The sequence below is a fragment of the Pseudochaenichthys georgianus genome, chromosome 9, assembly GCF_902827115.2.
Source record: "Pseudochaenichthys georgianus chromosome 9, fPseGeo1.2, whole genome shotgun sequence".
NCBI lineage: Eukaryota > Metazoa > Chordata > Actinopteri > Perciformes > Channichthyidae > Pseudochaenichthys > Pseudochaenichthys georgianus.
In genome coordinates, this window is record NC_047511.1 from 31537583 (window position 1) to 31603126 (window position 65544).

The following is a 65544-nucleotide window of genomic DNA, read 5'->3' on the forward strand; positions in this document are numbered from 1 at the left end:
CATGGAGTTCTTACACTCACATGAACTCTATAGTGTTGAATTTGAATGGAAATGTACGAAAAACGGCATACGCTGTGGCACATAGTTCTTTAAGTTTCATTGCTCTCTGAAGAAATGATTTTGCTCCCAAAAACTGTAACATGTCTCCCTTACAAACAGAAAACTAAGACTTATGTACTGAATAAGAGCATCATGAATCGGGGAACAGGAAGGGACTAGAGCGGCAACGCTTATTAGACTAGTCGATTAGCTGATCGACAGAAAAATCATTTCCCATTTAATTGCAAATCGATTAATCATCTAGATGTTTTTGATGTAAAAATGTCAGAAAATGTAGTTTTGCAGCCTCTCAAGCATAGATATTTCCTTTCTCTTTTCTAAATTGAAAATTAAACTGGATGTCTCTGGGTTTTGGACCGAAAAAGCAAGTCATTTCTTCTGGATTTTGAGAAACTACAACATTTCTGACATTGGACTCCAAACGATGAATCCTTTAATCTTGAAATAATCTGCACATTAATTGATTTAAAAAAAAAAAAATGTTAGTTGCAGCCCTGCAGATAACATCAGCTTCATGTACAGCGTAAGCAATAAAGTAGTTTTACACCTAGCAATGCCGCTTTAGTGTATATCAATAATATCATAGGCAAAATGGTGTCTAAAATGAATAAATGATAACTAACAGTCCAACATTAGAATAATAAACCTTGGCAAGGCTGGCTGGTTGTTGGCTGAAGCGTGCTGGTGCTTCCACACACACTTCTGTGGATCTACAGGTATGTGTCCTGATCTGTGCTGCTAAGGCTTTGTGTGGATCGCTGAAGTGGAGTTTCTTTGGCAGGGGGAACATCTGTAGGAGGCGCTTCCTGATGCTGAAGGGGGTCAGTTTCAGTCTCTGGCACAGTCTCCGGAACAGTCTCCGGCACAGTCTCCGGCACAGTCTCCGGCACAGTCTCCGGCACAGTCTCCGGCACAGTCTCCGGCACAGTCTGTGGCACAGTCTCCGGCAGTGTCTGTGGCAGTGTCTCTGGCGTCTCGATGATGACTGGAGGTGGAGCGGGTGGATCTGAGGCTGGTGGAGGAGGAGGGTCACTGGGAAGAGAGTAAGGATTCGGGATATTCAGGATGGGCAGGGACTTCTTTATGCTTCTCCTCTTCTTCATGCTTTTCTTTTCCTCCTTTCCCTTCTTCAGCTGCGGGGCGGGCTCAGGTACATCCAGTACGATGGTGGGGTTCTGCTGCAGGTCCTGGCGCCTCGGAGGCTCGGCCAACATGATGATCCGGGCACCGTGCAACCTGGGGGGGGATTTAAAATTCAGCTCTCCGCGGTTCTTCTTCCAGCGCTTCAGCTGGGTGTAATTCTCCCTTTCCACGTCCCGCGCTGTCACTGGCACCTCTAGAATCTGCAACAGGAAGATACACGGCATTAGGTCACAGCTGGAGTCAACATATAGTTCATTTTCAAAGGAATAGTGTGGGAGACAAGCATTCGCTGGAAAATAGTGTCTTCCTTCCATATTTGGCCATTGTGTTAAAAATGTGAACTCATCATTAAATGTCAAAGGGCCTCAGGGCTTCATGGGGATACACAGTCAAGACAACCCTTCATATAAGAGGCGGTATTGTTAGCCTGGACAGAGACCCACACAAAGCCAGGCACAGGAAGCAGACACCGACCAGCCAGCGCTCTGGTCAATTTGTCTCTGTATCACTCTAATTCCCACTGAGACTCTCTGCCTTTTTCTCAGCTGCATTTCTAAGCACCCACTGTTCATGAGCGACACAACACAACACAACATCTTTAAAGGACTATGCCAGAGGACTTCTGGTCAGAAACAAAGACCTTTTATTTCTGCATGCAGAGCATTAATATAGAAGCAAAGAACCATTTGCTATGCACAGATGAAGTGGAGTGAAGTGGAGCAAAGGTGGCCAGAGCGGGAAATTAAGTCAAACTCCTTTTTATTTATTTATTTTTTTAAATGCTTTTTTATTTCTATTTCAGAAATATTTTTGGACTGTTTATTTCTAGTGTCTTAATTTCTCTTATGTAAATTGCCTTGTTTTTTATGCTGCTGCAACGCAAACATTTCCCAAATTGGGATCAATAAAGTACTTCTATCTATCTTCTGTGTCCTAATAACTCTGTACTGGGTTATTCAGGTAGTACCCATACCCAGGACTACTTTTCACTAATGGCACATTTCCACTGCAGGGCCTCGCACGGCTTAGTACGGTATAGTTAGGCCTTGATAGGCCAGGCTCACTTTATGCTGCGTTTCCATTACAGTTTAGGAACTGGGGCAATAACTATAGTAACGCAGTCAGTGTAGGCGGAGCCGTGACATCATCTTCAATGCGAAACACAAAAACAACATCAGCCGTTAGCTGTTAGCCCTCAGAGCTCACAGCTCCTCATATCTGTCCAGAAACTAGACAAAAGTTAAACAAGTACAAACCACAGACTGCCTGTGTGATGGCGAATACAGTCACTGGTTTATTTATGTCTGTATAGGCCGTTGTTGTGAGTGACGGTCGGAGCATATATAACGTTAGCTTAGCCCAGCTCCATTTAGAAAACACGCATTTTAAAAGGTTTTTCGCCTGCCGTCTGTCTGCAGACTTGTCAAAGCATTCATTCATGGTTTTTACTAACCGGTATCAGTATGTTGTTACTTCGGCATCATTTTGAAACGTGTATTACAATTAAATCACGGTAAAATATGTTCATTTCGTTGTAGTTGCCAGCGATTCTCTCACTAGTTTAGCATACTCAGCCCGGTTGTTGGCCCGGAAAGAACCTCGATTTTGGAGCCAGAAACTGTGAAAAGGTACCCGCTAGCCGGAACTACACCTAGTGGAAACGCAACTAAAAACTGTCCGGGCACGGCACGCTTAAACTGCGCTGTAGTGGAAATGCGCCATAAGATAACATAGTAACCCTTTTTTGATTGCTGTAGGGAATTTCAGGTGTTCACTACACCATGTTGCTGCTCTGCTGCTGTTACCTCTCGGACCAGGAAGCCTTCCTGCATGTATCGAGGCTCTATGGCCCTGAGGAGCTCCATGGTCTCATACTGTCCCTGGTAGGCTTTCAGCTTCTCCCGGGTTCCCAGCATGCACTTCAGCAGCACCAAACCCACACGAAAGATTATCTTCACTCCTGTGAGAAGAAGAGCCAGGTGGTTGAGCAGCAGTGTGAACAAGTTGTAACAACATCTGGCACTGCAGTGCTATAAGCCAGGGTTACCGTCACAGAGGAACATGTCCCAGACACGCAGCACCGAGGCCCAGGGCAGCGTCCTGGAGAAGGCACACATGAACCACTCAGTCATGTAGAGGATGGGGTCGATCTTGTGTTTCTCCAGATGGCGGTAAGCTAGCGGGGAGACACGTCGCAGCAGAGCAAACAGGATCTCTCCATCCAACTGTATCGCTTCCTGAAAGAGATACAGGTAGGAAGGCATTAGGGGGAGACAAAGGCCATTGTCCTCTGTATTGACATGACTGAAACCTGATATGCATGTTCATCCATTAAAAATAAACTAGTCTAAATGCATCATGTTGCCTTTTTTCCAGGGAAACATTTCATTAGCAAGACATGTTTTCATTAACAATTGATTACCTCATCTGAAAACAATGAACAGTAACCACCAGGCAATATGAATAACTCAAGATTAAAACAAGTTTATAAAACGGACAAGTCAAATCAAGCAATCTGATTAGTTCTTAGCCGTGATATACTGAGCGTATACCACGGGTAGAATTGTAAGTTACTTTTCACAACAAGTCAGTATCCCTCCGCATCTGAGAAAAACAGTATACGGTTGGGTTGAAAAGCAAACGGCAGGCAGTTTGCTTGCAGTGATATCTAGATACTTTCCAAGGTTTGACATAATGAATTGTGCTACTTTTAAAGCAAGCAACGATGTTTTCAAATCTGTAATTAAAGAGGTCCGCAAAAACACTATCGGCCAATCAGATTGCTTGATTTGACTTGTCAGTTTTATAAATATATTTACATTTCTTCCGTTACGGAACAAACTTACAAAGCATAAGATGGAAACATTTAAGATTAACTTCGACCTCCGGGGAGGTCTTGAGGAGTGCCTATCTCCAGGAAAAAAAGCGCCTAAACGACGACATGCAGAGCTACGTGAAGAGCAGGTATAGACCACCTGGAAAAGTATCACCATTCAAAAGCTTTCTGATGCGGGTTTTGAAACACAGCAGAGCAATTATGACCGTTAGTGGCCACAGGTTTCGAAAGCTCTCTAGATACTGGAAGCCAAATCTCGGGGACCGGAGAAAGTGGAGCAATATTCTCACCACGCATTCCAGTTTGACTGTAATTGCAGCCAAAGCCTGGTTAGTTAATATGGATTGTGGCTGTGTTACAGCAACATCAGATCAAGTAATGTTCTCTCTCTATGTTTATTTCCAACACTTGCTGATGTGATCATGCATGCTTGTATATGTCTCCGTCTCACCAGGCCTGGACTGTAGTAGCCAGGAAGGTACTTCTCACAAATTTGGACCAGTCCCCAGAAGGCATCCTGTGGAAACACAAACACATGATGTCAGAAAAACACTGTGGACCGGATCATTTTACAGGATATTTCCACGTGTTCACAGGAGAGGCAGGTTCATCCTTGAAATTCTGACCTTGATGATAAAAGCTTTCTATGGGTAAGAAAGGAGTGATGTTAACGGCCCGTCCACACAGCGGCGTGAGTTGAAGCTTGCCGGCGGGCGTGTCTGAAACTCGACCAACAACCAATCACATGAATCTCCCGCCCCTGACACACAAGCAACGGTTTGATTGGCTAGAGCTTGTACTGGCATATGATTCGATTGGCTGACGCTTCAGCCAAGGCTTCAAAAGTTGAACATTGCTCAACTTTGCAGCGAGCCACGCCAGCAAAGCTCCACGTCGCTTCCCACAATGCAGTTCGGCGAAAAGTGACTTCACCCCATTCAAAGTGAATGGTGAAGCTTTCAACGCACGCCGCTGTGTGGACGGGCCGTAAGACTTTGAGTTAAGTCACTTTAATTAACTAAATCACCACTACAAACACTTCCACTAAGGTGGGTCATGTTAGGACACAAAGAAACGTAGACACATCTAAATACTCTTAATGTTCATCATATGCCAATTTTAATGTGTGACTGCTGATTGTCTTTAACAATGCCGTTTGTTTGAATAATTAACGGGATGTAAGGCAATATTCCCCTTGATATATTAAATAGTTTATTTAATAACTTGCCTCTTAGAGCTCTGTTGGTTTTCTGTTGTTACTTCAAAAAGTCACATATCCAAGTAATGATTGACACAAATTATAGGACGTTTGCAAACCAAATGAACTTAGCCGGGAATGTGGAACAGAATGAGTTTTTATCATTCCGATTGAGTTCAAGTTTTACCGCTGTGAATTTGGAAACAAACACCTATACCCTAAAAGCGTCACCATGGTTGCAGTCTGTAATGCTTCAACTATTATTCAGCCTCTGGAGCCGCTCCAGGATTAATCTCTCGATGACATCATCTGTGGAGTCTGTCTCTAGGCTGTTTGGATTAAAAATACACTTGTCCAAGGTCAGGTATTAAAACAGAGCTTTGAAATGTATGAGAAAGAGCTTGTGTGATTTCTATTTTATGAGTGGATCTCACTTTTAAAGAGCCAAAATATTAACAAGCCTTTTAGAACTGGTACAGAAAACAGTTCTACAAAGCCTACCAACATATGGCGTTGTTGCACTCACACCGCAGTTTATATGGGCTTTGTGGCTGAGGCACGTACCTCGGCAGGCATGTGCATAAGCAGAACAGCAGCGATGGGAGCCTGAGCCTGGCAGTATCCCTCCTCTGGTCGGTACAGAGTGTAGGCCTTAAGAACACGGAACAGGTCCTGCTGCCTGCGGAGCGTCAAAAACATTACACACAACAGTTAAAAAGTCATATCTATTGTCAAAAAAAGAACGTTGTCATGATTCCCAGTGTGTAATGTCTGAGAGCGTACCCGTGTCCCCCCCGAGACACAAACATCTCATGGAAAGGAAACTGTCGATGGAGGTCTTTCTCAATCACATCTACCCATTTAGGGTCTCCAGGCTGGCTATCCAACTCCTGAAAACCAAACACATGAAGGCGGCAGTGAGATCTCTTAACTAAACACTAACAACATTCAGGGCAGAGTGCTTTTACACATAAACAATCCAGGAAGTGTATACTCTCTACAATTCACTCAACACCTAAACTGATTTCTTTGAATACTTGACAGCTGGAATGAACAATACAAAAAGGGGAAGATAAAGTCTGTCTCGGATAATTTATTTCTGTTATTTATGGGCTCACTGAATTAAGAGGCTGTGAGCAAATGAAAGGCTAAGTATGATCATGGACCGAACTGTATGCCGTCGTTATATGGATGCATTTGTAAAGTGTTTTAAGTGCTGTATTTAAAATTGTATTTATTTCTTAAATTTGATTCCCTCTCCTTTTTTGGGTATGCTTGCCTGGAAAAGTTGACTTGTATATTACTGATAATGTAAGATATTTATGAGTCTTATGAATGTAAAAATTATAATATAAATAAAAACATAAATGACCATAACATTTCCACAACAAATACTTTTTGTGTAATTAGCTGTTTAAAATCACTCTATTTTATATTTTGGGTTTATTGAAATAATCTGAAATGGCCTTTTGCCAGTTTCACTAACATTTCTCATGAAATGTAAAAACATGAAATGCAAAATACAACATAAAAAAAAGCTGCAAGGAGGAAGTGAAAGAGAGATCTCTCTGACCTGAAACTTTCCGTGGTTCTGCTCCTTCTTCACCTTCCCCCCCGACAGGTAGAGCCATGCACGACCTCTGAGGGCAGGAGGAATTCCTTTCTGGCACCGCAGTCTTACCTGAGGAAGAGAGGAAGATCACTCAGTTAAGCAGGGCAAAGCTAGTCACACAATGGCTTTCCTCAAGTCAAAACAGGCTGGTACGGTAATACCAGTCAGTGGTAACAGCTCTGTACCTCTCACTTGGTATTGGTTCCTTCTCTTCAACACATGTGCAATACAGCCATCTGTTCAAACCTCTTGAGTAATAGCTCACTCTCAGCTGTGAAAAACGCCTCTTAAAAATGTTGACCCAGGCTAACTCGAAATGTATGTGACATGTATGTGGCCAGTATTTGATCAAATACCTGCTACATCTCTCACCAGTTATACAACATACGCTTTTAGTCCGCAATATGGATTTTAAAACGGCAGGGCCTACCGGTAAAAGCAGTGCAAGACTTTATTTTATCTCTATAATAGTTAGGAGTGCAATGCTTCGATGCAGGGGTCATTATCTAAAACATGGCATGTAGATGTGTGCATGCTATATGCAACCGGAGTTGCTGGAACAAACCTCCTACAGGTTCCAGATCAGCTGCATGAGCAACAAAGAGAGAGTTGTATATAATAAAACAAGCACGGTGTGTCTAAGTGACTTCATAGTTGTAGCGGAGGAATTTTTGTCTTTGAAACTTTCACTACTGTCAGTTCAAAATACATTACAAGAAACATATCCTTCAGCATCTGACTCCTATCTGGCTTTTGCCGACAGTTTTGGTCAAAGATACCCTGACACCGACTCAGTGTTAATTTCGTCAGCTATTTTTTAAATATAAATTTAGTCTTAGTCCGGTGTTAAATTTCCTTTTTAGTTTTAGTCATATTTAGTCACCTTCATCCTGTTTTTATTTAGTCAAGTTTTAGTCGACTAAAAGTCTGAGCATTTTAGTCTTATTTTAGTCAAAGAAAACAAATTATTTTAGTCTACTTTTTGTCAATGAAAACTGTTGAGTCTTTTTTAGTCATCAGATTATATAGAACATAACTAGTCTAGCCAAAACCAATAATTTGTCATTTTAGTATATATAAATAAATAAGATTATATCTTGTCCTTATTTGATGAAAAACACAGGTTGAATGATTTAAGAATGCAGCTTTGCAGAGAGTATCTGCTCAGGTTTGTGGTGTTTTTACCTGTGTTATGGCCACATTGCTTCCCTTCTGATGAAACAATACATTCGCTTTTTTTCTCCGCCTCATTGTAGCGAAAATGGGCCCAAATATCACATTGTTTCTTTCTCCCAAGCAATGGTGGCTTTAGACTTTTTCGTTGTCAGTCATTTTGACGGACAGGATCGTAACATTTCCGTCATAATCCATTATTATCCGTCGAGTGCACAATTTATCACTCACTCGCGCTGACGGGGGGGTATTTGGTTAACGCGACCACTGCTCCTAAGCCCTGTTGTTGCCATTTTATTTTCTGTTAAATAAGGTTAGTTAGACCATGAGTTAGACCCGAGTCTTCCTGACAGTTTATATTGTGCCGCTGCCCGGTGTAATTCAAATGTACCGCCGCGCGCAGCACAGACACAGCTTCTGCTCTGCCGCAGCACCGGAAATGGAACTGCTGGGAGAAAAACTGACTATCAGAGATGTAACGTTATCTTTGATAATATTTCGTCTCCTCGTTTTTTGTCAACGAAAGTAAAGAGAGATTTTGTCATAGTTTTTATTTAGTAAACTACATTTTCGTCTCGTCACTTTTCGTCAACGATATTGCATGATGATTTCGTTACAGTTACTGTTTACTGCCGTCGGTGCCGTCTCGTCATCGTCTCGTTTTTGTCATGGAAAAAAAGGTTGTTGACGAACATATTTCGTCATAGTTTTAGTCAACGAAATTAACACTTACTTTAGAGTGGACCTATCATGCTATATTTGAAACATATATTGTAGGGCCATACCTATATAAAACATGTCTGTGAAGTTTCTTTTTCAAAATACCAAACAGATCATGCATTTTAGCCATCCCTCATTTCGCTCTATTGGCTCTTTTCCAGCCCTATTTTTGCAGGGGGCTGATTCTGTGGCAAATGAGCTGCAGCTGACCACGCCCCCCTGCAAAAGAGGGGGGCGAGACACGAGCGTCATGTTACCATGCTGTTACCATGCCAATGCAACCCCCCATTCCCCTGATAGGTGGAGAGTTGCCCATATAGGCGGAGCTCCTTGTTTCTGATATCAGAGATATTTCAAATCTGTATCAGTCTGTATCAGATCCGTTGCAGCGCCGTTTTTAGAGATTTGGGTATGGAGGAAAAGAGAGAGGGTTGTGTTTTCTGACACTTGGTGAGTTCCCTGACACACCGGGGACACATATTCATGTATAAAAGACGTACAAAAGTGCATTTTGCATGATAGTTCCGCTTTAAGTCTACGAAAATACTTCCTCGGTTCTTTGCTTGGCAATGAATCTGAATAGACATTGGCCTAGAGGAGCCAAACTGTGTGTAGTAACTGTGTACACAGTGGTAAACATGTACATATCACCTTGGAATACCTCATGCTATAATCTTGCTTACAGAGTCACAAGCGACATTAAAACATACTGTACTAGGGGTGTAACGGTATCCGTATTCGTCCCGTACCGTCACGGTTCGGCACATGCAGTCACACGACGAATACGCCTTTTTTTACGAGTGGGAAAAAAGTCTGTCATTCAGGGCAGTATCCACTACACTATTTATAATCCAGGGGGCGGTATTGCGCCTAAAAGCTGTTTGCCAGCCGCCCTTAAACAACAAATGAAGAACAAGAAGAAACACAACAACAAAACGAACAAAATACAAGAAGAAGAAAAGTTAATATGGCGATTTCAGATAACACAGAGGAGCTAGAACCTACCTGTTTCTTTTAAATCAGCTGTGTGGGAACATTTCGGGTTCCCTGTGGACTACAATAACGATGAAGTGTGCGAGTGGTGGATCGGACGAGGACGGTGTGTCGGCGTTGTTAGACAGCGGTGCGGTATGCTAATGGTAACACACGCCAAACATGCTAAATCACATCAGAAGGCATCACCCAGATTTGCCAATCACCGGAGCCCAGCAAAAGACAACAGCAGTTCAACAGCTGATCCCTGCTGTTTTTAAGAAGCCCATAGACATGAAAGCCGTGAGACCAAAATAAATAACGGAAGCTTTTGGCATATGTTTTTCAACGACTATGCGCCCTTGAAACAATTTCTTATTATTTATGGATTATTTTCAATACATTCTTTTTAGTTTTACAGCTTGATGAAACCTTTTTGTTTGACATCAGCCATTGTAGATAATATGGCCATCTGAGTGTGTGTGGTACTGTTTGTAGTTTGTTTTTAACTGTTTAATACAGTGAATTATTCAAAATGTCAGAGTTCCTTATTTTTAAACTGAAACTTGCACTACTGTTCAAAAATAAATAACAACAAACCTGGAATTATGCATTTGGGACTTTTTTTTGCTTTTTCTTGTTGTACCGAACCCGTACCGAACCGTGACCCCCAAACCGAGGTACGAACCGAACCGTGACTTCTGTGAACCGTTACACCCCTATACTGATAGTGATATTGGTTTGTTGCATTAGAGGTTCTGGATTATTTTGAGCGTTTGTTTTTCTGTTCTGAAACTGGCATGCTCCTCCAAGGAGAGTCTGCCGTTATATTATTGTGAACCAAAGGAGCAGAGTAAAGAATCCCAGGTATCTGACAGGGTCTTGCTGCTCCGACAAACTGTATATTCTTCTCATGGTTGCATTTGATTCGGACAATCTGTCGTGCATTTAAGTACAGCTATACTTTAAACTCACAACACCTTTATTACACGGTTCTGTGCCTCAAGGGAAGTCACAACAGCCCCGCCCTGAGTCTCAGAGTGTCACTTTGTCACATGGTGCACGAGGCAATATAGGGATTGGTTGTGTCCTGCCCTATTGCTGACTCATGGAAAAGAGGTGAAGTTGCAGCTCTGTGCTGAATTGCTGAGAGCGTCGTTACACAGAACTAGCCAGACAAGTGAAGCTGCAAATAATAAAGTCTTGGTGCAATCAAATACTTGAGCAATGTTGTTTGCCATGTCTGATCATGTATACAAACTACTCATGACTGAATAAGTGCTGCCTGGAGACCATGGTGGAAAACAAAACATTTAGAAACAAATAACACAGATCAGGCCAATATACCTGGCCAGCATCGTTCAAAACATACAAACAAGCCACTTTAGTGTTATTGAGTTAGTAATGGCGGCTGACCTTATTGAATCTCTTGATCATCCACTTGTCCCAGTGGCTGAGCATGTCAAGCCACTTCACCTCCCTTTGCCGGAGGACCTGTGGAGGCAAATCTTGCGCTCTGTGGACACAATGGAGAAAGATAAACTTAATGAAATCAACATTGAAACAAATTTGAATGAACATCCTAAACGGGGTGTATATTTTTAAATAAGTACGTCTGAAAAAAAGCTATTAATTGGATACAAATATAAAGTATGTTTTTGTGGCAGTATGTTAGGAGGGTGTGACAACAATAAGAAAACATCCTCAGAAGGGCTGCTCGTCTTTCTGTGTGTGCCAACAGATCTGCGTGGGTGGCCATTCGCTCCTATGCAGACAGTAAACTGTGCAATGAGACCAAAATAACAACTACCACCAACCTGGTTTTGGGGAGACTATAAAATACATAAACTCAGATGTAGCAGATTTAATAGCAAAGTCTGTTTAACCTCAATGAGCTGCAGGGAGGATTTGACTGTATTATGATGTAAATCGACTTCTTTTAAAAAGGGAAAGAAAAAATAGGGAGTGGATATCATACTCTCAAGCAGAAAAAGAAATTGTAGTCCAACCTACATTATGAATGAGGTCTGATGCTTGACTAAGGTATGTCATTTTCTCATCAACACAAGCCTGTAATCATAGGGTTCAAACGTCTTCTAAGACCTCTTTTTAAAACGTGGGACAGCCCTCTTTAGTTTAAAAAAAAGTGCAGGCTATATGTTGGAAATCATTTAAACAATGTGTTATATTCCAGCTTCAGCTTCTTAAAAGCTTTCAGCACTGATGATATTCTTTCAATCACTGCCAAACAGTGTAAGTAAAACCATTGGTTTGTGACCACCTATAAAGATTGGAGCCAAAAGAGGCCCTCTAGTAGCAGGGCACCAGAGCTTTGGCTCCAAGTCTGCCAAAACTCCAGAAACAGGAAGCTCCCAGCCAGCCAGTGCTTGGCACAACTTTCACTCACTCCTTCCACTATTTCAGTGTTATAGTGAGGGCTCAAGGCCCCCAGTAAAAAGGGAAGGAAGAAAGGCCTTCTTAGAAAACAACACAAAAGCTATGAGTACATTTATTCAGATGTTAACAACAAACAAGACCGTATGAATTGCCTGTTCCCCCACACACAAAAAACCCAATATACCTATGGGTAAATAGTTTACATGACTTAATGAAGAACAATCATGCTGCATGTCCAGTGGTGGAAAGTAACTAAGTATATTTCCAATTACCATACATGGAAACCATTTTAAGGAACTTCCTTTACCAGCTTTTGATAACACTTTAATACATCAATAATCATAATGAAAACAAATGATATATATATTATTCTGAAATGGGCCAACATAACGAGTACTTTGGTACTACTACTATATTTTGATGCCAATACTTGTGTACTTTTACTTGAGTATGAACATTTGATTGCAGGACTTTTACTTGTACCAGAGTATTACTACACTCTGATACTTCTACTTTTACTTAAGTACAAGATCTGAGTACTCTGAGATCTCCCACCTCTGAGCATGTTATCAACCAATATTCTGGCTTTTATATTTGGAATATTGGGTGAGGAAAACCTAACAAACACATTGTGCCACGCATCTGGTGGAGAGCTTTGTAAATAGAGACCAAGACAACAACACAACTTGTGGTATGAAACCATAACTACATTAACACGTTATACTCAATGTTGTCTCAAAAGGATCAGAAACAACTACTGACCATATTTTAGTAAGCTGAATTACACTGTTAAGACAACACAGACAGTGAGTGGCAATGAATCACTGTAGAGACAACTTACGAGCCGTCTGTCTGCTGTGCCCCACCAATGAATCCATATTTGTCGGTCTGTCTGTCGCTGGTGAATCCATTGATCTCTGAATCCGATCCCAGAGAGCTTTCATCGTCCATACGACTGCTGCTAATAGTCCGGATACTCATTGTGTCGAAGGATTGCCGGCCGTTTTCTATGTGGGCCATGTTAGCAGGACAGCTAGCTGGTTAGCTAGGGTCAGCTCGCTTGTTGACAGCCCCAAGTCAGAACTGCTCCTCTGCATATGAACTGAACCGCAGCGACGCCATGATTTTTTTTTTTTGAAGGGAGTTAATTAAACTTCCCAACTCTCTGTAAATGTTATCTAACTTTAACTGCCAGGAAACATAACACAGGTAATAGCTAACTATGTAAACGTGAATGCGTGTTCAGATTTAAAATAAGCTAGCTGATGTTGCTAACCTAAAGTTACCCGTAACTGCTAGTGCTAAGTGCCAACCATGGATGTATAAAGAGAACTGGATACAGCGTTGGAGGCGGGACCCGTTCGTTCCTATGAGAGTTGCTCAGTGGCGCATGAAGCCAAAATGCCCTGCCTCTCGAGAGCCAAGTACCCGTATGTTGGCCCATAGAGCACGCGCACTTGAATTTCCCTTAAGCCCCGCCTCCGATCTCCCGCTCTCGGTTCAGTCAAATGAATGTCGAGGAATTTAACAACTTTTATACCCTGATTTAAATATGTTATATGAAAGTGCTCGTGCTAGGTAGACGTCACGTATGGACACGGAAGTTGTAGTACTACCGTTTGGACACTAACAAATTGTGCTTCAATGTCCGGCACACTTCCTGGGGCTCGATGCCAACACAATCCAAAACTATTCCTACGCTACCTTAAAACAAACTAACGCTGTGTCGTCAGCTTGTGTTTCATAGTTAGTCATTCGCCAACTTTGTGAGCTGGTAAACAGACGAGTTTATCATGTTTCTGACACAAAGGTGTATGGTTTAGCTCTCCTGTCCTTCCGAGTGTGTTGGGCAGATTTGTGCCTCAACCTTGTCCTGGGTTAGTTACTTTTACCTTCTTGAAGCCACGGCTACCTCTAGTGGTTGCCTTGGGAAGAAAATCTTATTTTTTATTTAATTTAAGAAAGGACAATCACGATGCACATTAATCAACATGAGCACTTGGGTTCTTTATGTAAATGTGCCAGATTTAGAGGCTCATTTTCATATGCAGTCCTGGCAGATTGATGCCATTAAAAGGAAACAGCACATATGCAAAAGAACATAAGCACAATTGACTCACGATTGCAGCACATATGCCCATATAAAACCCATTTACACGCCACATACATTGTCTAGTAACCAGTTGTACAGATTGTGTATAAGATTAACCGTTATGGATACCTGAAGTGAAATTCCACACACATATTAACCTGATTTGGCATTCGACCCATGCTTCCTTGCCCCTTTTTTTTTTACCATCAACCTTAATTGACAACTGAGGTTTACTTTAGATTGAAAAGGGAATAAAATAACAGAGTTTGTATCAATGTATCCTTCTTTCCCCTCCTGCTCTCTCCAGGGATCTGATGAGCTAATTTCCAATCACCTACATAAAGACCAACTGATAATTCTTGTACTGAGCAAGAGGCCTTGATTAATTCCATATGTGCCAGTTGTTAACATTACACATAATCATGAAGCGATAATACCTTTCGTTTTTTAAATTCATTTATTTAGTATTATGGGGCTCCAACATGTTACAATTTGAAGTTACTAAATAGCATATATCAGGAAAAAAATCAAGAGTTGAACCAATAGTATGAAGCAAGGCCTGCCAGCCAGTGTACAGCATAATTCAGTTAGCATTCCAAGATGACATAAAATAACAAAAACATCATACTTTTCGCACAAAACTGTAAGAAAAGCACTTATATAATTGTGAACATTTTGAATAAACTAAAATGACATCGCACGATCAAGGGACAAAACATCCAGAAGAAAAATGGTTTCCTTCTAGCAGCATGGCTCATTTCTTTCTTCCACCTCTCTCCTTCAGTGCCAAGTGAATCACTGAACCGTTGTTCATGTTGTAATACGCCAGGGAATTGGAATCCTTAATGAACATTCCCTGAAAAAGGAACAAAACAATACCAAATATTAGTACAAAGTATATTATCAGCTGGTTAAAAAGGTAAAAATGAAGGTTTACGGTTAAGCTTACCTCATACTGTAACTTCTGTTTCCCTGCTGCCATGCCTGTAGCTTCGTGGATTTTGACTTTAATAACAGACACCTGCAGAGACATTTGAGATGCATAAAAATGCAGTACAGTGCAATGCTTTACACTCAATTTAAAAAAAGAGAATAACAATAAGACAAGATTTGCATACCTGATCTGTGAGCGGGACAGTGAAATTCAGCACTTGGCCATTTAGCTTCCATTCGGTCTTGTCCTGCATGTTGGGGACCTGTACTTTAACTGCAGCAGGACCCTAGAGAGGAATACAAAATAAATCAAGTTATAAAATGAAATACTGTGCCTTTCTTAGTCATCACAATTGAAAATATACATGGGAAAACTATACTTTGCATTCCGAAACATTACCCATAAAAAAAACCCAGAAGAACTCAGAACTTTGATCTGATTGTTGGTTTGTATATTTGAAGACCTGCCAATACATTTAAATCTAATAACAGTTTGAATCCTGTATTTCAAACTGTGTCTTCCTGCAGATCGATGATTAAAAATAGATCAACAACATGTCAGTGCTCTCACAAACCTTATTTCTACGAAGGAACTCCTCCTCTGGCATAAGGTTGTCCTCTGTCTTCATCTTCTTGTTGGCTGGTTCATCATCATGAGGCGGGAGTGGGTGGGATGACTGTGCAGAACCAGAGCTCGGGGGTTGTGGTACTGGAGGGGCCGGGACGAATGCTGGAAGAAAAAGTGTATTTGTATTCAATTGATAAAATCCAGTGTCCTATGTGAGAAAGGTTAATCTAATTACCAAAACAAGGCATATTTATTTAGGTTGTTAGTTATTTATTTACGTGTCTTCATCTTACCGGTTGGAACTACCATGTGGGGTGGTCTCGGGACCATCATGTGAGATGATGGAGGCATGGGGACCACATTGAGGCGGGGAGCAGGAATCATGGGAGGCATTGAGGAGATGACTTGTCCAGATGCAAGGCGGACCACAGGAGCCATAGGTCTCTGCATTACAGGAACAGCAGACAGGAGAGTGGTGCGCACTGGCATCTGTTTAGAAACAACAAATTAGTGGGTTATTTTTAGTTGAATCATTTATTTTCATTAACAATTAACAGTTTTTTTTAAGTTACTCACCGAGTGGGGTGGGCGAGCCATTGACATTGGGGGTCTCGGCATATTCATTTGGGGCATTGGAGGCTGATGATGATGATGATGATGAATATCACTGGGTTTGCTTGGGCCAATTTTTTCCTTAGAGTCGTCCTCTCCCACCAGCCCTTTGGCCTTGTGAATGGCTTCAATCTGCTCCTGCAGGGTGATGTTGGCCTGAGCTGCCTGCTGGGTACGAGCCATGCTTCCAGAGTGGCCATCCCAAGTAACCTTGTAACATGAAAAGATCAAAAACATTTTGATTACATTTTATTCAACTCAGGAATTATTTTTACCTTACACTGTAGTATAAACCCACAACTTAACTCACCTTCTCTTCAGGCTTCTGGATCTCTTCTTCACCAATCTTCTTACCGATGGCCGTCTCTTCCACACCAAAGATATCTGTACGCCTCTCAGCCAGTTGTTTCAAGCTGCTCTCGATATCCAAACCAGGGGCATAGACTTCGTCTTCAGTCTGCCTTTCTCTGATGCTGCGGTCTCTTTGCTCCAGCCAACGCGGATCAAGCAGACCAATACGCATGTGCTCTTGCATTTTACTGGCTTGGATCTTCTCACCAGTAATTGGTGAGATGAGGTACTCATCTGGAGTAATAATGGAGGGCAGAGGCTTGGAAGCTGTAAGGAAAATATAGCATGAGATAAACACACTGAACAGAGAAAAGAGCTTGCACTTAGTGTTCCCTCATCTAAGGAAGCATCGGTTACCTTTGGGATCGTAGTCTTTCCTGATGATAACCTGGTCTGGAGTTGGGGGCAGAGGCGGTGGCATGGGGTTATCTGGTGGCAGTGGAGCTTTATCATCGTCATCATCAGATCCCTGGAGAGAGCAGGAATGGGAGAATGAAACATTGTTACCAGCACTTATTGTTATTATGTTCTCTTTTCAAGCAGAGGTGGGGGCGGTGGTGGCGAAGTCGACAGGGACTTGGCTTGGTAACTAGAAGGTCACCAGTTCAAGTCCCGGCAAGAGCAAGTGCTACCGAGGGGTCCCTGAGCAAGGCACTGTTCCCTACACTGCTCCCCGGGCGCCGTTCAAAATGGCAGCACACTGCTCCTAACACTAGGATGGGTCAAATGCAGAGAAACAATTTCCCCATGGGGATTAATAAAGTATATCATATCAGAGGAAAGAAAACATAGGTTGTCAATAAAGAGTGATTGGTAAAACAAAAAGGTGGCAAAGAACCAGCCTTGGCTGCAAGTAACTTTTCCTTTTATCCAAGATGATGTCTTTAAATATCTTGCTTTGTCAGTCCAAAACCCACATGTATTCATTTTTCAAGATATTAAAACTGAGAAGAAAAAATAAATCAAGAAATGACTACATTTGAGGGGCTGAAAGGATTTGGAGGAAAATAACAAATAAGTTACTTAAATAAGTTGAATGACAAATCCATGAGAGCAGCTGCAATTAGAAAAAGATAAATAGTATACAAGGCGCAGTGATAAATAACTTCATTAGTTCTTACCTCATCCATATCCTGCAGCTGTGTGTCTTGATCAGGTTGTGAGGGCTGACCCGGGGCCCGACTCTCCCTTTCATCATCTTCATCCTCACTCTCAACCTCCATCTCCACCTCCTCGCTCTCTCCATACTTCTCGTAGCGCTCTTGGATCAGGATGCGAGCGCCAAGCTCCTCTGGTGTGGTGGGCGGGGGGAAGTGGCCTGAAAAAAAAAGAGATGCCAATTAATGATAAATTATTCTAGCTACATTATGAGGCTCACAGGTTTAAAGATTATAATAATTGTCGTTATATTACCTTGTTCGTTGGGCTGGAAATCCACCGTCTCAACCACTACAAAGTCATGCCAGTCAATTTGGGCATATGCCACCCGCTCTTTCTCTCTTTCCTCCTCCTCCTTCTTTCTCTCGCGCTCCTGGAACTTTGCCCATTCAACACGGTACCTCACCTGATGGTTGTAAAAAAAGACAGCGGATTAACATGGGTGACATTCGATTAAATTCTTCATCTGAAAAACATCCACAGTTTAAGGGCATTACCTGATCCATAACCTCTCTTGGATTCTCAGACTCTCTCTTCAGCTTGGTCAGGAGGCCTTTGGGAGGGATCAGAATCTACACGATGCGGGAAAAGATTGAGATACAGATTAGCATCACCACCAAAACAAAAATTAAGAACAACTTAGAGGAGAAAGTTGTTGGTTTACCTTAGTGTACTGTTCAACCAGTTTGGTGAAGTAGTTGAAAAGGCTGTGCTGTGGTCGCAGAAAGTCAAACTGGTAGTTCCTCTGTTCTTTCTGCATGAGCTGAGTAAGAAACTGGCGGCCGTTGCGAGCGACAAACTGGGCAGTGAGCTTGACAACATCCAGATCAAACGCTGAGATTGAGGGGGGATCTGCGATGAACTCATACTCAGGGGGTGGTTCTTTGGGGACAACTGTCTCTTGAATCACCGCCTTTTGACAAATGGAAAGTATTAATTGTCAAGATGAAAATACTACCAATCATTAGAAAATAAAAAGAAGAGCAGACTGAAATGTCTTACTTTTTGTGGAAGCTGAGCCTGCAGCATGGCCTGCTGCATAACTTTAGGCACGGCTGCAGACGGTTCCTGCCCTTTACCCTCCTTGAATTCATTGACCTTGTGGCGATAGTAGGCATGGTAGGGGTCGTTAGGGTTGAGGAAATTAAACTTTGGATTGTTGATCTCATTCTGACGGATTCTTGCTTCGAACTCTGGCCCATTTCTGTGAAATGACAAAGAATTTGTGAATCATAGGACCTTGTATCCAGGTAAGATTTGCAGCTGTACAAAAAAGTCCATTATACACGAGTTACCAACCTGGCCACAAAGCTGGCTGTCTTGTCAACTATGTTTCGGACCTCAGGAGGTGGATAAATGATCCCAACAATGGGTTTCGTAGCAGGAGTTTCTTCTACTGGTGCATCATTCTGTTGGCAAAGGGTACATGTTAGGCTGAAAAGTGCAACAAATGCAAAACAAATGTAAAAATACAAATCACATCTACATTAATTAAACCTGACTAACTACCAATGGAAATGTCCCCTTTGTGGGACGAATAAAGGAATTCTGACACAAGATTCAACCGATTTAAAATGTCTGTTTTCCAAATAGCAATAATAACCTGCATACAACTTGATAAAACTCCATGCATATGGTAAATGGACTGTACTTATATAGCGCTTTATCCAGTCTTTAAGACCCCTCAAAGCGCTTTACATACTACATGTCATTCACCCATTCACACCCATTCATACAGAGCAGTGTATCTTACTCTAGGACCTAACATTCACACACCGTTGGCCATGCCATCGGGAGCAACTCAGGGTTGACTGCATGTTGACTGCATGTTGACTGCATGGGCTGGGATCGAATCCACAACCTTCTGGTTGAAAGACGACCGCACTCCCTCGCAGCCACAGTCGCCCTGGGTTTAGTTTTATTTAGAGGTGTTTTGAGCTACATGATAATAATGCTACCACTACAAACTCAAAATAGAGATAGGACAATGGACCTTGTAGCACTAGCACACAGTCTCTTTCTAAACCTTTCTAGGAAATAATATCTGAGTATGCGATGATAATTCATAGATTTTGCTGTCGACTTATTGTAAAAAGTTATGATAACGGCTTACAGTGAAACCGGTCAATTATCTTAGGTAACGTTAAACACATCGGTGTTCCTTGAGAGTAAAGTAGCAGATTTTTAAACGACAAATGTCAATATAATTACTAAACAAACTTAAGTATGCTGCTCCTCCGTTGTATTGAAAGTATAAAAAAGTTTTGCAGACATTTCGAAGGATCTTTTTTGTGAATGGAGCCTGGAAGCTAACAACAAGCTAAACCGAGTGAATCCTTGTGGGGATTATCCAAAATAGACTCTACTTGCCCTGAAATTCAAATGTATGATAGTGGTTAGTCAGTGAAGGAAATTGTATTCAGTTTCCCTTACAGAAAAAAGTACGTCAGCTAAATGCTAACATTAGCCAACTAGCAGCGGTGTATTCACCTTGTTGTTGGGCTCCGGCTGAACGATCTGTACAGGCCCAGGCGGCATGGCGATGTCCTTTTGGGGAAATGTAAGTAGCCTGCAGAAACCCAACCAACGAAAATAGTTTATTTATTAGGAAATACCTTTATTATACCAGATATTATACTGCAAACACACGCTATAAAAGCTACAGCTATACATTTGCTATATTTCAGCACTTACCGCGTCGCGCTTTCGTTGACTCAATGGAGACGTATTACTTCCGGACACCGGCCGCAAAGCATTATGGGACTAGTAGTACTTCTTTTGCAGGTTGCTATGGATATGTGATGCCAACAAGCCGCTTTCAGACACACACACAAAATATAAGCTAGCCTTTCAGACATGAGTCAGTTTCTGGGTCGTCAGGACTCTATTGAAAGCCTGAGGAAAGACGTCGTCGACCTCCAAGGTGCTCTGTTGGACGTTTTTTCTAGAACCGGACCGGTTCGCTTCAATTCCTGGAAGTTCCCCGATAAACTCTCATGTAACCTAGACATGGTAGCTCTGCTGGAGAAATACGATTTTGTGGATGGGGAGGATGCGTACAATCAGCACTCGCACATTGTGTTACTGGAGCTGTTGGTTGACAGGTAATACCAGTGTTGTGAAACTAAGTACATTTACCCAAGTACCGTACTTAAGTACAAGTTTGAAGTACTTGTACTTTACTAGAGTATTTCAATATTATGCTACTTTTTACTTCTCCCGCACTACAAATCAGAGGTAAATCTTGTACTTTTTTCTTGTACTTTTATCTTTATTTAATACCTTTCGTTACTTTGCAGATTCGGATTAATAATGTGAAATATACCTCAATTAAAATTCCCAAACTACACTGCAGCATGCAAAGTGATTAAAACTAGCAGCACCTTTACCAGCTTTTGAAAACACTTTAATGCATCATTAATTACAACCAATGGGCAAATCTGAAAAAAGTAGTACTTCTTCTATCTGTATTTTAAGTACAGTTTGATGCTAATACTTTTGTACTTGTACTTGGAGAACATTTTGATTGCAGGACCTTTACTTGTATTCCTACCCTTTAGTAGTTGTACTTTTACTCAAGTACAAGTTCTAAGTACTTTTTCCACCTCAGGATCATACACTCAAGTTATTATATCACATTTACAAATATTTCTTAAGGACTAAAAAAGAAAGTGTCTTTTTTCTCTCATCTCTCTGCACCAGGCTACTGCTTCTTCTACAAAGCCTTAATGCATATGTTGAGAAAATAAGGTGCAGCCACAGGAGAGACCAAACCCAGCAGAAAGGCTGTCTGTCAGTTGGCCTTGTTGTCAGAAACTATTGGAGTAATTTAGTTCAATTTGCCAATCTTAAGGTATGCAAATTGTTTTATTTGTAAAGATACAACAAGAAAAAGTATGGCAAAAATATCAACTTAGAAATCTCATTATGTATTATGTTTTTTTCCTTCTATTAGGAGAGTTACAAAGACACAAAGAAGCAGAGAAAAGTAAAGACACTTGACTGTGATGGGACAGAGACAGTGTCATTGGTCTCCCCCCAAATGAGCCAAAGCAGAGATTACTTATCTCCCTGGTCTTCATCAAGCTCCGTTAAGTGTTTGCCACAGAGTCATGCACCCTCAAGTTCTACCCACAACACCCCGTGCTATCATAAGGTTGACAGCCACCATGTGAGCTCCCAGACTGTTGAATCATCCCTTGTTCCCTGCAATGCATGCCACCAAGTGCAATCCACTTTAATCAAAACAGGACATGCTTTTGTGGAACTGCTTCAGAGTGAGAGCCTGCCCTCCTCTCTGCAGCCGCTCTTAGTCGCTGTGGAGGACACTCTGGAGCTGGGACATATGACAGCAGGCGATGTTGCCCAGTGGGCCAATGAGCAGCTCAGAGACATGCGGCGGCTGATGAAACATCTTCAAGAAGTGCGGAGTACTGTGCAGCCTCTGAAAGAAAGACTAGCGGCAGCAGAGGCAGAGCGGGATAGATTTAAGTCTCAGCTGGAAAGAAAACAGAAAACCTTCAAGCAAGAGATGGAAAAACACCAAGCCAACATAGTCCAGCTGGAGTTTTCACTGAGTAAAGCACAGAGATGTGTCAAAGAAACAGAGCAAAGGCTACAAGAGGAGCAACGACAACTCAAGAGAGGTGCGGATTAGTCAATAAAAACATAAAGGTTTTCAAAATATCACATTTAGGACTTTATATTTAATATTTTTGTACCAGAAACCTTGAGCATGGAGGAAAGTCATTCCAGACTGAAAGAGAAAGAAGCATTGTGGCAAGATGCATTACAGACACTTGGTAAGGATATAATATTAACATGTTGCATATGGTATCAATTGCACTTGTCTGACAAATATTAAATAACCTGAAATGCTGTATGATGGATCGTTTTCTCATGAGGTAGAGTTTGAAAATAATGGCCTGCAGGAGAAAGTGAGGGCTTTGCATATAGAGCAAGAGGCCTGTGGTAAACTCCAGCAAAGGATCCAGGAGTTAGAGAGTCAAATCTGTAAAACTCAACTCTGCCTTGACAAGGAGAACGCCAAGTACCAAAGCGCCTGTCGCCAGCAAGAGGTCAGTGTCATCATCACTAACACAATATGATTTGTTATTTAGGCTGGAGAGCATTACATGGTTTGTATAGATTTATAAAGGATAGTTTTGTGTTGTTGCGTCTAGTCAATGCAGGCAAAGCAGAAGTCTTTGCTGGAGAGAGTGAACGCTCTCGATGAAGAGTGTGAAGAGCTGCAGGGGCAGGTGGGAGAGAGGGAGGAGAGACAGATAGTCCTTCACAATCAGCTGCTACAGATGTCCGAGGAGAAGGAACAAATGCAGGGTCAGCTCACTCAGCAGCAGGTACATTCGATATCTATAGTGCAGCATTATCAAGCATTACATATTGCCTCACGCTGGGATGTTCTTTCCAACAGGACCTGTGTTCGGAGCTCAGAAGGGAGAAGCAGACGCAGGAGACACACGCAGGCGAGCTGAAGAACAGTGTGGCTGAGCTGAAGGAATACGTGCAAACTTTAAGGGAAAGAGAGAGGCTGTTAGTCGCTTTCCCAGAGCTCAACCCTACAGCCCAACCACAGAGTAGGCAATTGTTTGCATTACTTCTCCATAATTATGAACGTCTTGCACAAATCATCCACCTATTGGCCTTACCTCATACTTATTGTATATATAAAACGAGCTCAGGGCTGTACACTCCTGAAGCGCACCTATAGCTTCTGTTTCATTAGCATGCATAATATTCTTGTATCCAGTCATTGTTTCCATTTGCTTATTTTTTTTGGTGAGTTGATTAATCATGTTGTAAGTATAAACTTGTTCACTTAATATTTTCCAGGTACAGGAAATGTGCTTTTGGATATGGAGCAACAATTGCAGGCAAATAATATTCGTATAAACCTTCTGGAGCAGGAGAACCTGACCCTGTACACCAGCCTGGTGAAACTGAGAGAAAGAGCACAACATAACGCAACCGGGGTAAGACTGATGAAAACATGTGAATTGATTTGGGTAACACATGAACAAACTTGAATAAAAAAACGAAAATTCAGCTGTTTTTTGGATTTAGAAAATTACATTAAAACTGTGCCTTTTCCTGAACAGGAAGCCTCACCTCAGCAGACACGTGTCCTCTCTCCATCAGGCCCATCATTAGAAAAGCAACATCATCCCCTTACACAAATGCAGAAGAGGTCATTGTAAGTTATATTAGTTTAAATATTTTTTGAACACAGTGAGCATTATCCCTACATTACTATAAATGATTAATCACCTCGCTGCGTTTGTGGTGTGGCCTTATTTCTCCTTTGTGCCACAGGCAGAGCAGCAGTGCAGCGCGGCTGGGATACGGCAACAGAGGGAAGGATGCACAGCGAGGGGAAAGTGGTCTGGAGTCAGCCGGGTCAGAGGATCGTGTGTCCCCCGCCTCCCCCTACCCCCTGAATCTTCACCTTCAAACTCTCCAACTCGACACGGGCTCCACCGCTGCTAAAAGCCAAACAAAGACACCCAGTAGTGCTCTCCTCTCTCACTCCAGAGGCTCCAATCAGAGGAAGAAAATGAAACCCTAAAATGTGAAAATGCAGTCAAAAAGACAGAGAAAAGAACACAGCTTTGTATAAGGTGTCATGTATCGTAAGGGCACCTTCCCTACATAAATAGTTCAAGATGTCTAAATGAATATCATACCATACTAACACTAATGCTTTTGTAATTTTACATTTTAATTTTGTATAATTATGACAGCGGATGAGCACTGTCTGTTACCACTGCTTTTATTATTATGTAAAGATTAATTAATTTAATAAACTTACTGTGGATTATATTATTATTATTATTATTATAATATATATATATATATATATATATATGCAAGTATGGAAAAATGAACTCTTTATCAGCAGATCTTTGTATTGCTGCAACTTAAAAAAAAGGTACATTATTATAATGTTTATTATTTAGATATTTATTTGAGAAATTGTGTTTTGGCTATTTCAGATAACATTACATTCCTGACTAATCAAGGTTCTTTATCACGTTGAAAATCTAGTAATCCGATATTGCCATAAAGCTTTTATAACTCCTATCCTCATTGATTTGTATCAATCAATCAATCAATCAATCAATCAATCAATCAATCAATCAATCAATCAATCAATCAATCAATCAATGTTTATTTATATAGCCCAATATCACAAATGTTACATTTGTCTCAGTGGTCTTCACAGTGTGTACAGAATATCAGTATGACAATATGACACCCTCTGTCCTTAGACCCTCACATCGTACAAGGAAAAACTTCCGGAGAAAACCCACAGTTTAAAGGGAAAAATGGGAGAAACCTCAGGGAGAGCAACAGAGGAGGGATCCCTCTCCCAGGACGGACAGACGTGCAATAGATGCCGTGTGTAAATTGAAAAGATAATACATTTGCAACATAGGTAGTCCAAATGTTTGGAAATGCATGTGTGTATAATAGGAATATGAATCCACGAGGATATCCATCCAGGACCGATGATCCAGGACCACGGCCACGACTCGCGATCCAGGGCTCGGGATCAAGGACACAGGACCGCAGGATCATCCATGACTCCGGATCCCGGCGTATATAGACACCAAAAAGAAAGAAATGTGGGGAAGCTGGGTTAATCGGAACATGAGAGTACACAGGTATAGACAGAGAGAAGGAAGAAGTAAGGTGTCCCCTGACAGTCTAAGCCAATAGCAGCAAAACTAGGGCTGAATCTAATCAGCCCTAACTATAAGCTTTATCAAAAAGGAAGGTCTTAAGCGCACTCTTAAAAACGGATAGGGTGTCTGCCGCCCGAACACAAACTGGAAGCTGATTCCACAAATGTGGAGCTTGATAAGAAAAGGCTCTGGCTCCCATTGTACTTTTAGAGACTCAAGGAACAACCAACAACCCTGCATTCTTGGAACGCAATGCCCTAGTAGGACAGTAGGGTATAATGAGTTCTTTAAGGTAAGATGGCGCCTGCCCATTAAAGGCTTTGTAGGCGAGAAGAAGAATTTTAAATGCTATCCTGTGTTCTATCGGGAGCCAGTGTAAGACAGCCAGAACAGGAGTAATGTGGTCCCTTTTCCTAACTCTGGTTAGTACACGAGCTGCAGCATTTTGAATCAGCTGAAGCGACTTGACTGACTTCTTGGTACTCCCTGATAATAAAGAGTTACAATAATCCAGCCTAGAAGTAACAAATGCATGGACTAGTTTCTCTGCATCGTTTTGAGGCAAGATATGCCTGATTTTTGCAATGTTACGTTGATGGAAGTAGGCGGTCCTTGAAATTGATTTTATGTAGGCGTTAAAAGATAAATGTTGATCAAATATAACACCAAGATTCCTTACAGTCTCACTGGAGGCCAAATTAACATCAACCAATTACCGCTTTCATTAAGAGTCAGAGATATTACTGCTACCTTGGTATAAATGATCGAGGATATTTCCTATTATCTGTAATTTAAAAAAGGAAAATATATCCCAGCTCCTCAGATTTCTTAGTCTTGTATTTTAAGATATTGAATGCTTCTCAGAAAATAAACAATAATTATAAATATTCCTTGGTTCATATAAAATAATTGGCATATTATTCTATGATGAGAACAAATCATTGCTTGCAGCCCTACTGTTTATCAGTGGTCATATCATTTTAGTTGTATAACATAACGATAAGATTATTAATATGAGGATTCTAGGGCCCCTTTAATAGGGTATTGATGTCTTTTTGCCATCAACTACTCTCTGCGATACATTTCTTCGAAAAAGTATCTGCTCTTAGGCTAGCCTATACTAGTGCTACCCCAGATCCTGCTCCCTTTCTGTGCCCTGCTGTCCTCGACCACTTTGTATCCCTCTCTTCTCTCTCGGATGTAGTCAAGCACTTGCGGCCGACAAACTGCACCTTAGACAGCATTCCCTCTCGCTTCCTTAGAGATGTTTTTGAATCAGTTAGAGCAAGTGTTTTATTGCTTGTAAACACTTTTCTTAGCTCAGGATGTGTCCCAGCTGCCTTCAAACATGCCATGGTTAAGCCACTACTTAAAAAGAAAAATCTCGATCCCTCCATTCTCGCAAATTTCCGGCCCATCTCCCAGCTACCCTTTTTATCTAAAGCCCTGGAGCGAGACGTCTACGCCCAGCTGCAGTCATTTTTATCCACGCATGGTATCCATGAAAAATGTCAGTCTGGCTTTAAACCTATGCATAGTACTGAAACAGCCCTTTTAAGAGTTTTTAATGATCTGCTTTTAGCCGCCGACTCAGGCAGCCCAGCTGTCTTGGTGCTGTGAGATTTAACTGCTGCCTTTGACACTGTGGATCATAGTATCCTGTTGTCACGGCTTGAACAGTCTGTAGGCATTACAGGCTCTGCCCTTGCATGGTTCAGGTCTTATTTGACGGACCGTAGCTTCTCAGTGCAGTTAGGTGTCTTCTCCTCTGCCAAAGCCCCTCTTACCTGTGGGGTTCTCCAAGGCTCGATTCTGGGCCCCATCCTTTTTCTATTTTATATACTGCCCCTAGGTTCAATTCTCACAAAACTTAATATCCCCTTCCATTGTTACGCTGATGATGTACAGATTTATCTGCCTCTCAATCAAAATGCCAACTCATTACAGCAGTTGAAGGACTGCTTAATAGAGATTAAATCCTGACTGAGCCAAAACTTCCTCACCCTTAATGAGAGCAAGACCGAGGTCATCTTTTTTGGACCCCAACCAACAGTCTCCCCGGTTGATATTCTGGGCTCCCTCAATAAAAATATCCTCCCCTCTGTTATGAACCTTGGAGTGACCTTCAACAGCGCCTTTAAATTTGATAAGCAGGTTAGCACTGTAGTCAAGACCTGCTTTTTCAAAATACGACTATTGGCTAAGACCAAGTAGTTTTTTATCTTTTAAAGACCTAGAAAGGGTTATTAACGCCGTTGTTACCTCGAGACTGGATTACTGCAATGCTCTGTATGTGGGTATGGACCAGGCCTCAATTAGACGCCTCCAGCTAGTTCAGAATGCAGCTGCACGTCTTCTCACTGGCCATAAAAAGCGTGACCATATCACCCCAATACTGGCTTCATTGCACTGGCTTCCAGTTCGGTGCAGAATAGATTTTAAACTCCTTTTATTTGTTTTCAAAGCCCTAAATGGGCTGGCTCCTGCCTATATAGCCGAACTCCTCCATCGCTACACCCCAGGCAGAGCCTTAAGGTCGGCTGATCAGCTGCTGTTGATAGTGCCTAAGACCAGGCTTAAAACCAGAGGGCATCGAGCTTTCGCAGCGGCTGGCCCTAGGCTCTGGAATACTATGCCCCTCCATGTGAGGTCGGCCCAGACCCTGTTTTTTTTTTTTAAATCAACACTTAAAACTTATTTTTTCTCTCTGGCTTTTGTTTAATTATTTATTTATTCATTTATTTAGTTCTTTATTTATTCATTTAGTTCTTTATTTTAATATTTATAACATAGGATTTCATAAAGTATTTTTAAAATAGTTTATACATTATTCGAATATAGGAATAGTAGATAGGATTACTTAAAATATAGTACCTTATATTTCATATTTTTTCCCTTTAGACCCTTGCGGTTTATTCTTAAAAATCCTTACCCTTACCCACCCCCCATTTTCCCTCTGCTAGTCTATGGCCTTGTAGAGGGTAACAGGGTACAGAGTCGCTTAGATAAGCGGGGGAGTGCATCTGACGAAGAGATAGGTTGTTGTGCTCCCTCTCTCTAATAGAACTGCTCGGGTCTTGATAGATTGAGTGGGGAAGTTCATGAGATCTTTCTAGAGGGTTATCAAGAATAACTTTTATCCAATGACCTTTTCCCTCTCTGTCTGTGTCTGTGTATTCTCTTGTTCCGATTAACCCAGCCAAATCTTTTTTCTTGTTTTGTATCTATATCTACGCCGGGATCCGGAGTCGAGGCTGATCCTCTTGTTGTAGTCCTGTGTCTTGGATCCTCTATCCTGAGTTCTGGATTAAGTTGTGGACTTCACAGGATTGTAGCTGACATTTTTTTTTTTTTAAATAAGACTATTGGCCAAAACCAAGTCGTATTTATCTTTTAAAGACCTGGAAAGGGTTATTAACGCCTTTGTGACCTCAAGACTGGACTATTGAAACACTCTGTATGTGGGTATGGCTCAGGCATCAATTAAACGCCTGCAGCTAGTCCAAAACGCAGCTGTACGTCTCCTGACTGGCCACAAAAAGCGTGACCACATCACCCCAATTCTGGCCTCCCTACACTGGCTTCCAGTCCGGTTCAGAATTGATTTTAAAATCCTTTTATTTGTATTTAAAGCACTAAATGGGTTGGCTCCGGCCTATATAGCTGAACTCCTCCAGCGCTACACCCCAGCCAGAGCTTTAAGATCTTCTGACCAGCTGCTGCTGGTAGTGCCTAAGACCAGGCTAAAAACCCGAGGGCACCGAGCATTCGCAGCAGCTGGCCCCAGGCTCTGGAACACTCTTCCCCTCCATGTGAGGTCGGCCCAGACCCTAGGGGATTTTAAATCCACACTGAAGACACACTACTTCTCTCTGGCCTTCTAGTTAGAGTGGGGTTACGACTCCTGACTGTTCCATGTGTTGTTTTTATCTGTTGTGATGTATTGTGATGTAATGTGTTTTTATGTGTTTAAATTACATGTACAGCACTTTGGCTCGACCAAAATCATTTTTAAATGTGCTCTACAAATAAAATTTGATTTGATTTGACATCCTCGTGGATTCATCTTCTTATTACAGACACATGCATTTCTTAAAATTCGGTCTATATGCTGCAAAATGTATTATCTCTTCGATTTACACACGGCATCTATTGCACGTCTGTCCGTCCTGGGAGAGGGATCCCTCCTCTGTTGCTCTCCCTGAGGTTTCTCCCATTTTTTCCCCTTAAACTGTGGGTTTTCTCTGGAAGTTTTTCCTTGTACGATGTGAGGGTAAGGATAGAGGGTGTCGTTTTTCTCATACTGATATTCTAAACAATCTGTGCTGTTGCATTTGCTGTAAAGTGTCTCTACTGTAGGCTATTTCTATTATATGTACAGCACTTTGGCTCGACCAAAAATCGTTTAGAAATGTGCTATATAAATAAAACTTGATTTTATTTGATTGATTTGATTTTGTATATTATGCTTCCTGATATATGATATGCAGGCTGTATCTGAATAGGTAGCCTTCAGCAGATGGCTCACTCTGAGTCAATCACACTTAAACAAACACCACAGAGACAGATGTGTTTATAGATTCTAAGTGCTTTCTGACAAAGGTCAGATGTGGGTTGTTTCCATGGAAATACAAGTGTTCGAAAGGATTCAATCTCTGCTGGTTCAATACAGATATTTTATTTCAGTTCCTCCAAGATAATCTGAGGTATTCCTCATTAGTGCTCCGAGATCACGCCACACATACTGTAGGTCAATATGAACTGCCTGTAATATTATGTTTGCCCCACGCTTCATGAGGCTTGCTTTGCAGCGGTAATTTGAGATGAATTCAGTTGTGTTATCTGAGTCTACAGAGCCACATACGATTTTGTCAGATTAGTCAAACACATCATGTATCTGTGTTTTTATAAACCTGACAGATAGCGACACAAGTGTTAGCTAACCTCAAACACCTGATTAACAATACAAATCCTCTGTATATCTCTCACCAATATTACCTGAACCAGCACCTGATCTAACTCCTAATTCCCTTAAAAGACAGCTCAAGACCTGAGGGTTAATCCTTAAATTGGGTTAACTTTACAGCTGTGTCATCAAGCATGTAATTGAAGTTGACAAAGCGATTAATTTATATGAACTATGGCATTTAGTCAAGTTAACCCTTAAATGGGCATTCACATACATATTTTGGAAAATGTATTGCTATTTTCTACATTACACCCATATTACACATGAACACACCCCAATTATATTGGTATTACACCCATGTTGCACTATTATTACAACCGTATTTCACCTATATTATAACCATGTAACACTTTAATTATACCCATATGACACTATTATCAGACCCAGAATACACCCATGTAACATCAATATCAATATCCAGGCTCTGGAACACTCTGCCCCTCCATGTGAGGTCGGCCGAGACACTGTTTTTTTTAAACACACTTCTTCTCCCTGGCCTTCTAGTCAGAGCGGAGCATGACTCCTCTTGACTATTCCCTGTGTTTTTTATATATCTGTTGTAATTTATTGTCTTTTATTGTGATTGTAGTAATGTGTTTTTATTACATGTACAGCACTTTGGCTCGACCAAAATTCGCTTTTAAATGTGCTTTATAAATAAAACTTGATTTGATTTGAATATGTCACCTATATTACACCCATATTACATCCTAATTGTTATTGCACCCATTTTACACATGGACAGTCTGTCAAATGACTGTATCCCCAATGATACAGAAACCACTTAAGGGTCAATCAAGAGCCGAACATTTGCACTAACAACACTTTGATTGACTTTGATAAGAATCATGTCTATTCTAAAATACATTCGACTAAACTTTTAGTTTCATTCTGTCCTTAAAGTTTTTCGGAATTAATTGTCTGTATTCATTTGTATAATGCGATTCCCTGAGGTGATACTGCAGTGAGATTATTCCACAATACTGATTTTTTGTAAATGCTGCTTCAAAACATTTATTTGTTTACATTTTTATACAGACACAAAAAAGACAGAGAAAAGAGGTGAGGGAACGTTAAGCTCAAAGAAGCACCACAGTATCAATATCTGTCACTGGCCCCAACATTGAAAGCAAATGTAAAACCTAAAATTACTAGACAATAGTTTTCAGTGTGCAAAGTTGTACAAAAGTCTTTGAAATGATGTCAAAATGCCTTCTGCTTTACATTCTCTTCCAAGTTTGTTTTTATCCAACAAAATGTAATAAATAAATCAGTACAACGGATTGCTTTAACTTTGGAAATCAGTCTGCATTGGTTCCAACACATTTAAGGCCATTGGTTTCTGATGCAACACATGCAAACACAAACTAGAATGAATAGAAACATAGCATCTGCTAGGGATCTTTTAAGGTACTTTTACCTATGTGATAAAGAAGAGAGCCTCACGTTCACATGTCGACAGTGTACGCTGTGGGAATGTTTTCTGTATATTTTCCTCACATGTGTGCCTTTCTCTAATCTAGGTCAAACTGCAGACTGGCAACAGGGACTAATGCAAATCTGCTGGGATTACTCAGGCCTCAGACACAAGAAGCCCATCCCATAACATAACAACCAATATCTGCCCGATCACCAATATTATACCCTGTTTGTGAAGATTCCCATTCAGTAGGTTTGTGCGTGCCTTGTATATCCAATAATCTTATTATCTTTCAGGTTATTTCAGGAAATCGTTATAAAATCTAGAAAGACAAACCTCAATAAATATGTGCTTTGAATTCTAATCTCACACCAACGGGAGAAAGTCAGGAAAAGTTTTGCTAACCAAAAGTGTGTGAGAAAAGACTGCACAATATCAGTGACACAAGAACGAGCAGGGTCATGGGACGAGATTTAGGAGATTAAGTGAAGCATTGAAGTGTTGTCAGCCACTTAGAGGCGAGCACACTTTACTGATGGAAACTAATAGGGGTACATGCAAAACATATAGAACAAACACAGAAAAAGGAAAACTCAGAATAAGATTTGTAAAAAAAGCAATAATAGAATAGTAATAATAGAAAAATAAAGACATATTTGAGGGTATAAGATTAAATGATCTAAAATAAATCACTATACAAAGGGGAGTTAATGAGTACCAAAAGGAGGAGATGGACAGAGAGGATCCAAAACACAAGAGCATGTAATTTCTCTGAGGCTTTGGGGATTAGAGTGTGAGTAAAAAGGCAACAATGTAATCTCACAAGTCTGTGCATTCCTCTGCTTAACTTTAAAAAAAAAATCATGCAACACATGAACTCTTAATATGCTTCAAATGATATCTAAATTACAGTTGTTGTGTGTTGATTTTCCAGCTTCAGATCCGTGTTAGCATTTGTAAAAATCGTCCACTGAGTATACTTAACTAAAAGTTTGTCACAAAGAAAGCACCACATATAACCTATTACTGTGTGGATTCTGACAAACTGGCATGGTTTCTAGAATACAGCTGATCTTAAAAGATATATGTAGATAACACAAATTTTATGCTAATAGTTTACAGAAATAATAAAGCTCTCAACTGTACATTCCAGTATTACAAGATATACAAATAGGCTTCACAAAGACATGGAGAGCGTGCATCCCATCCGGTGGTGTGCTTACACTTGCAAAGCAACGAGTACAGACTGTGGCGGGCCAGTCACACGGGAGTGAGATTCAGAGAGGACACGAGTATAGTAAAGCGTATGAGTCGAACGGAAAATACCAGGCAGCACTAATGACTTTTTTTTGGTCACACATCATCTCTTCCCTGCGTTCTCCTCAGCTGTGGAGGCAGTGGGGCTGCTGAAGTCGTGTGCAGAGGTGTCCATTTGTCCTTCGGGCTGGACAGGCTGCACCGTCTCTACTAGGCTGCCGCTGGGAAGCACCACGTACCGGGCGGCCATGTCTTCGGGCTGCAGCTCCCGCTTGCCCTCCTTACTGTGCCAGATCCCATAGCCAAAATACACAAACAGACCTGTGGAAAGAACAGCAGGAAACATAATGAGTAACCAGGGCACACTGTACACAGGTGAGAAGGGAGAACAAGTTATGCCACTTGAGATACAAGATTTGGTTTATGAAATGTTGATGACTTTCATATTTAAATTTTGCAAAAATATATATATTGGTGTAATAAAAAACAGATTTTAACAGAACTTTAATGTCACAATTAGGGCTGTACGATCTGAGGACAAATGCAATTCAATAATTATATTACTTGTGATGCATCAGTAGATAGTAAAGTGAACACAAAAGTTTGCTTTACTGCTGCTTCCAGTATACTGCTTAAATACAACACATTGCTTTTCTAATAAAAAAAGTAAAAAAATGCATGAGGCTGAAGGGAATATACCAGTTTTTGTTGTTGTTGTCATAAACAAAGTATTAGACAATGATTCTGAACAGAAGAAGTCCCTATGTAAAAAGTCATACCATCACAAATGTTAAAACAGTTCATCCATAACCACCCCACGATAAAAACATTGGAGCCCTCAATGTTTGTCAAAGGCTTTATGTTTACTTTAGCCAATAAAACCCAGTACATATCAATTTGTATTTACTCTTTAGTGAAATATTGATGATTTGTTTTTAACCCTACCTAAAGTCAAATTAAGAAATCCCAAGTTTTGTTTTCCTTCAGTGGCCACAACTTTCTCCAGGGAAACACTGTGAGAGATGGAGCATAGCCTGAGACCCTGTCAAGTGTACTTTTGCATGTGTGTGCATCTCATTAACTTGCTGCAACTTCTGACAATAATCTTTAAATGGTTTACTGATCCAGAGAAGGCTTAAGCTAATGCAGCTGATCATGTTTCCCCAGTGATCCCCCTTACTGACAGGGCATTAACACTGCCTGACCACCATCTACATCAGAGGAACTTTGACTCCAGAGGGAGTTTCCCCACCACACACTCCCCCCCTGCTTGTAACACCATCCATTGGACTCCTTTGTTAACTTCTGTAACATAGTGACATCGCTTCTATTGGCTAGCGATCCAACACATTGTACGTAATAGGCTAAGGCCCTTAAGTAAGCAACATGCAAGGCAGTGCTTGTGTAAATAGGATGTTGTTTATAGACTGTTAAATAAATCCATCATGTTCTCAGTTCAGAAAAAATATATACTTGTTTTGCGGGATGTGTTTGAGAGACAAAGCAATTGAGGTGAGTATGTTTCTCTTCAGCCGCTACGTTCACTGCCTGATTTTTTGTGTTTTCTTACCTACACCGATCCATACTGTGAATCGTATCCAGGTCAGATAGCTGAGCTTCATCATGAGGAACACATTGATGAGGATACTGGCAGCTGGAGTCAATGGAACCAAAGGTACCTGTGCAACAATGAGCACCATTAATAATCCATTTATTAATTATGTAGTTTTCATGACATTTGGCTTTGAATACAATCTATCTGTGACCAAACAGAGTGTAAGAAAACAGTATTTAATCACAACTTAGCTCACCTGGAATGTTTTGCTCTTGCTTTGTGGCTCGTGAAGCCAAATGAGCGTCAGGCTGAGAACATACGCTAAAATAAAAACCACCAGCAGCATTGAGAAGCTCCAGATTGGCAGCTGCAGCTGATTGGTTCCAAACTCTAACACAATACAGAGGGAGACTGAGCTCACAATCAGTGTGAGGACGCAAAAGGCCACCACCTCGCCCGGCTCACAGTCCCCCAGCAGCTTGCCGAGGTACGGTTCCCAGTAAGCCTTCAGCTGACCCGGTCCACGCTTCTCACTTGACACCTGTCTCTCCACCAGCTGCAGTTTGTCAGAGAAGGACTCGTACTGCTTCAGCTCCCCGCTGTCCTCCCTGATGGTCTGAGACTCTGTGGGGGCAGGGGAGGTCTCAGAATTTGGGTTGGGAGACGTGGAAGCGGTTCCTTTAGAGCTGATTCTGTCGGGCTGGAAGCGCAGCACAATAACACTCGCTGCCACAAAGGTGTATGCTAGGAGGGTGCCGATGGACAGGAACTGAACCAAGGCCTCCAAGTCAAAGATGAGAGCCATGGTGGACATGAGGATCCCGAACACCAGGATAGCATTGACGGGGACTTTGGTGACAGGATTGACCCGTGCGAAGAAGGAGAAGAACAACCCGTCATCTGCCATGGCGTACACAATCCGAGGGAGGGAGAAGAGATTACAGAGCAGCACAGTGTTCATGGCTAGAAATAGAAAGAGAGAGTCAATATCAGAACTGTAGTCAAAATATAGCACTGTTCAGGCTATACTACTTCCAGAAATGAATCATCATTTGTATCAGGTCTTAATGGTAAGGGTAGAAATAGGGATAGCCAACAGCAAAACATGCAACCCAGTGAGACCTTATACCAGACAATGCTTCATGCGGAATTCACTCGTTTGTGCACAGGCATTTGTTTGAGCGACAATGGCAAAGAAAATGTTGTTGTCTGTTGTGGGATGAAATGTCTAACTAGGTAATGTGTAAATAAGTTAAACTCAAGCACAACCAGATACAAGTGAATAAAAAACAAAAAGGAAATATGTGAAGTCTTGGGAAAGAAAGTATCCCGGCATGTTGAAGCTTCACTGAAAATGACACGGCTAAACTGCTCTGCTCTGCTTTTGTATACCAGGAACTGTGACTCAAACTGTAAACTGTTACTCAATATAAGAGTTGACTAAAATGGCAACCATTCATTCATTTCCGACCACTAGCTAAGGCCTGGTTGCACTTTTAAAAGTAAGACTTGAGCCCTCTTTGTGTTATTACACCTAATCAAACAGCAATTTACCCTCTCCGTTAAAAGTTGACACTCACCGCAGATGGAACCAATTGCCACGATAATTCCAGCCCAACTGTAACCCCGGCGGAAGAAGGCATCTGCCAGAGCTGAGTTTGGGTCCAGTGAATGCCAGGGTACCATTAGTGTGAGCACTGTGGAGACCAGGATGTAAGCTGCTGCTGCCAGTCCCAGGGAGATGGCAGTGGCAATGGGAACTGCTTTCTGTGGGTTCTTGGCTTCCTCACTTGAAGATGCAATTACATCGAAGCCCACAAATGCGTAGAAGCACGTAGCCGAGCCTGCCAGTATTCCAGATAGCCCGAAAGGTGCAAACCCTCCTTCTTTCGCGCTCCAATTGGCTGGTTCAGCCAGCATAAAGCCAAATACCAGGATGAAAATGATGACAGCCATGCTAATAACGGAAAATATATGGTTTAAGTAAGAGGACACTTTAACTCCAAAGGAAATGAAGAACGAGGCAAGTATGAGAATCCCTGCTGCAAGGAGGTCCGGGTAATGGGCCAGGAAGGGCACGTTCCACTGCATGATGTGTGTCTCTGTGAAGTTCTGGATGGAGTGGTTAAAAATGGAGTCCAGATAGCCACTCCAGGCACGTGCTACAGCAGCACCACCAATCATGTTCTCCAAAATCACATTCCAACCAATGAGAAAGGCCCAGATCTCTCCCACGGACACATAGGTAAACATGTAGGCAGATCCTGTTTTGGGAATGCGTGCTCCAAACTCTGCGTAGCAAAATGCGGCCAGCAGTGAAGCAAAACCTGCAAAAATGAAGGATATGATGACAGCGGGCCCAACCATGTCTTTAGCCACAGTTCCTGTCAGGACATACAGCCCAGAGCCCACCATGCCCCCGACTCCCAACAGAGTCAGGTCCAGGGTGGAGAGGCAGCGTTTCAGCGACGTGGCCATCATGTCATCATCCAGTGTCTTGAGTCGGTTCAGTTTCTGACAAAAGCGCACAGCTGGGGAGCAGCCTCTCGGAAAAGTTGCCATAGCTACAGAGTTAGGGAGGCCAGTTGGGCGGGAAGGTTTTGAAACAGTCAGATTAGATCTGGGACCTGTCCATCAAGCGTACCTGCAACACAAAGCGCAAAGGTTTGTATAAGAACAGGAAAAACATCTGCAGGTGTTTGTGTCAACCTACTGTGCATTCTACACATTTGAGATCACATAAGGAAACACAGAAATATAATCCTTCCACTTTAGGTATATTGAACACACTGTTTCATTCACATATGAAGTTTATTGCTTTGCTACGAAATAAAGTAAAAGGAAACAAATCCTACAACCCAATACATAGGCTAGTCTATCAGGCTGTTCACCACACTTTGATCGATCTTAACTAGATGTTGGCACTGTGGCCTGCAGGTGCATGCGTGGCAAGGGCCATCACTGAGGCCAGTCCACGTCATCTTACCATGAGCTGATGTGTAGAAACACAGCCTAAAATACTGAAACAATAGAAGATGCAGGTAATGTTTGGTTCTTGTTTGACTGCCAACAATGTCTTTGGGTTGTATTTTTATCAGTGAGTCCACACATTCATCCTCTTGCTCTGGGCGGTGCATCATCCGACTCCTGCCCTGGATAGGCATATGGCGACAACAGGACGCCTCCTCTATAATTACGTAACGCTTTATTCCCCACTAGAAATAAATCCCCCCCGTCATAAACAACAATACAAGTCTACACTCTGCAGTATATCCATGACCACATTGTGTACAGTGGAGAGAATAGCAGACGAATATAATAGGCGTCGTTATAAAGCCAAATTAATAATTTAAAACAAAATGGAAACGGATGCTTAAGAGGATCGGTAGACTTCCTCCATCCTGCTTTAGATATGGGACATCGCACTCTGAATTCACCCATGAGCAGGTGTCATTATCTTAATTATTTCATTTACAAGAAGAAAACAGTCATTAATAACATAGGAAATGCTTTCATCACTTTACCGTTGTTGTTCAGGCTCTGTCATCTGTGCTGCAGGTCCGGAGCTGTGAGAAGTTGCCGGTGTGCATCGCCTGATGATGGAGCAGAAGGTGCGACGAGGAATAAACCCAACATGCACCGCCTGGGCTCTTCTTAAAGGCACAGTCACCTTTATACTGACAGGGCTTCCCCACTGCGCCCCACCCGTGTTACAGCAGCATGGGAGCACATCCGCCCAGAGGTGGTTCCCGGACCCTGACTACTAATGTGCAGTAAACATGTTTATCCTATGCTGTAATAATGTAACGGTCAGGCAGCATAGGTAATAACTGTTAACTGTCTTGACCTACTTTAAGTGACCAGGAATCAGGTTTATTGCCAAGTAGGTTTTTATGTTCATGATTTTTATTCCATATTGCATTCCTTTTTATTCCATTTCATTCCAATGTAAATACTATTTTATATTTCACTATATTTTTTTACTATTTTAAATATTTTTCTAGTTCTCTTAAAATCTGAGCCCTACAATAAAGACACATTATTATAGAATAGAAACATATTTTAACCAAAAAGGAGCCTGTATATGGGATCATAAGTATCTTCAATTTGGTACTAGAATAAAGAAAATGAACATTAGGATATAAATGGAGTCCTGCTGTTGGACCTGGTCACCTTAGCAGCAGCAAGCAGGGCCTCCTATGGTTCACATATGATGTTAATGGATATAATGAAGAAATTATAGTCCAGGTGGGATGAAATCAACACATTTGATTGAATCCATCTTAGTTGGACAGACCGGGCCTTGTTTTGTGTCAGTTTTTTTCTGTTTCTCCCTAGGTGAACAGGTGCACGTTTTAATTGTCTCTACATTAATTAGTGAGCAGTGGCAGTGTGCCAGTTAAATAATTTGGAACCCAGTTGTACACAAATTACTGAAAGAGATTGACTATAACAGACTTCGACTGTTGAAATGTTTACAGAAGAAGACAAAGACTTTTAAAATATTTGTTTTATGAAAACATACTTAGGACACGTAATACGTAAGGACAAATACCATACTGATACCATCCATACTGTTCTTGTTCATAAACATATCATATCATTAATTCATTAGCCAACACTGACCATAAACAAATCTATATAAATAAGAAGGGGGTTAATTCACCCTAGTAACAACGCAACTTAAAAAAGAGAAACATTAAAACAAATATATTATGTGAAATAAGGTAGCAAAATCGCAAAAATATCAGAAACAAAATGAAGGAACTGTATTACAATACTGTTCAAATAAATAAACAATAAAGTGTTCAAAACACTGTCACTTGATACAAAGGTATCAGCCGGCCCTTATGGAGCGTTTCACTGTTGAAAGGTCAAATCAATTATCCCAGGTGCCGCCATTTCTGTGTCCTTAAGTTACACATCGATGCTCAACTATATCATTTCTGGCAGTCTGCTTCATCAACATTTGGCTTGAATATGTATACACTAGGTCTGTAAAGGAATTGCAACACACCAACTTCCTAATTTCACAATGTGTGACATGGCAGATAAGTGCTTAACAATTTGATGTTCTTCACCACCTGCTACTGCTCTCTTCCCAGGTCTGCAATCATCTCACCCTCGAGAACCAGTCGTCTTCTACAGGTCCTGATGGTGATTACAACCCTTATAACAACAAGTGATAAACATGTTGTTTAAGAGCACAATGCAATTTGTCGACCATTGTTAAATCTCACAATTACTGGACTGTGAGCATATGTAGTCAGTGGCCTTTGCATGACATTTTCAGCCACCTCTTTTGGCAAAATTAGGCCTCTTTTTCAAGGGATTCAATATTGTGACTCCTTTTGTTGAAGCTTGAGGATCAATTCAAGTAGATTCATCTGCATTGTCAGCTCCTGAAATAACACATAAGAGTTGAAAAGAGTAAGTCAGGACATATATCACCATCTGCTAGACATTTGCTGCATCATAAAGAGCAAGTTTTCAATGCTACACTACCGTAGTATGCTTTTTATCTGCATTGAGTATAGACATTAACCTGAGGATTGGTGGTGATAAAAAAACCAGGGACTCCCGCCTTCTCCAAGGTGTTCTGCTGGTCAATCACTTTCTGATCCATTTCTGCTACAATCTTTTTATCCATCACCCGTTGTTCCTCTCGCACCCGAATTTCCAGAGCCTGATAACAAAACACAAAACTAAGTAAAACAATCATAAAATAGCAAACATCATAGTCCTTTCAGTACACAGAGGAATCAGGGTAATGCCTTACCTCTAACTCTGCTTGCTGGTTAGATTTCAGAAGCGTGAGGTTGTGAGACTTGCATGTCTGCAGAGCATCCTTGTGTTTTCGTAGAAGGTCTTGTTTGAATGCTACAAACGGAAAAAAACAACAACTAACATTTACTATTAAAATGATACACTTAGGACCAGTTCATTGAAGCATGTTTGTACTTGACATAGTTCTTGATTTGAGGGTACACAATTTGACATGCATCTCGTGATTTTCACTAAATTCCAAGCTGGTTTAATCTCGAAATTAATTTATATATCTGTCAAAAAACTAGTCCTTTAACCAAAACCTGCAAAAGGACCTAAAAAGGCAAAAACTCAAACAAAGATCAGCTGTTAAAAATACCAATGGAGCAAGAACATACTGTTTGTCCTTTAGTCAACCTAGAAAAAATAAGAATCTGTCACTAAATTGAACAACTGTAGAACTCATGAAATGTGTTTATGCAATTGAAGAATTATCTTAAAAAGGGGATACAAGCAAGATTTCAATTTCAAAGCTGGTTTATTAAAAAGTGTTTGGCTCAACCTCACCAATCACGCACCAACATTACTAGGCCAATCATGATTACAACTCTTCAGTAATTTTGCCTTTATTTCAAAATAAGAGCACACTTCTCCCCATGATAACTTTATCAAGGATTTACAAATCAATGCTTAAACTGCTTTTAAAGAATCAAATTGCCTGGATGAAAAAAAATAAGATTATTTGTTTAGCCTGAAATATGTTTGTTATTATATAAAGCTACATTTGGAGAACAGGGTTTTGTATACATTTTATTATCCAGGGTACAGGAATACACTTGCTTCTTAGAGCAGGCCTCATCAGTAACGGCATGTTTTCCTAGAGAGAAAGGTAGAGCACTCACCTTGGCGTTCACTGTGCAGCTTTTGCCTCTGGGTGTACAGATTTTTCTCTGTAAGGTGCTGAATATCCAGCAGCCCCTGAACAATCTCATAGACCGTCCCATCGATGAGAGCCAGAGCCAGGTCACCCAGCGTGCTGTAGGACAGCCGCTGCTGGAAGGAGCTAGCCAAGGAGAAAAACAAATACAAACATCAAGATGTAGTTGTATATCGCCCCTCAGACTGAGTGACATCTGAGTTGGTTGAAAGAAATTACCTTGGTAAATCTTTAACTAAGGTTTGCAGTTCAGATAACAGGTAGTAATGTCTTTCTTGGTGTTTTGCAGGATCGCCGTCAGTGACTCCGGGATAAACATCCATCTCCTTAACTGCATGGATGAACATATAAACACATTCAGCTAATGTAAAAGCCGGCTGAATTTATCCTACCAGTTTTGGTTAATTTAACTATTTTATCACAGAAACCGGTATGTAAGTTGTCTTTAGGAGACTAACGTACATATGACTATGTTCGTACGTTAACAAAAACCGGTTAAAGTTAGCCAAAAAATAGGAAAAGTGAGTGTTTGTATTAGCATGGATGTAGCTCATGTAGCTTCCTTTCAAATTTAGAAGAGGACCCCAATTGCTGTCTGTCAAGATGCCTGTCTGTAAAGACGCCTGCAGTAGCTCAATGTGTCCACCAGGTGGCTCATTGTATCACAGAAGGGACGCTCATGAGGACAGACACCTCCAAGGTAAGACCATACATTTACAGATATGATAAATTAGCACGTCAGCGTATCTTTAAATGCAATGACCTCAAATAAAATATGATTGTGAACGAGGTGAGGTATGAAAACGTAATTTCTAGAGCTGCAGTTTATTCTTTCATGTTTATTTCAGAATTGACATTTCCGACGATTCAAACATGTGGCTGGTTTGAAAGGCAACCAGTAGGAAAACAGTCCAGCTGCCCACACTGTGGCCACTGCGTTCAACCACAGACTGTAAAGGGTTCAACCACAGACTGTCCAACTTGCTGTGCTCACTCACTCACTGACTGACTGACTGGTTGCTGCATGCGCGCCTGGGTCGCGCGCTACTGGTGGGCTGTGCGCTGTCACGCGCCGAAGGTGCCGTGAAATGAAGAAAACTCACTTGCGGAGGGGAAGAGCAGTATTTGTAAGAGCTCGTATGGGAACATAGGGGAGATTGGACCATTAGACCACTCGACTGAAAATGGCCAGAAACACATCTCTCTATTTTAGAATTGTCGAGGGCAGGAACCTCCCGGCCAAAGACGTGTAAGTAATTTCTGAATGGCATGTGCTTCTGTGGTCAAGTCTTATCTCTCACAATATACAGCTTTAACATTGTCTAACAGAAACGTATCATTTTAATTGGACAAGAAAAAAGTTCAGCCTAGTTCTAAATTGCCAGTTTATGTTATTGTCTGCTGTAAATTAGATACATTGAAGGAAGTAAAGTAAATTATCTCATGTTGTCATAATCTTTTTCTTGTCATTTTAAGCTCCGGAACCAGTGATCCATACTGCATTGTAAAAGTAGATAATGAAGTTGTGGCCAGGTGAGTTCTCTCTGATTATAAAATGATGTGCATGAGAAATACACTTTGACACAGAGCCACAGCTGGAGGAAATATATTACCTACAGTCTATGTGTCCATATTTGAATATCTTTCATCACAGTTGGGATATGTGCAGTTGTTAATTTTTGGCTGGTCTCCTGCTACTCTGCATAATGTAAACCCGGGTGCAGTGTGTATGATCAGGGTGGTGGTGCCCACAGCGTGACTCCTCCACCACAGAGAACCTGATACTGGTGTGGCCTTTAAAACACCCGCAGGTAACCATGGAGAGGCTGCATCAATTATTGCAGGGAGCTCCTGTAAGCAAGGAGAATGCTGGGAGCTGGTTCAGAGGTGATCCTCAGTGTGAGCGCAAACATACAGTTGATTTAATCCTCCAAAGTAGAGAAAAATTATTATTATTGCCTGTTTTATAGTACAGTAGAATATTTCCAACTGGTGCTATTTGACTTTTTTTTTTAAATGTTTGCTGTGTGCAAGAACATGGGATGAATTAATTACATTACATTTCATTTAGCTGACGCTTTTATCCAAAGTGACTTACAATAAGTGCATTCGACCAAGAAGATACAAACTTGAAGAAAACAGAATCATATAAGTACATTAGGTTTCATAGAGCAAAACAATTTCAAGTGCTACTCAACAGGCTTTAGATAAGCCAGTCCTTTGTTAGCATATAAGTGCTTTGTTAGTATCTAAGTTAATTATTCTTTTTATTTTTTATTTTTTAAATGTTATCGCTCGAAGTGGAGTCGAAAGAGATGAGTTTTCAGTCTGCGCCGGAAGATGTGTAAGCTTTCTGCTGTCCTGATGTCAATGGGGAGCTCATTCCACAATTTTTGAGCCAGGATAGCAAACCTACGTGTTTTTGCTGATGGGAACTTGGGTCCCCCTCGCAGTGCGGGTGCAGCGAGTCGTTTGGCTGATGCAGAGCGGAGTGCACGTGCTGGGGTGTATGGTTTAACCATGTCCTGGATATAGGAAGGGCCCGAACCATTCACAGCATGGTACGCAAGTACCAGTGTCTTGAAGTGGATTCTAGCAGTTACCGGAAGCCAGTGAAGGGAGCGGAGGAGCGGTGTGGTGTGGGAGAATTTAGGAAGGTTGAAGACGAGACGAGCCGCTGCATTCTGGATGAGCTGCAGATGTCGGATGGCACATGCAGGTAGACCAGCCAGGAGGGAGTTGCAGTAGTCTAGGCGTGAGATGACGAGAGCCTGGACCAGAAGCTGCGTCGCTTTCTGGGTCAGGAGGGGACGTATCCTCCTGATGTTGCAAAGAGTGTTTCTGCAGCAGCGGGTTGTAGCAGCAATGTTTGCAGTGAAGGACAGTTTGTTATCTAGGATCACACCCAGATTCCTTGCAGTCTGAGTCGGGGAAACAGAAAACAGAAACAGAGGAGCCAATGTTGATTGTTAGGTCAAGAGTGGGACAATCTTTTTCCCGGAAGAAAAAGCAGTTCAGTCTTGTCAAGGTTGAGCTTGAGGTGGTGAGCAGACATCCACTGAGAGATGTCTGCTAGACAAGCAGAGATGCTTGCGAAAACCTGGGTTTCAGAACGGGGAAAAGACTAAATTAATTGAGTGTCGTCAGCATAGCAATGGTATGAAAAACCATGCAGGCTAATGACAGATCCGAGCGAGTTTGTGTACAGAGAGAAGAGGAGGGGACCGAAGACAGAGCTCTGAGGTACCCCTGTAGATAATTGACAAGGGTCAGACTCAGACCTTCTCCAAGTTACCCTGTAGGTGCGGTCTTTGAGGTAGGAGGTGAGGAGGGAAAGTGTAGAGCCTGAAACTCCAAGTTCTTGAAGAGTGTGAAGGAGGATCTGATGGTTCACCGTGTTGAATGCAGCAGACAGGTCCAGAAGGATGATGACAGAGGAGAGGGAGGCTGCTTTAGCCGTGTGCAGTTCCTCAGAGACAGCAAGGAGGGCAGTTTCTGTTGAGTGACCTGCCTTGAAACCAGACTGGTGCGGATCGAGAAGGTTGTTCTGATGGAGATAACAGGAGAGTTGTTTAAAGACAGCGCGTTCAAGTGTTTTAGACAGGAATGGGAGGAGAGAGACAGGCCTGTAGTTTATAACATCGGACGGGTTGAGAGTGGGTCTCTTTAGGAGAGGGTTTACTCTTGCCTCCTTGAGACTGTTTGGAAAGTGACCAGAAGTTAGAGAAGTATCGAGATGGGTGAGAAACTGTAGAATATCAGGAGCGATAGTCTGAAGGCGGTTTGAGGGGATAGGGTCCAGAGGATAGGTGGTAGGGCGGGCAGAGGTAATGAGGGTAAGAAACTCACTTGGAGAGAGAGGGGAAAAGTAGGTTAGTGTGTGGGTGAACGGTGGGACTGGTGACCCAGTGGGACTGGTGACCCAGTGGTGACTAATGGTGCGTCGGAATTCAGTGGCTATTGTTCCATCTGGTATGTTAGGGAGAACGGCACAATGATTCACTGCAGACACTCTCACTAATGATCTGGTACTTGTAGTGTTACTGGCCAACTGACTCCTCCAGTGTGATGTCCATGGCTGACGTAGCTGGGAAATTGTGGTGGGAAATAATGGGTTCACTTCACGCTTAGAGGTTTATTATAAGGAAACTGTTCTTAGGAGTATTCTTTGAAATCTTTTGAAACTATTAACAATAAGATGTATGAATGGTACAATACTAAAGCGTTACCTTTTTGATCCCTTTCCTAAGTGTAATGAAACCTGTTTTACTAATTGGAAAAAATAAATCAAATCATAATCTTAAATGGTAACTATTCAAACCTTCAGTAATGAACCTTTTTTGATACTTCGTGTTATGGACACATTTAAATTGAAATCAAACTGTATTCAAGTTTAACAAAGCCCTGCTTTGTCTTCATAGGAGAATCGTTGCTTTAAGAGCCCTTGTGAAAAAACATAAAGAGCTACCCAGAACGCTTACTGAATCCTACCTGGAGCCCATCAACAAAATATGAAGCTTGATGCAGGGAATTCTAACCTTTATACTCTAAAATCCCTCAAAGACGAGCAATGCCTGTTTGCACAAAGCATGTATCACTAAATTGTGAGCAGATCTAGCAGACTTTTTATTTTACTTAAATATTTTTAAAGTATATCATAAAAAATGGAAAATGTTGACCGATACATAAAAGGCAGTCATGTTATTCATATTTCTCCTTGCAGTTTTATCATCTTCAAATCCCAGTGTTTTCTTTAACATATTACTTGAAAGCACAACTGTTTGTTCTTAGGTTATTTATGAAGACATAAACTAGGGCTTATGATGCTGCCACCATTTATTTTCTCCTGTATTTACTGCTTTCTATTTTTGCATACATTCATGTGATATTTTCTGCCTTAGGGTCTGGTTAACAAGCATGTGGAACCTCTCTTTTCAGGACCGCCACAGTGTGGAAGAACCTCAGTCCTTTCTGGGGGGAGGAGTACACGCTGCACCTCCCCATGGGCTTCCACTCACTCTCCTTTCATGTCATGGACGAGGACACGATTGGGTAACACTGCCATCCAAAGCTTTATCAAAATGTTCCCATATTTAACCGTTACTCTTCAGTTTGCGAGGAGATTTATGATCCTCCAAGCCATGTCTGTTTGCTTAACTTGGCATGAATGAGCCAGCATTAACCTCATGTACAGTGTAATGTTTTGGGAAAAAAACTCCTAAGCTTTGCATAAACAAACATCATCAGGCAGATGGCCGTCCAGATTGAGTGATTAAAGGTTGTTTTTTTCTCTTCTCCTCTTATGACTGTCAGTACTCTACAGTCTGTCCTCAAATTCACCTCATACAACTTTGATAGTATTTCCAATATCTTCTATCTGATAAGCTCTTGTTTTCCCTACAGCCACGATGATGTTATTGGAAAAATAACGTTGAGCAAAGAAGCCATTGGATCTCAAGCTAAAGGTATGACTTAACATATCTGTATATGGATGGGTGCATGACCCAAGCTTGTAGGTTAAACACACACGGCTTCTGATGACCTGATCAGAGGTCAGATTGATTGAGGAGACATTTTAAAACGGAGACTCTGGGAATCGGTGTCTCAGTGCTTTCTCACACATTTAATGTGATTTGCTTACATTTATATGAGAGTGGGGTTGTGTAAACTTGCAGGCAATAAAATCAGCATTCAAATTGATGCAGAACATATTTGAATGGCTCTCCAGGTGCTTGTCCACATGAACTCTGTTTTTTTTTTTAAATTGTGAATTACAAACCATCATTTTGTGCAAAAGCCTTCAGCGCTGTGAAATGAGGAAAACAGCCAAAGCATTTCAAATGACTTCAAACACTTTAATGTGCTCTCTCACAGAGGCTCTTGCATTCAAGTAATTAGTCAGTGTTTACCTCAGCATGAACCCTAGCACTTTCTTAAAGACATACGGCATTTAAAATATGGTATGTCGAGATGTTGTTGTTTTTGTATGAAATAGCTCGAAGTGTTTACCATGGTACGTGTGCTGCATACTGATGCGTCCTCCTGAGAGCCACCTGGCGCGGCCATCACTCGTGTGATTCACTGCTACACTGAGTCAGATACTCCCTCACAGCAATGCTCTCACTGTCCGGCCTTGACATTGTTCCATCCCGTATGTGAGATATTTCTGAAATAATAAAAAAGAACATTGAAAGTGACAGGACTGACAAAACAATATCAAATAATTTACAGACCATCAAGGACTGCAAAATGCTCTTTCAAATGTAAGAATCTATATTTTTTTATGGTTTCCTTGTGCATTCAGTTCAGTTCAAGTCGTTCCCTCCATCAACACTCCTGAGTCTTTAAAATGCTCACTTTAGTATTGCATAATCAAAAGAAAGATACAAAATCAGCCACATCAGGGGATTTGAAAGCATAGTAAAATGATGTTATTCACTATTTTGACTTGGCTCTAAAGCAATGGTTGATCAATACATTTTTCAGAACAGAAAAAAAACTATTATTTGTTAATAAAAATGTGCATTTTACATGTCCTTAAGACACTTATATCCAAAACGACTTGCATACACTTGCATCCTTAGTTTCTGTGTTTATGATGCTCTCTTCATGTTGTGGGAAGTGTTGTATTAATGAAATCATTCTCCTTGCTCAGGACTAGATTGCTGGCTGAACCTGACGAGGGTGGACCCTGATGAAGAAGTCCAGGGAGAGATCCATCTGAGTCTGGAGCTCCTGAAAGATACGGAGAAGATCAGCCTGCGATGTCAAGTCATTGAAGCCCGGTAACTGTAAAATACTGCCACTGCTGTGATGAAAACAAGCGACAGGCTAAACATCAGAGTAGCATGCGTTTGACCAGAAGGAAAGACTCTGAGCAAGAGCTAATGTAGTTTAATGTTGATGAATAAACTGGTTATCAATCAGAAGTTACATTACTGGAGCTGAAACCTGTTACTGTCATCGCTGCTTCCGTGCTGAAATCTTATCACGATCACCCCGCAGGCCTCCACACTCCGCTCCTGAGTCATACTGCCACTATCACACCCCTCACCGTCCCATCTGTGTGTCCCCGGCTACAATCTCCTCCTCTCAGGCCGGGTGCTAATGAACATGTCAATCAGAGCCCGACACTGTGTTAATCAAACACGCTCAGATGAATGTGAATAGTTTGAAGGAATAAGGTCAAGTGGGAAAGCTGTTTCTTTTTCTTTTGTCAGTCATTTATGTGGCAGAACATGTTATCTGAGTGTATTGACCTGCTCTGTTGTAATTGGTCTGTTTTTTTTCGCAGAGACTTGGCTCCAAGAGACATTTCTGGAACCTCGGATCCATTTACAAGACTTATTTTCAACAACCACAGTGCAGAGACCTCGGTGAGTTCTACATGTTAGTGTGTTTATAATGTATTGGTTTTAATGGAGCCACATTATCTGCTATTGTAATTGATGGTTATTGGATTGTCATTGCCATTTGATTTCAAACTGGTATTCACATGTAAGGTTGAAAGGTTCTCTAACATCACAACCTGCTGGGATTTAGATTATCAAGAAGACCCGTTTCCCTCACTGGGGGGAGACCCTGGAGCTGGAGTTGGATCCGGAGGAGCTGAGGGAGGAGGGGACGGTCACTGTGGAGGTCTGGGACTGGGACATGGTGGGCAGGAATGACTTCCTAGGAAAGGTGAGACTGCTGTTATTATCATAGTATTGCATAGTCATAGATTTCATATTATGATAACTTCATCGTCTTTCCCATATTATTATTCCGTCTGATATTTTATCCTTGTTTTCCCTTCTTTCCCCAGGTGGAAATTCCTTTTGCTTGTTTGCACAAAACACCTCCATTAGAGGGCTGGTTTCGATTGCTTCCCTTGGGAAACAATGAGGTTGATGCTGGGTGAGAAATATGGGTGTGTTCGTTTGTCCAATGTGGTTTACATTGTATGTTTGTATAACTGAGACTCGAACTGAGCAACAATACGTTTTTTAAAATGCACTCAAGGAAAGTCTTGGTTCCCCCTCTGTGCTTTCTTTCATGCATTTTAAATGAGCTTTCACAGGTGTACAGCCAGGACTCTGACAGCATTTGTCCTTTGAGATAATTTTAGAACAAAGAAAGCTGAGTGAACTGCCAAACTGTCAGAGAGGTTCATTTGAAAATGACTCAGAGTTAGAGGGTTTTTATTGAGTGGAGAACACTGCTGAGTAGAAGATGGATATAGATTTACTTTCACAGCAGTTAAAGAAGTAATGTCAATGCAAGAGCTATTCCATGGCATTATCTGTTAAAGCTATACCTTTTTAAAAGTTTTCTTTAACTCCTTTATATTGTTTCTTACATCGGTAACAATGTTAAAAGATTGTGCCAGACATTTACCACACCGTCAGTATCACTATTAACTATTTATTTTCTTATATCAGTGCTTTAACCTACAATAATAACTACAATTACAAAGGAATTATATGAAATTATACTCAAATCTGTGGTTTTCACCCTTCATCTGACAGAGCACATTCTTTTGATATATAAATATATTTAGCTTACTTCATGATAAGATCAGCGCGTGCAGGCAATATCTTTTTTTAATTCTGTGGTATCTATGCTCTGTTGCCAGTGGCAAGCTGGGAGCGCTGCGTCTGAAGGTGCGTCTGGTGGAGGATCGGATCCTGCCGTCTGTGTACTACCAGCCCCTGATTGACCTTCTGGTGGAGTCTGTCATCTCCCCTACAGAGGTCAACATCGCCATGTTTCTACAAATATCTTTTACCATTTATTATTGTAACTACCCACTGCTAGTTCACTTTTATAAGGCTGCTCCTTACACTTATTTGGCTTTCTATCATGTGTGCTTGGCTTTATTATTGAATATGTTAGCATACTTATGTTTGCCTTTTTATCTGCACTGTCCATTTGCTGCTGCTGTAACATTTATTCTGATATGCATTTTACTCCACCTAAATCAGTGTTGGCTTTCAGACTCTTGGTTGATGTCAGTAGTATCGTGACCTGAGTCCTCTCTCTGCAGGTGGAGGACAGCAGCGCTCTGACCATGCTGGAGGAGGTGAACACGGTGGAAAGCCGTCAGGATGTGGCGATGACTCTGGTGAAGATCTACCTGGGCCAGGGCCTGGTGGTGCCATTCCTGGATTACCTCAACACCCGGGAGGTCAACAACACCAGTAAGATTAAAGGCACAACATCAGAACTATTGAAAATGTTAGGTTATTGATGGTCAGAACTAAGGATTTTGCAATATAAACTAATGCTACACATGTGATTATTGTGTAAATAATCAACAGGTAGCTGTTGAACTACTTCTGTTTCTTTCTGTTCTTGCTTTGTCTCCCTACCCCAACACACTACAAAGAAATGTGAAATTAATTTGCCAAATAAGAGACAAAATGCACACAAATCAAAGTTAAAGATGGATTTAACCACAATACATAATATATTTTTTTACTTTTTATAGATATCGTGACACTATGGTTATCCTTTGGCCACGATTGTTGTGTAGTTAAAGTCTGGTATTGTGACTGCACTTATCAGAGCCGTTAATAAGTATATAGTAGATTTAATTGACAGATTTGTAAATTGAAATCCTCCCAAAAGAATCATGCAAAAGCTCCACTTCAAATGTTGTGTTTACCAGAGATATGTACTTTTTTAAAATAATTAATTCAGTGTGAAGAAAGCATAAAACATTTCTTAATCTTAGTCGACTAAGACCAAAACGACCAATTCGACGACTATTCAACTGAGAGGTGGCAGCCCTAATGGCTCCAGTGTGTAAACTGTAAAGTACTCTTATCACAAAGATAAAACATTTGTAATGCCTGCAAATATTTGTTCAAATCCTCTCATGTCAGAAAATGGATTAGATAATACCCAGTGTGTGTAAGAAGTGTATCTCTATTAGTCAGTATTTGTGTTAGTCAGAGTTATTGCTGCGCTCTCCAGCGACCTTCTGAGGGCTGCTTCTATTTAAACTCTGAATTGACATTAAGGTCTCAGAACATTCATGTTGTGTGTGTGGGCAGGTCATGTCTACCAGCACTGTATTTACTACCCTGCCTGAAGCCAATTATTTACCCACCCTACAGTCTTTTCATGGCTTCTCTGTGTGGTCTGTATTAGTCATGTTTTTGCCTCCGCACCAAATCCCTGTCGCTAATTCTCACAGATTTGTTCTCCAGTCTTTGGGGTTCTGCTTAGTTTTTGTAGTTTGAGGTAATAAGCACGGTGCCCAGGTTTCCATAGCAACTCCACATGATCCGGTTGGTGACTGCTTGATCAGGAATAGATGGCGCACACAGCCAGACATTAAAGTTTGGCTCTGGGGTAAAGAAAAAATAATGCTCAAAAAGCACTTTATTTTTCTCATACTGCCTGTGCTGCAGCCCAGTCTGCTCTGATTGGTTAGATGTCCCGCCCCTTAAACTATATAACACACTACAGGAAAGGGAAAACCCCCTAAGCATAATAAGGCCTCTTGAAAGGATATAAGTGGGCTCTCTGTTTCTAAACTGGATCAATTCCTGGTAACGTACACAAAGAAAGAAAGCATGAACATGCCTCATTAACAGCCTGATAGCGAATTGATCCACGCAATGTATTTATAGTTTTTAGTGAATTAAATGAAGCACTGCTAGTGATTTCAATCAAGCATGATTATGTCCCTAATGAGTATTTCCGTGAAAGCTTACAAGTTGCTTCATTGCACTCACTAGGAGCTATAAATACAGTGGTGGGATCCTTCTTTCTGTTTCTAAATATACATCAAGCATTAGGCTATTAGACAGCCAACAAAAGAGAGAATTAAGGATCATGTATTGACAGTCTGCAACACAGGCTTACACAAAGCAATGTTGTTGTTGTATCTTAGTCCATTTATGCTACCCAGAACAAAACAACAGTACTAATGGCAGTGCACTGATTTAATTAGCATAAAAAGGAATGTAGCAGCAACACAATCAATGGTTAATTGTTTTTTTATTATCTCTTTTTCTGTTTGGTTCTTTTAGGTGATCCAAACACTTTATTTCGCTCCAACTCACTTTCCTCCAAAGCCATGGAACAGTTCATGAAGGTGTGTATCTCTCATCAAATTGTTTTAACATATCACTTTTTTATATTCTATTTAATTCAGGACCTTTACGTGATTGATTTATTCTGTCTCTTATATGAGTGCAATCATAATCTGGCTGTTAATTATTTCTAACCTTTTAATACGTCTTTGCTATTTCCTTCCCTTAACATGTACACTGAGTAGTTACATCTCTAATGGTCCCCTTGCTGCATCACACTGTACCTTGTTTACTCTTTGTACGATGCACATTTACACATATAGAAGCACAGATGCAGATGAGATGTTACCCGACATATGGTATGTTTCTGCTGTCAGGCTGTTGGCATGCTGTATCTGCACGAGGTGCTGAAGCCCATCATCAACCGCATCTTTGACGAGAAGAAGTACATTGAGCTGGACCCATGTAAGATCGACCTGAACCGCACGAGGTAAGAAAGACCTAAACATACTCCAGATCTGCTTCACATGGGCTTGTCTTAAGCCACAAATGCGTGTAGTTTACAATCTACGTGTTAAAATGGTCAAATAGAAAAGCTGCCACAGGAGACTGCCCACTACTTTACACTTCTCCCCAGGGAGGAAGACATCAATGTGAGAAATTGGAAAAGAGAGGAATGTAAAAAGGGGGGAAGGCTGTTGCTTGGCAACTGCTTCGAGCCCCCTGAGATGTCTATCTCCGACATGGAGGGAGATCGAGGATCCAATGTGCTCCTTGTCTGCAGTGGACCTGCCTGCCATCACCTTGTTTGTTTTTTCCACTCCATGTTTATATATCTCCCCGTACATATTCAATTCAGCGCTTAATCTCACAGCAAGCTCTCACTATAATGACATCATCAGGAACAGGGGATAACAGTTATATGCATTGTTATCTAGTCATAGCTATACACAAAACAAGGTGGTTGGATTGATCCTACTCTATCATTTTGTGACACAGGGTTTCAGTCATTTACACTATCTTTCTTTCTCCCTGAAGACGGATCTCATTTAAGGGTGCAGTGTCAGAGGCAGAGGTGCGGGACAGCAGTGTGGAGATGCTTCAGAGCTACTTAACCAGCATCATTGAATCAATCGTGGGCTCAGTCGATCAGTGTCCTCCTGTGATGAGAGTGGCCTTCAAACAGCTACACAAGAGAGTGGAGGAGCAATTTGCTGAACCTGAGAACGAGGTCAGTTTGAAGCAAAACAAAACAAGAATAAAAACAGCTGTTGGTATTTTAATGTATCTGCATTGTTTATGTATTTGCCATCTAAACATTTAAAGGGGCCCTATAGAATGCCACAGTGACGCGTCCTAAAACCCGGAAGTAAGGGTACTTTTATAATTTTTTAATCATAAATCTAATCGATAGATTTATGATTGATACATTTATGATTCGAAAATGATAAAAGTAGGGTAGACTTATTTCGAGCTATTTTCCAAAATCCTATGGAGAAATTGCATTGGTTTTTGTCGATGGAACCGGATGGAGTTTACTTCCGGATTTTAGGACGCGTCACTGCGGCACTCTATTAAGCTCATATTCAGGTTTCGTTATTGTGCCCCTAATGTGACATGTTTACATTTAATGTTTAAAAAGGTCTTTATTTTTCTCATCCTGCCTGTGCTGCAGCACCCCTTCTCACCCTCTGTCTGAAACCAGAGCCCAGTCTGCTCTGATTGGTTAGATCTCTTTTGATTGGTCAATCGCGTAGAGATGTCCCTCCCCTTAGCACGTACAATTTGTTGGAGCGCTACACAATAGAAGCGAGAGTGTTACATAGTGATGTCACTTTATGCACAAATATCTATATAACACTGGGCTGTAACAGGGCCTCTTTAAATGACTATTTCATGTTTTGTTTTCAGACACAGCTGTTAACTTTATTTTCTAACAGGATGTGAAGTATCTGGCCATCAGTGGGTTCTTTTTCCTGCGATTTTTTGCCCCTGCAATCCTCACACCTAAACTGTTCCAGCTGAGGGATCAGCACGCTGATACGCGTACAAGCAGAACGCTGCTACTGCTGGCCAAGGTACGATTTACAACGCAGACATACGCACAGACATGGCTATGAATCATTTATTCCAAACTTCGCACTTAATCATTGAAAAAAACAAGTTGTAAAGTGGTGGATGCACTGGAAGCGAGGCCACATGCTGTCAGCGAACAGTGAGGGATTTAGATTTGCAAGTGTTAAACAAATAAATATGAAGCAGGAATGCAAAAGATGTTTGTACTGTGTCAGCAAGCCAAAAACAGGAGATAAAGCACTGAACTATTGTTTATCTTGTGAGCTAATTACATCACACAGTTATTCGTCAGTTACTTTTAGTTTAATATAAAAACTGTACTTCCTGGAGATTGAATTGGTGAACTATGAACATATAGAGGCAAGAATGCTCTAAAAATACCCTGTTTTCTATTCCAATAACATTGTTCAAGTATCCCAGAGGATGCAATTGATTTTTATTGTACACAGAATTAGATTTATGACAACTCAATATAAAACACAGCACATCTTACACATTGCTTCATTACTACACTAAGTGTGCGGCGTGTTTCAGTGTCGTTGAGTGACAGAAAACGTTGAAAAATAGCTTCTCACATTATGCCCGCTCAAAAATCCCGTTTCATGTTGAAATAGATCAAATTACAAAAAAATATAATTTTCTTGTTCCTTTTCCACAATTGTCGCTAACATAAACCCCCTCCATTTGATTGAAAATCGCTGTGTTATGGTCACATATTAGAAGGAAAGTGAAACCTTTTCTCACATGTGTGGGTTATGTGGTTGCTGTCCATGGTGCTGAAGTGCTGTTGCCATGGGTCCTCTACAGTAAAAAGGGAACAGGCTATTTTTACCTCTGTGTGTGCTACAACCAGTCTGCGGTTCAAAGCCCAGCATCAGAGAGGAACCTCCTCCTCGCCAGGTGTGGGCCGGACAAAGGGCCTCACAGCATGCTTGGCCCCCAGGCACCCTTTTGATCTCCCACTTTGAGAAATGCAGTCACTCATACTGAGTTCTGACGGTTAGTACGGATTTGATGTGCTGAAGATGCGAGTGTTGACTGTCTCTGTGGTCGCCAGGCATTGCAAAGTGTCGGGAACTTGGGCCTTCAGCTGGGTCACGGAAAGGAGCAGTGGATGGCGCCTCTACATCCCATAATCCTCCGCAGTGTGGCCTCCGTCAAAGACTTCCTCGACAAGTTGATCGACATAGATCATGACATCGGTAAGGCTGACGATAGTGAACACACCGCTAAACCTAAAAGGAAAGCATGTCATGCTGTTGGGCTGATCAGCCGCAGGCCAGCTGCTAGCGTAGCCGCTCACAGCTGATATTAAGATTAAGAAAAACAATACTGTAGTGGTGAAATATTCATAACTAGCTGGAAGACTAGACAAGAGATGACATGGTTAGTGAGCTGGCAGGGAGCTGGAGGGAGACGCCGGCAGGTGTTTGTACACGCCACACTGGTTACCCGACATGTCTGGGTGGCTTTCTTCTGTCAGTCAAGCTGTTGTTGTGAAACTTCTTCCCCCTCTGATGTATCGTGTTTCAGCCGCCTCCGGCACATCACACCCACTCTTTTCTCTTAAAGGCCAGTTTGACATTTAATGCTCTTCAGCTGGATTTGTTGGACAGAAGTGGACGCTTGTCACGCCTCTTTGAAGCCCTCTTTCATGTGGCGATGAAGGAGCAGGAGGCGACTTCAGAACAAAATGAAGTCTTGTACTGTAGTTTAACAATGAAACAGGCTCTGTTTGTTTATTGACGCAGCACCACCTTGTGTGGATGAACATGCTATTACATTGCAAAGTGTTCCTCTGCATTTATAACACTGTTTACTTGATCCCACAGTGTCTGAGGTGCCACAGAGGGCTGTATTCATGCCCTCGGTCACAGTTAAAGAGGGGTTCCTCCACAAACACAAGGCAGAGGGACCTCAACTGCTGTCCCGCTTTGCTTATAAGAAACGCTACTTCTGGTTAACCAGTGAGACGCTGTCCTATGCCAAGACGCCCGAGTGGCAGGTAGGTACTAAGCCAGTATAGCATTATATTGTGTTTGTATAAACTTCATTAGATATTTTGGCAAACAGCCACTGCAAAAAGTATTTAAAATCATTTGGCTAAGTAGTGTTCTTAAATGTGTCTACTTCTGTGACACCTGGAACAAAACACAAGTGAAGTCTGCCAAATGAATGCCTATTTATTCTTCTTGTCTGAGACATAAGCTGAACAAAGATACAGTCAACTTTGAGTCATGTGAAAGTGGCCCATCCATTATTAGAGACTCTGATGATGTATTTCCCCGTGTCTTCCCTTTTTGAAGGATGTTTATCAACAAGGCTCATAGAAAAAGAGGAAACATCCCCGGGTTGCTTATTGTATTTGTGTTCATCTCCTTGTGAGAACATCATTAGTGCTATTACCATATAGGGCCTAACCTTGTGATAATGATCTCCTCTTATTCACCAGCCAGAGAGGGAGCAGGCTCTCTCTAGCCCAGTAAAAAGCTCTCTCTTTGAGCCAGTCTCGGCTTTGTGTGACCAGAATAAAGGCGAGGGGTAATTGAAGGCTGTGGATATTCATGCTAACATTGCAAATCAGATTGAGGACAATGTTGGAGCACTCCAGTCTCAGTGAAACAAGCTCCCATTGGAAGTGGCTGATTTACACTTTAAAGTGGCCTTTCCTGCGACGCTCATCTCATCTTCCTCCTCGTATCACTCTGTTTCGCTTAGTGCAGTGGTTCCCAAACTTTTTCAGTCGGGCCCCCCTTGGGTAATTGGAAATATTTTCGGGCCCCCCCAATCCGGTTCCCATCTTTATTGGTAGGATTAATTGTATATTGTTGTAAAAACATTACATTTTCTCTGCTAATAATAAGATACAAAGATCCAACTATCATTTTATATTTTATTATGGATTACACATGAACACAAGCTGCTTGTAATAGATACTGTGAATTAATTTAGACTAATTAAAACTAGTAGTCCTTCTTCCCTGAGTAGTAGATTTTTAAATTCAAATTTCTTTTGTTTTGAGACTGCCACTCTCAGTTCATTCTCAATGTTAACTTTGATCTGTATTTCGTTTTGATGGCAGCAACAGCAGACAAGCCTATCTCACACAAGTAGGATGTTGCAAAAGGCAGCAGTATGCCCACAGCTCTCTGACCAATGAGATATTTCCGAGCAGTGTTTGTTTACAATCTTCCCGCGCCCCCCCCCCCCCTCCAGTACCTCTGCGACCCACCAGGGCCCACAGTTTGAAAACCACTGCCTTAGTGTAATGTGTGCAAAAAAATCCCCTTTATTAGACACTGCCCTTTGATCAAATGTCACTTTTATTTCACGTGTACACCACAAGGCGAAAGCAAGATCCATCCATACCCTGCTGCATACTTACGTTAATTGGTGTGGTGGTTTGTGGCTGAATTGTTGCAGGTGCGCTCTTCAATCCCTATTCAGTGTGTGTGTGCCGTGGAGAGGGTGGATGAAAATGCCTTTCAGCAGCAGAATGTAATGCAGGTCATCACCCAGGACAACGAGGGACAGCTTCACACCATGTACATCCAGAGCAAGGTGTATTGGTACTGACACAAGTCAGACGCCAACAAAGTTCTTGACCATTCTCAGTTGTTTTGTTTTTTTAAAGATTTGGCACAGATTTAAAGGGGCCCTATTATGCTTCATATTTCTATTTTGTGCCTCTTCTGTGACTAAAAGGTCTCTCTTTTCACCCTCTGCCTGAAACCAGAGCCCAATCTGCTCTGATTGGTTAAATGGCCGGCCCTGTTGTGATGTGTTGGAGCACTAGCCAATAAAAGCGAAAGTGTAATTTGACTCCTTTGATTACTTCAGTAACATAGTGACATCACTATTTCACAGAAGTAATCAAAGGAGTCCAAAGGAGGCATTTCAGGCAGGAGTGTGTGGGAGAGAAACTCCCTCTGGTGTGAACTTTGGGATTTTAGCCTTTGCAGACCATTTACATGCACACAAACCTAAATAACACACTACAGGAAAGAGGAATCCCTAGAAAGCATAATAGGGCCACACTTTGTTAGCATGTGGCTGTGTCACAGCAACCCTTCAGATCAAATACAATGTTGCTAATAATGTATTTGCTGTAAAATAAATTGAATAATCTTGCTCTTTAATTTATAGTTTAAGGTATAATCCTGAACATTTATTTATTGACAATTTACTGTAGTTGTTTAAGGATTATAAATTAATTACTTTTGGATAGCCACCTTTTCCTGCTTTGATTTGAGTATGACTTTAATAGACCACCAAGTTAATGGTGTATTTGTGTCTGTGTAGAATGTGAATGAGCTGAACCAGTGGCTGTCGGCCATCAGGAAGGTCAGCATCTACAACGAGCGCATGCTGCCCTCCTTCCACCCGGGGGCTCATCGCAGCGGCAAGTGGACCTGCTGCCTGCAGGCGGACCGCGCTGGTAATCCTGCTTTCATTACTTCTTAAAGTTGCACACACTTTTTAATCCTTACTGTAGGATTTATGATGTAGTGTAACTATCTAACCCATTTATGAATAATACCCAAGACGCCCCCAAAAGGATTTTCAGGAATTAACATCATCTTAGTGCATCCCATCAATATGCACCAAGGAGCTTCACACATGATTCCTGTTTTGCATCTGGTTTCAGAGTCCAATGAGCTCCTGGTGATCTAGTTTTAATGAGTAAACCCTCAATTTGTAGCTGCCATGTTTTTGACAAAGGCTATTAACATTAAAAATGTACACACTTGTTGTACTGTGACACATGGGATGTCAATCTTTTGGTATCTCGATTTTGATTCTTCGGGACATTCCATTCAAATACAATTCTCTATTTATCTATCTTTATCTAAACTTGCCAATTTCAAAATCAAGGTAAAACAAAAATGATGCTTAAAGAAAGTATACATTGACTTGCTTTGTAGGATCAGTGTCCATAGCAAGCAATATGATTATAAATAATAATAATAGTAATATAAATGATGTACTAAGGGGAGTTTATATGTAGTGCATCACTGTTGAATAAAATGCTGGCTCTCAGTTTCAGGCTGCAGTAAAACTCACTCCGCTGTGACTCTGGGGGACTGGAGTGACCCGCTGGATCCAGACGTAGAGACGCAGACCATATACAAGCAGCTGCTGCAGGGCAGAGACAAACTCAGGTCGGTGCAAAAAACACTCTGGAAACATCCTTAGCCTGGGTACAGTTCCCTTACTGTACACTAGAGGTCAATGTTGCACAAGAGTGCCCTGCTGCTGCTTAACAAAACATTCAAACGCATTACTGTAACTCTATGAAAACACTAATCAGCTTCAGCTTATATCATCTTTGGTGAATTATGCAGAAAAAAATATTTGGAGATGCCAGACTCTCATCAGACGTCCAGCAGTAAAGAAAACATCAGCCCTGACATTCACCCAGGTGAGGCTGCATCAAAACCTTACATTATTCTGCCGTGGTGAAAGGATTTGTATAAATGTCTATGTCCTTGTGTTATCATCATGAGCATCGTACCCTCTCTGCCTCACAGATGGTGCAGAGTGCAACGTGCAGCTGATGAAGCCAGGTCAGAGCGCCGCCGCTCGGCTGTTGGCGGTGATGGACGACCTGGAGCAGGCTCACGCCACCTTCCAGCGCAGAGAGACAGAGGACAGCACCAGTGTCATTCTGAATCCCTAGACTCAACAAACACTGGGATCTACTACTAATCTTTGAAATGGGGGGCGGGGGGGGGGGGCAAGGGGCAAGCGTCCTGTAAAAATACCTGTGAACATAAAATATTCCCCCTTGTTTGTCAGGGAGTAAAAGTGGCCAGAGGCTGCAACCTCTTCCAGATTTGTAGTACTTGTCCTGCAGGAAAAAGCAGAGGGAATTCAGCCACTTTTAATCTTTTTAGTTTTCTGAGTGCCACCAACCATAACAGCGCCGGGGAGAGATTATGATACTTGACAATAAAGGGGAGGGAGGGGGGATTTGAGCATGATCTGATTTGTATGTAGATAACAAGCAATCTCTTGCATGGCCTGCCTGCATCCACTTGTTGTGAAATGTGAAAAGAAGGTTTTATATTTTGAGATACTGTACAGGACCTCAGTCAGGGTCGCACATTTTTATGCAAAAAGCTTGTTGTTTTGTTATCTACAGTACCTGAATGTAATGTGTTTTGATATTGCTTTTGTCAACGTTTTGTATTATATTGAGGCAATTTCTCACTTCAATAGCAGTGACATTTATCTAATCCCACCTTGAGTATATGAAATGCCGGTGCACATTTCAGAGTACACTGCCTGTACAAAATAATATTATTTCAATCGTTGCTGTGGTCCCTTTACACAAAACAATGTGCTTCTGTTTGGTGCTATGGTCAGACTTACATTGCATATTTAAAATGTCCATACCTTGATGTAGCCATTCCTGATGTCACAGGGGTATTATCTACAATATAATGTCCATACATATGACTGAGACGAAAGAAATAACAATTAAGTGAGATGATACCATTTGATAAGTTTACATTTCTTGAGATGTTGGCGACATTATAAATGGCTCACATCTGTCAGGATTCGCTGAGATGCCAAATTTGTAAAATAATAATATTTGAACTACTTAAATAACGTAATTGTTGTAATTGCCATTTCCCGTAGAGGGACAGAGGTCTGTGAGTATAATGAAGATCATATCTGTGATCTACCAGAGAGTCATAAACAGGCCACCCTGCCCCTGGAGCTGTTTACATTATATTCTGGTAGTCCAGCTACTGTAGTGTCTGTCTTTCTTTTATTGGAGGGACAGTGCAATATTTACTTGTGGAGTAAACATTAAATGTGACATTTTAGTACTCATGCCAGACATGACAATCAATATTCTTTATCTAGACTAAACCAGAGGAACATCAGATGTCGCTTGTGAACTTGGTATTCCCTGAATGAGGGCTTTTATTCTGAAAAACATTACTGCTTGTACTTTATTTTTGTAAATGATGGTTTGTTCCAAGTGGATTGTTACTGTAAATTAAACACAACTGTATTATTAAGTAAACTATTATTTCAGCTAATACGTCTAGTGTCAAATTTGTACCCCAGAAAACAAAAAAGGTTTACTTGGGTTAAAATTAAGGGCAGAAATTGTTCATTTTAAAAGAAAACATATTATTGTAATTTTCAGGTTCATATTTGTATTTTTTATGCCTAAACTGTGACATATTTACATGCTTTAGTGTTCAAAAAAGTATATTTTCTCATACTGCCTGTACTACAGTACCTCTTTGTACCCTCTGTCTGAAACCAGAACCCAGTCTGCTCTGATTGGTTAGGGAGAGAAACTTTGGGATTTTAGCCTTTGCAGACCATTTACATGCACACAAACCTATATAACACATTACAGGAAAGGGAAAACCCTCAAAAGCATAATGAGGCCTCTTTTATTATCTAATGTGTTATCTTATGTTCATGTCTAACGGCAAGCCTCAACTTTTTTTTTGTTACGGTCCTAGGGCAGCTTCACAGTATAATAGCCACTACACTGCCCCTTTTAAATAAAAAGCCCATTTGGTACGGCCCTCGAGGTAATTTATAAACACGCAAAAAAGAAAAAAATTAAAGAAATCTAGACCGCAAACAAATTTAACAAGCGAGTGCCTGTCATTTTTTTCCTGGCCAAGGGCAGGGTCCTTGAACACAACACGAGCCATCACGTGGTATTTATATCTTGTCTGACAGGGGTGCAGTTCTGACGGAGAGCACCAGAACGTCGCTCCGGCCAACAATTGCAGTCGAGCCTACGGAGCCGTACACATGCCGCAGTTTTTGCGTGGCTGTTTCTTTAGTTGAAAGCCCAGTGGCGATCTGTCATACTGATCATACAGTCAATAACTTTGTTGTTATTAGCATCTGGTTAGCTAGCTATGCTAACGAATATAAGAAGCTTTTTCTACAACCAGTGAGGTAAAGGAACATCTTTATATGATCATTATAGTTATCAAAAAACAAGAGAATAAAGTAAACAGGTATAAAATACTATATGACAGTAAAAAAAAGTTGTTATTAATAAGCAAGAATACAGTTTGAAAGGGAAGTGATTTGTAAAATATCCATAAAGAAAAAGAAATCTGCTTACAGTTCTGTTTCATATGGGTGTTGAGAGATGTATCCATAGAGCTCCTAATGTTGCTCTCAAAGTGCACCAGATTGATGCTTTTAACTTCAACATTTAAAAAAAATGGGAGCACCCCCCCCCCCCGGACCCCCCTAGGAGGTTAGTTCCCCCCCCACTTAAATCATGTCCACATAGGAAACTAAATAAATATCTTTCTGTTTTGGTGGTCATGCCACAACCGTGCACGTGCATGCATGTGCGAGTCATGGTAAGATATCTGGATTAAGAGGTTGCTTTTTCTTTGCACAGCATGAAAGAAAGGCCAAATGAATGGGCTGTGATTTAATTTTTTTTAAGCAGAGGTCAATCATTTGTATGGCACTGGGAGGATGTTGAAAAAATTGAAATGGCCCTTGAGAGGAAAAAGGTTTCCCACCCCTGCCGTAGAGTCTCCCTCTCATTAGCCATGAGAGGTGAGCGATGGGAGGAGGCGGGGCCGGGGGTTTAGGATCTGTTAGGAGGAGACTGATCCCTGATCTGCAGGGTCATATGGGAGGACAACACACTCTCACTCCCTAAGCGTCCAATAGCGACGTTTGGTCAGTGTCCGTGGCGTCCAATTGTGACACTCCTAGGCTCCTTCAGCGTCATAAAGGGACGCAAATAGCTTTCAACTGATTGCAATGTATTCCCATCTGCGTCAGGATTTGACGCTCATGGAAGCACGGCATTCGTTTATGTCGGCTACCCTTAAAGGCAATGTGAGCGTCCATTCCCATTGGATAACGGAGAATTGTACACCCGGAAGTAAGTATTCCTCTTACTGTCGATTGATTTTACAGTGATATCTGGGCTGAAGTCGAATAGTCCATTTAGCTTAGGAACCTTCCTAAAGGAGTGAAATGACCCGGAAGTCCCTCAGTGGCAGCCATGATAAGTGCCGTTCGAATTCTCTAGAATGATGAGAATGATAGGAAAGGAGGTTTCAAACTTCCTTTATAACCTCCTTTAGCTTAGGAACCACTGGACCTCCCTAACCGACAGGAGAAGCGAAAATGCTGCCCCACAATGCCTTGCAGCCGCAGCATTTGCCGTCACTCAACAGTCGGCCGTTCACGGAAACAACCGATTATGACCGAGAAATGATATCATGAAAGTTACGGTGCTTATTAAGCATTTTAAAACATAAGTGGTAAGTTGCCAAAGTGCTTTGTTTTGAACGTTCATCAGTATTATAATCAAAAAGAGAAATATGAACGTTAGTTTTCACTGAAATTATCAAATAAAGTCAACATTTCAGTCTTTACTGAGCTGTGTGGGGTTTTTTCAACTTTTAAAAGATGTTTGAATGGTGATATACACAGTGATAGATGTTAAGGACTAATGTTTATAATAAATACATTTGTATTGATTTTAAGATCTTTAGTTCATACAATCATACGTATTGGGATCATTTGTATTAATGTGGACCGGAGGGAGAGGGTGACGAGCATAAGTTTCACTTTCCTTTTTTATTTCAATTCCAACTTTGGTCATGAAGAATATGTTTCTCTGTTGTCCACGTTCATAAAGCAAAGCAGCAGCATCAGAGCACGGTGCAGAGTCTCTAGATGAGTTTACAGTAGTCCCTCGTTCTTATTAAACATCCATGTTGTAGTCCGCTGTATAGAAAACTGTGATTTCCATAGTTTCCCCACAGCAGCAGACGCACACAATGACGTCCGCTGGCGCATCATAAACACGTCGGATAGTGAAAGTGCATTCGGATTCTCTAAAGTACCGCAGTCTCTTCTCCTAAGTCCTTTTGAATTCTCCTATCCACTATCCCTTAACCCCGTGACGTTTCACTCAGAGGTCAAGGAATAGACGATAGGGTTAGAATTTAGGAGCTGATTTTTAAACTATCCGACTGCAGCCCAGCACTACTCATCGACTAAAAAACACCAGATTATCCTTGTTAATTACACAACATTAATTGGTTTAAATTGTGTGCAATGCTTTTGTATTTTTCCCCTTCGATTCGGAGAAACAAATATTTTTTCTGAGTAAAGGATGGCAGAAGACACTACACTACCCAGAATCCCCAGCCATCGTTTGGACTACACCATGTGCTCTGTTTGACAAACCCCGTTTTTTTCACCATTCATTCCGATGGCTGGCGTCTATGTCACATGATCTTCAAATTTCTCCCTGCAGAAAAAGAAAACATGGCCGAACTTCGTTTTATTCTAGGTGGAAAATGCCTATTTTAAAGTTAGTTTGGCCATTAAAATGCGTTTTGATGTCATTTGATGCGAGAAATATGAGTTGTTATTTCAGATTATGTGTTCAGTGGATGTACAAACATGATCTTTAGTTTGCTAGTTATTACGAAGATTACTTCAGGAAATCGCGACGTTTTCATTGTTACCAAGGTGGTTGCTAGGGACGCTGCTATCGATATTATTTCTGTTATGTTGTGTAACTGTTTAATGGCGTTATCTTTATTGCTACCCCCTTCCCCGTCAATGTATAGTGTTGGTCCACAGCCTAAACATATTAGTTTAACAAAATCCGCATTTAAAGATAGCCTACGTTATTTCCCCCCTGTGCAATTCCAGTCTCACATCTCACAGCACATCGTCATTAACAAATACCGGAAACAGACCGAAAACATTTAAAAAAAAAAATAATAATACTTTATTCCGAGTGTGCTTGCTTTTCTCTTTGAAAGTCATCACATAACGGCATTGTAATACACGGTTCGGCTGCATTACATATTACATATCTGCTGTAGTTCTGTATTTATAGAGCCCTGATGAGAAGACAAACATGAGGAACTGAAAACGTGACGTGGATCATAAATATATCAGCCATTAAACAACATCTTACATTTCTTTTCACACAATACGTCTCCTTGCAGTATCAACAC

The 65544-nt window shown here is 41.3% G+C and overlaps 6 protein-coding genes across 9 annotated transcripts in view; 2 read left to right on the top strand and 4 right to left on the bottom strand.

Moving 5' to 3' along the window:
* Positions 1-13458, bottom strand: part of LOC117452358 (TBC1 domain family member 10A-like) — a 14581-nt gene extending 1123 nt beyond the window's left edge. The window contains exons 1-9 of the mRNA XM_034090936.2: positions 12953-13458; positions 11131-11230; positions 6811-6918; positions 6021-6127; positions 5802-5916; positions 4491-4556; positions 3251-3440; positions 3009-3163; positions 1-1403 (exon numbers count right to left, since the gene is read on the bottom strand). The exon at positions 1-1403 is cut by the window's left edge and continues 1123 nt beyond it. Of these exons, the coding sequence (XP_033946827.1) occupies positions 771-1403; positions 3009-3163; positions 3251-3440; positions 4491-4556; positions 5802-5916; positions 6021-6127; positions 6811-6918; positions 11131-11230; positions 12953-13131 (1653 nt within the window). The 5' untranslated portion in view covers positions 13132-13458 and the 3' untranslated portion in view covers positions 1-770. The remainder of the gene's footprint in view (positions 1404-3008; positions 3164-3250; positions 3441-4490; positions 4557-5801; positions 5917-6020; positions 6128-6810; positions 6919-11130; positions 11231-12952) is intronic.
* Positions 13459-14641: 1183 nt separating this feature from the next.
* Positions 14642-20582, bottom strand: sf3a1 (splicing factor 3a, subunit 1). The gene is made up of 16 exons (XM_034091242.1): positions 20520-20582; positions 20316-20394; positions 19125-19234; positions 18828-19029; positions 18490-18738; positions 18323-18397; positions 18081-18231; positions 17789-17985; positions 17025-17136; positions 16627-16934; positions 16281-16526; positions 15998-16193; positions 15712-15866; positions 15322-15423; positions 15153-15224; positions 14642-15059 (listed from the first exon to the last, which is right to left on the bottom strand). The coding sequence occupies exons 2-16, from the start codon at positions 20361-20363 to the stop codon at positions 14958-14960; spliced, it is 2325 nt and encodes a 774-aa protein (XP_033947133.1). The 5' UTR covers positions 20364-20394; positions 20520-20582; the 3' UTR covers positions 14642-14957.
* Positions 20583-20603: 21 nt separating this feature from the next.
* ccdc157 (coiled-coil domain containing 157) lies at positions 20604-24665 on the top strand. Of its 2 annotated transcripts, XM_034091243.1 has the most exons (10): positions 20604-20929; positions 21528-21678; positions 21781-22471; positions 22550-22627; positions 22734-22903; positions 23009-23185; positions 23260-23422; positions 23679-23818; positions 23945-24039; positions 24159-24665. In XM_034091243.1, the coding sequence occupies exons 1-10, from the start codon at positions 20682-20684 to the stop codon at positions 24409-24411; spliced, it is 2166 nt and encodes a 721-aa protein (XP_033947134.1). In that variant the 5' UTR covers positions 20604-20681; the 3' UTR covers positions 24412-24665. The 2 variants fall into 2 exon arrangements, with proteins under 2 accessions (XP_033947134.1, XP_071060489.1); XM_071204388.1 differs by lacking the exons at positions 23679-23818; positions 23945-24039; positions 24159-24665 and having other exon boundaries at positions 23009-23165; positions 23260-23419.
* A 6831-nt stretch (positions 24666-31496) lies between these two features.
* slc7a4 (solute carrier family 7 member 4) lies at positions 31497-38340 on the bottom strand. Its single transcript, XM_034090211.2, has 5 exons — positions 38257-38340; positions 36313-37376; positions 34989-35695; positions 34748-34856; positions 31497-33498 (listed from the first exon to the last, which is right to left on the bottom strand). Exons 2-5 carry the CDS (start codon positions 37292-37294, stop codon positions 33281-33283), a joined length of 2016 nt encoding a protein of 671 aa, XP_033946102.1. The 5' UTR covers positions 37295-37376; positions 38257-38340; the 3' UTR covers positions 31497-33280.
* An 897-nt stretch (positions 38341-39237) lies between these two features.
* Positions 39238-42012, bottom strand: dgcr6 (DiGeorge syndrome critical region gene 6). The gene is made up of 5 exons (XM_034091585.2): positions 41655-42012; positions 41401-41561; positions 40512-40612; positions 40278-40418; positions 39238-40134 (listed from the first exon to the last, which is right to left on the bottom strand). Exons 1-5 carry the CDS (start codon positions 41780-41782, stop codon positions 40066-40068), a joined length of 600 nt encoding a protein of 199 aa, XP_033947476.1. The 5' UTR covers positions 41783-42012; the 3' UTR covers positions 39238-40065.
* A 35-nt stretch (positions 42013-42047) lies between these two features.
* Positions 42048-60254, top strand: LOC117452811 (rasGAP-activating-like protein 1). 3 transcript variants are annotated; one of them, XM_034091582.2, is made up of 22 exons: positions 42048-42135; positions 42284-42684; positions 42912-42968; positions 46374-46487; positions 46839-46900; positions 48091-48220; positions 48730-48811; positions 48978-49118; positions 49243-49334; positions 50053-50170; positions 50464-50617; positions 52460-52524; positions 52840-52952; positions 53501-53693; positions 54403-54540; positions 55596-55740; positions 56371-56543; positions 57962-58099; positions 58841-58976; positions 59580-59700; positions 59884-59960; positions 60070-60254. In XM_034091582.2, the coding sequence occupies exons 2-22, from the start codon at positions 42620-42622 to the stop codon at positions 60216-60218; spliced, it is 2463 nt and encodes an 820-aa protein (XP_033947473.1). In that variant the 5' UTR covers positions 42048-42135; positions 42284-42619; the 3' UTR covers positions 60219-60254. The 3 variants fall into 3 exon arrangements, with proteins under 3 accessions (XP_033947473.1, XP_033947474.1, XP_033947475.1); XM_034091583.2 differs by lacking the exon at positions 57962-58099; XM_034091584.2 differs by lacking the exons at positions 59580-59700; positions 59884-59960; positions 60070-60254 and having other exon boundaries at positions 57962-58083; positions 58841-58924.
* The last annotated feature ends 5290 nt before the right edge of the window (positions 60255-65544 follow it).

What these genes read in the sequence shown, in the direction of transcription:
- dgcr6 (XM_034091585.2), bottom strand. Translation starts at nt 41,782, where the DNA reads ATGTTCATCCATGCAGTTAAGGAGATGGATGTTTATCCCGGAGTCACT. An exon ending in ACCAGCAAGCAGAGTTAGAG is followed by an intron (nt 40,419 to 40,511) that starts GTAAGGCATTAC and finishes TTTTGTTATCAG; the next exon opens with GCTCTGGAAATTCGGGTGCG. An exon ending in TTATCACCACCAATCCTCAG is followed by an intron (nt 40,135 to 40,277) that starts GTTAATGTCTAT and finishes GTGTTATTTCAG; the next exon opens with GAGCTGACAATGCAGATGAA.
- slc7a4 (XM_034090211.2), bottom strand. Translation starts at nt 37,294, where the DNA reads ATGGCAACTTTTCCGAGAGGCTGCTCCCCAGCTGTGCGCTTTTGTCAG. An exon ending in GCAAGAGCAAAACATTCCAG is followed by an intron (nt 34,857 to 34,988) that starts GTGAGCTAAGTT and finishes ATTGTTGCACAG; the next exon opens with GTACCTTTGGTTCCATTGAC. An exon ending in CACAGTATGGATCGGTGTAG is followed by an intron (nt 33,499 to 34,747) that starts GTAAGAAAACAC and finishes TTCTTTCCACAG; the next exon opens with GTCTGTTTGTGTATTTTGGC.
- ccdc157 (XM_034091243.1), top strand. Translation starts at nt 20,682, where the DNA reads ATGAGTCAGTTTCTGGGTCGTCAGGACTCTATTGAAAGCCTGAGGAAA. An exon ending in GCGCCTGTCGCCAGCAAGAG is followed by an intron (nt 22,904 to 23,008) that starts GTCAGTGTCATC and finishes TGTTGCGTCTAG; the next exon opens with TCAATGCAGGCAAAGCAGAA. An exon ending in CAAATGCAGAAGAGGTCATT is followed by an intron (nt 24,040 to 24,158) that starts GTAAGTTATATT and finishes TTTGTGCCACAG; the next exon opens with GCAGAGCAGCAGTGCAGCGC.
- LOC117452811 (XM_034091582.2), top strand. Translation starts at nt 42,620, where the DNA reads ATGGCCAGAAACACATCTCTCTATTTTAGAATTGTCGAGGGCAGGAAC. An exon ending in AACAATGAGGTTGATGCTGG is followed by an intron (nt 49,335 to 50,052) that starts GTGAGAAATATG and finishes CTCTGTTGCCAG; the next exon opens with TGGCAAGCTGGGAGCGCTGC. An exon ending in CCGGGAGGTCAACAACACCA is followed by an intron (nt 50,618 to 52,459) that starts GTAAGATTAAAG and finishes TGGTTCTTTTAG; the next exon opens with GTGATCCAAACACTTTATTT.
- sf3a1 (XM_034091242.1), bottom strand. Translation starts at nt 20,363, where the DNA reads ATGCCGCCTGGGCCTGTACAGATCGTTCAGCCGGAGCCCAACAACAAG. An exon ending in TTTCCAGCCCAACGAACAAG is followed by an intron (nt 17,986 to 18,080) that starts GTAATATAACGA and finishes TTTTTTTTTCAG; the next exon opens with GCCACTTCCCCCCGCCCACC. An exon ending in TCCAGAAGCCTGAAGAGAAG is followed by an intron (nt 16,527 to 16,626) that starts GTGAGTTAAGTT and finishes TCATGTTACAAG; the next exon opens with GTTACTTGGGATGGCCACTC.